This window comes from Vipera berus (genome assembly GCF_964194415.1).
Source record: "Vipera berus genome assembly, chromosome: 1".
NCBI classification, from domain to species: Eukaryota; Metazoa; Chordata; class Lepidosauria; order Squamata; family Viperidae; genus Vipera; species Vipera berus.
The window spans coordinates 15,349,495-15,410,692 of record NC_138202.1 but is presented as its reverse complement, the minus strand read 5'-3'; the positions used below and the strand labels follow the sequence as shown (position 1 = coordinate 15,410,692).

The 61,198-nt window shown below is 45.7% G+C and overlaps 1 protein-coding gene across 1 annotated transcript; it reads left to right on the top strand.

The window, feature by feature from the left end:
• The first annotated feature begins 8,040 nt into the window (after positions 1-8,040).
• CNN2 (calponin 2) lies at positions 8,041-58,145 on the top strand. Its single transcript, XM_081314129.1, has 7 exons — positions 8,041-8,193; positions 42,127-42,248; positions 47,845-47,911; positions 50,930-51,067; positions 54,355-54,471; positions 55,263-55,409; positions 56,930-58,145. The coding sequence occupies exons 1-7, from the start codon at positions 8,131-8,133 to the stop codon at positions 57,185-57,187; spliced, it is 912 nt and encodes a 303-aa protein (XP_081170255.1). The 5' UTR covers positions 8,041-8,130; the 3' UTR covers positions 57,188-58,145.
• Positions 58,146-61,198: the final 3,053 nt, after the last annotated feature.

Sequence of the window (61,198 nt, the reverse complement as noted above, 5' to 3'; positions counted from 1 at the left end):
GCTTCCCTCTATTGACAGGAAACATTTATACCAAGACTTGCCAAACAGACAATCTCTCTGCCAGAGTTATGTCTCATCATATCTCCATTCAGAGCTTTATAATTTAAAAGGTCCTTTCCTAACCCAATTCTGGTCACAATTCCCATCTCGGTCAGAGTTCCTCTTTGGTCACAGGGACAAGAGAATGATGGGAGTTTGTAGTCTAATAATCTGTGCTGGGTTGGAAAAGAAATTTTTGGATATTTAAATTGCCCTTCAAGACTCCCAGGAAATGCCAGGGCTGTAGAATTTGGAAAAATAACCTAGAAGACGACAAAGGTCAAACGCTTCTATATTGTCTCTAAGAAGACTACATGGGTGTGTCCTTCAAGCTAGCTGGAGTTCAGATAAAGGAGTTTACCGTCATCTAATGTACTTGCAAAAGAGATGGAGGAAACCAACCAGAAATTGACTAAACTAGCCAAAATAATTTTGTTCATAAGTCTTGACACTGGATTCATCCAATGTGTGCTAAACCACAATATGAGTTTATTTGGATGATTGACTGATTTTATTCAGAGTACTATATGCTACCCCTTTCAATAACACTTCGTGAGTTGTGTGAACCTAACAACTCTTGTTAATAAGTCATAGATAACTTAGTATAGTGTATAATCATAACCAGTGGAGAGTAAACAAAGCATGTCCTAATGGTTTCCTGAAAGTACTTGGAACATTTCCTCTGTTGTAAGTTAATGAAATGGTACAAGTCTTAGCTAAGCTGAAGGGACCATGTGATAGACACCATCACTTCTAATCCTCTTTTCTCAGTCAGCTGAGCACCCGAGTTTAATGAGAATCTGAGGATAATAAAAGCAGGTGGGACAACAGCTTAAGTACCAACTAAAGACATACCAGGACCACCTGCTGCCATTGTCAACCTCGGTTCGCTCCCACAGGGTCGGCCTACTCAGAGTTTCGTCGGTTAAGCAATGCCGGCTGGCGACCCCTAGGGGGAGAGCCTTCTCTGTGGGTGCGCCGACCCTCTGGAATGAGCTGCCTCCGGAGCTGCGGATGTCCCCCGACCTTTGGTCCTTTTGCCATGACCTGAAGACATGGATGTTTCAACAATCGGTCCTGGACTGACTATGGTTTTAAATTTGGTTTTATGGGGTTAAATTACTATGCATTGAACATATCTACTGTTTAACTCTTTTTTAAATTTTGTATCTTCATGTTCTTTTTTAGTTTTTATTGTTGTGAGCCGCCCTGAGTCCTTAGGGAGAAGGGCGGCATATAAATATAATCAATCAATCAATCACATCAAAACAAAACAGACTGAAACACATTTGAGGAGAGCAACAAAGAATAACAACTTTTCTGCCACAGTTGCTGTGCACAGAATAGGCCATGGCTGCTATTACTGGGATGCAGTATGTCAATCAATTCTACTTCAACTTGGAGATAGCCATACTGAGGTCACAACTGGTTTACAGGTCTCTGTGATTGAGCATAATAATTTGAGAGGAAATCAAATTAGTTTTGTTTATTTATAGGGCTGATAGGTTGCCAATCAATCTTCTAGATGATTTGTCTCTATAGTTTGTCTCCACAATTAAGGGAAATGATTATTGCCTTATTCAAAGTAGGACATGTCCTTTCCCTAAGACTCCTTTAAGATTTAAAAAAATTTTTTGTGACCTAAGAGAGCTAGGATTATTATTAGCTTATCACAAATATAACTTTGCTGATCAAGGGGATCAAGAAGATGGTGGCTCCACAACTTCAGATGTAACTGGAAAATATTGATTGTCTGAAGCCATTACAATCAAGCTTTGAGCCAGGGTAAGGATTTAGATTATTTTGGCCATGTTGGTTGAAAGTCTACACTGAGTGTATCCTTTTTATCTGTGGACTTCTTGGGAGTTTTAGAGACAAATGACAATGGACTGGATCATTTGGATGCTGAAATCCCATACCTTCCTGTTGGGTTAGGTCTATAAGGGAATATATTTACATTACTGTATCTAGTATGTTACTTGCAAATATGCCTGTGTCACTCATATCAGGCAGTAACCATCCATATTTCAATTATACCAAAGCTAGACTACTGCGAAACATTCTATATGGGGCTAGCCCTGAAAGGTATCCACAATTCTAACTGATGCAAAATGCAACACTTAGGCTGCCAGGTGGTATACAAGTGAAAATATCTTATTTTATCCATATTGAAAGACCAGTACGGGTTGATAATGATTTTCTAGCACATTTTAAGGTTTTTAATAGCTAAACAGAAAAGAGCTGTAGTATCTCAGTTCAAACATATCCAGAAATTGGAGTTAAAATTAATTTTTCCATGAAAATTTGTAATTGTTTTTAAGAATTCTTTTGTTTTAGATTTCATTTTTAAAAATTTAGCTTTGAGCAACCAAGCACAATGGTAGAATACTGTGTGGAATTCTTTACCACAAGTGTAATATGGAGCTCCAGAGTCTGTTGCAATGTATTATTTGAATGGAAACTGTACAGTAAAGAGTTTGATATCTTTGACCACACATTAGAGGACTGCCCATTGGGATCCATACTTTGGAAAAAACATATTTCATGTGAGGCCAGAACCCAAATATTACATACAGTATATCACAGCCCTTTATCTGAATAAAACAGCATAATTGAGAATTGCTTTGGTCAATCTGACTGGAATAAATTGTAGAGGTCATTTAAATATTATAATATTTCTTAAAAGGTATTATATATACATATGTAAATTATATAAGCTATATAATCATTAAAATGTATAAAATATACTTTTTAGAAGGGAAAAAAGCTCTAGCCTATTATATAATAATCTACATACTTAGGAAAAAGGAAGAAATAAAAAATCTTATATAAGCTACCAAAAATAAAACCTGAGGAAAAAAAGGAACAAAAATAATAGAACATATTATTAGAAAACATAAAGAGGGAAAGAGAACAAACAAAAACAATTATCAAAATTAAGAACAATCCAAAATCTACAGTTGCATAATTGTGTGTATGTACAGATAATCCTCAACTTACAACACAACTGTGTTTCCATTGCTGAGTGGGGCAAAGATTGAGTGATTTCTACTAGATTTTACAACTTTTTTTGCCATGTTTGTTAAGCAAACACTGCAGTTAAGTAAACCATGAGGTTGTTAAGCAAATTTGGCTTCCCCCATTGACTTTGCTTTTCAGAAGCTAGCTGAGAAGGTCACAAATGGTGATCACATGACCCTGGGATAGTGCAGCCATTATAAATGCATGCTAGTTGTTAAGTGCCTGAATTTTGATCATGTGATCATGGGGATTCTGTGATGGTCATAAGTGCAAGGACCTGTCATAAGTCACTTTTTTCAGTGCTGTTATAGCTTTGAACAGTTGATAAACAAATGGCTGTCAGTCAAGATCTTCTGACTAGCAAAGTCAATGGGGAAACCAGATTCACTTAACAACTGTGGCAAGAAAGGTTGTAAAATGGGACAAAAACTCACAACTGTCTTGCTTAGCAGTGGAAATTCTGGGCCCGGTCAAGGACTACCTGTGTGGGATCTGTTAGTACCCTTATATCTTCCAGCAATGGATCCACCCATCCCTTTTTGTGGTAAACCAACTCAGTGATCATAGCTTTTGAATTCTTAAGAACTGAATGCCATTTCTTTTACCCCTTCCTTCTTTTAACATGCAGTTGAATTGAAATCCACCTGAGCACGAGACATTTCAAACCCTTCTGTGCTCCGTCTGACTTCATGATTTCTCTTCAGGTAATCCTGTCTAACACTGCTCTGAACCTAGCTGAAATTAACTCTGCTGAAATCCAGCGTGCATGCCTCACCCATTCTAGAACATTCATTTGATTAATTGCGGGGAAACATATGCAAATCCTGCTTCTGAGTAGTTAGACATCCCTGGACTGTGCAATATATTTGCAGAGGACCATGGCAAGGAAATGCATTCAGTTCTTAAGAATTCAGAAGCTGCGTAAAAGACTTTTCCCTCAGGCAGCAGTGAGTGGTGCAAAAAGGCTTAGCCTCACCAGACAGCCCCCACCCACCCAACCCTGCACCCCATTACCTCATCCCATCAACCGTGAGGCTTTGAATTCCTGACCCACATGATGTCACTGTTGTGGCATTTGAAGCAGGCAAATCACACAGAAGGAAAAGAAAGATCTTGCAAAAGTGACTCAGATCAGGAATCGGTTCCCAAAGATTTCCCATGGAAGGACAAAGATATTGTAACCCAGACTGAAAAAAATTGATGAATGCATCGCCATCTACATACACAGATGTATTCTTTCAGATATAATCTGTTCTCTTTATGCTGCAGGAACTTCCAAAAAAATTTCACTTCTTGCAAGATTTATTTATAATAAAGGCAGGATACAAATAACTAAATTTATCGTATTTGTACAGCTGCCCATCTTGCATAGTGACTCCGGGTGGTGCATATAATAAAACAAAATACAAAAAGGTAAACTACATAAAACCTCAATTTAAATTTAAAATAAAGTATTGTTTCCTTAGCAGTTTTGCATACCACACACTTCCCCAAAGAGATAAGAGCTATGTTTCCAAACCAAGACCTGAAATAAATACAATTACATTAAATAGTTCACAATACAAAGTTTTTAAAGAGGTTGTATGTGTGTGTATTTTATCTGACTTCCACTAATATTACTATTTAATCTTTACTAATATTAAGAATTCCAATTATTTGATTGGTAGATCTATATCGTTTTAAACTATAATGTGATTTGCTTAATTGTGGTTTGTAACTTATGGCTTATGTTTTATCATAATGTATATATTTAAAGTATGGAGCTTATTTGGTGTAGTACAGGTAGTCCTTGACTTAAACCATTCAATTAGTAACCATTTGAAGTTACAACAGTTCAGAAAAAAGTTACTTATGACTGTTTTTCCTATTTATGACCATTGAAGCATCCCGATGGTCATATGATCAAAATTCAGACGCTTGGCAACTGGCATGTACTTCAATCAATCAAACAGAGCTGGAAGGGATTGGTTAATTGTCTTCACTGCTAGGAAGTTTCTCCTTAATTCCAAGTTGCTTCTCTCCTTGAGCAGTTTCCATCCATTTTTTTTTCTTGTCTTGCCTTCTGATGCTTTATGAGAGTTTTATGACGGTTGCAGTGTTCCTGGATCATGCGATCACCTTTTGAGTACTTTTGACAAGTAAAGTCAATAGTTATAGTTTATAGTTTATTAAATTTTTATACCGCCCTTCTCCCGAAGGACTCAGGGCGGTGAACAGGGCATATAATAAAAATACAAAAGTACAAAAGTTAAAAAAGAATTAAATTATTGCCCAAAATAAAACAGTAAGAATAAAGAAATATTAAAACCCTAAGTTAACTCCCCATCAGGCCAGGCCAGCTTGTTCGAATAAATGGGTCTTTAACCCGCGCCGGAAGGAGCGGAGATCCGATGCCATCCGGAGCTCAACCGGCAGTTGATTCCACAGAGAAGGCCCTCCCCCTGGGGGCCACCAGCCGGCTTTCTCTGACCGGAGGCACCCTGAGGAGGCCCTCTCTGTGGGAACGCACAGGGCGGAGGGGAGTCGACGCCGGCAGCAGGTGGTCCCCGAGGTATTCCGGACCCATGCCATGTAAGGACTTAAAGACCATCACCAAGACCTTGAACCTCTGGGGAAGCCAGAGTCATTTAACAACCCTGTTAGTAACTGCAGTGTTTTTCTTTAACAACTATGCAAAGAAGGTCATAAAATGGGGCAAAACTCACTTAACAACTGCCTTGCTTAGCAATGGAAATTTTGGGCTCAATTATGGTCATAAGTCAAGGACTACCTGTTGTTAAAGGCGATGAGTTATAAACTAGAACAGAGTTTCCCAACTTTTCTGGCTTTACGGACCGGCAAGGGGGAGGGGGATGGTTCACACAAGTGGCTGGCAAACACATGTGCGCAGCTCCATTTGCAGAAGTGGCATGCAGTGCACCTGCCACTCAAGCAAATGGAGCAGGCACGCAGTTGCCCGTTGCTCACACAAATGAGGATGTCTGTGTGTGAGCAGACGGTCACCGGCCATTTCCACGGCTCCATTGCAAACCTCTCACGGCCCACTAGTGAGCCACAGATCACAGGTTGGGCCCCCTGAACTATAAGATCTTGAGTTTGAGTCCTACTTCAAGCAGAAAGTCAGTTAAGCAGCTTTGGGCCATTTTTTTCAGCCCTAGAAAACCATTTTTGTAAATGCAAACCATTTCTGTAAATGTGGCCAAGAAAACTGCACGGCCACATCCTTGCAGTCACTGGGAATCAATATTGACTTAAAGTGGAACATGGCACTGGACTGGGTTAATTGAGGATTGCCTTTCTCTAGTTCCCTTTACCTGTGTCATGAGATCTGGCAGGAGGGTCATTCCATGGGATAGAATAGAATAGAATAGAATAGAATAGAATAGAATAGAATAGAATAGAATAGAATAGAATAGAATAGAATAGAATAGAATAGAATAGAAGTTGGAAGGAACCTTGGAGGTCTTCTAGTCCAGCCCCCCCACCTCAAGCAGGAGAACCAATACTATCTCAAACAAGTGGCTGTCCAGTCTCTTCTTAAAAACCTCCAGTGTTGGAGCACCCAAGATTTCTGAAGGCAAGCTACTGGTTAATTGTCCTCAGTGTTAGCATCTTTAATTAATTAGGCAAAGCAATCTTGCAGGACCCAGAAAGTTTCTGTCACAATATCTGCCTTTTGGAACACCATCCCACCTGAGATTAAGTGAGCCCAACTTTGTTAATATTTCAGAAAATGCTTAGCACCTGGGTGTTTTCATTGGCATATTGTTCAGGATGCTAAGTGAGTTCTAGAGGGTTGGTGGCTTTCTCAGTGGCTACATTATGTTGGCTTTGTTCTTGGTTACTGCTTTCTTTGTTGGTTTGTAAGGTTTTAAATCTGTTAGTCTCTGAGAGTTACATTTGTGAGATGACTGGTGATACAAATTCATTTAAATAAATAAATGCCCAAACAGTGGAAAATGGGTTCATGGTTTGTGCATCTAAAAAACAGCCTTTTGCTCTGCATACTTAAAGTGTGATCAATGAGTTTGTGGCTTAGTAGCTGTGTTTGCATGGAAATCTTAGTCATAATTCTTAGCCCTTTATGACAGGGGTTTCCAAACTTGGCAACTTTTAAGATTTGTGGACATCAACTCCCAGAAATCCTCAGCCTTGAACTTAAACACCATCAGTATTGACAAAACCCCATCAGCCAATTGTGAAAGGCAGCTTTACTTGCAAGGATGTAACTTTTAACCCTACAAACAACTTCTGCTTATCATAGGTCCTTGAGAAAGACTAGACAGATGGATAAAAATGCCAAACGCAGGCTAAACATCTGGCTGATTGTGCAACCAATGATAATAGCATCACGTTTATTCAATAAATTCAAGTTTCTGGATTTGAATAATCCACAGAACTATGCACTAGACCCGAGGGCTGGGTTTGTACAACATACCAGATTAAAATGTAGTTGCTAGTTGGAGTGTCAGCGCATTGTGCAAATATAGCTAGTGCACTGTTTGAGCCCACATTATATTTAGTTTCTGGTCCTCGGGGTTGGGTGAACCCAGTCAATTGGATAAATCATGTTTCAGTTACTCTTGCGATAACTTGTGTTAAGGCAGCTGCTTTAGGGATGCAGGACAAGGAGCTCCATGGAGGCGAAACGGGGAACGAGCTGCCCAAATCCCGCGTGTAGGATCCCAAACAGCGCGGCTTCAGCGAAAGAAACCTGTTGAATCTCTGCCTATCGCCACATCTATTGAAAAAGCAGCCAAGACGGGTAACGACGGGAGGAGAAAGAGAACTGCCTTGACCACTTGGATTTAATTTAGAGGGAGGGGATGCTCAGGACACTTGGGGTTTCTGGAAAAGACCCACACAGGAAACTCCCATCCTTCAGGAATTCGGCTCTTTGTGCCCTTATAAGGCTATTTCAACTCCTGGCCAATCAGCAAGAGGGAGGCGGCGCTCTCTTGGCCCCAAAACTTCGGGCAAGAAGAAGGAGGCGCGGAAAGTGGCGGCCCGCAGAGACGATCTGGAGCGCGTCTCGCCTTCGTTGGAGATTGCGTCCTGTTCCGGAAGAGGATGAGCAGTAACCAATTCAACAAGGGCCCCAGCTACGGCTTGTCTGCGGAAGTCAGAAATCGGGTGAGAGAGTTGGTGGCAGGGAGGCTGCCGCGGCCAGGTGCGCCCTGAGCGCACGGCGACGGCTTTGGAGAGGCGCTTCTCCGGGTGCCCTGGCGGAGGTGTGGCGCCGCGCCCTGAGAGAGGGTGGGAGCCGGGCGCATCCCATTAAAAAAAGGGGGGGCTCGGTGGAATTAAGAAGCCGTCTCTCCTGCCCTCTGGGTTTAGCCGTCTCAGCCCCAAAGGGGATTTGCTCCCGAGAATTCCTGGCTGGTGCTTGAAACATACGTTTTGGGGGCGTCGGCTGCAGTTAAAAGTGGGCTAAAGAGGCGCGCCCTTTTCACTTTCTAATTTGGAATCTTGCGCCCCTTCCACTTTCTCATTTGGAAGCTTGAAGGTCGAAGTGTTCTGTCAGGAAACTTAGGGACGTTCTATTTCGGAATGTTGGAACTCTGTTCTTGGGTGGCTTCTGCCGAGAACAAAAGTGAAGCGAAGTATAGGGAGTACAAACGAGAACAAAAGTGAAGCGAAATAGGGAGTGCAAACGAGCGTAGCAACAAAATCGGTATCAGATGAGCAACCTTGACTTGCTCTCAGTTAAACGACCTCACTGGGTTGTGGGGAGCCCAAAGGAACCCGGAATGGTTGGCAACCTTGTATTTTTTGAAGGATGGGTGTGATTTAAGAAATCTGTGATTTGAAGGGCTGGGTCAGGAGGCGACACTCTGAGCTTTCTTTTGCTGGTGGAATTGAGATAATCCTGCAACAGATTTATATTCTGCTTTTCTAGTGACTAAAACAGTGATATTGGTATTGTTGTTGCTGTGCTTGTTGTTACTTGGCTTCAAGTCCAAAACCAACATCTGGTGATCATCTAGAAAGCCTTACGCAGTTTGTCACCTGGCAGCATCAGGACCACTTGTCCAGTCTGAGGCGGGCCAGTTTGAACACTTGAGCAACTGGTCCTGCTGCAAATGCCTCCCAACAGCAGGTCTAGGAATGAATGGCAGACAAACCTTTTTATGCCTTCCCACTTATGCAACATGTTCTCCCCCTCACGTACTTTCCTTTTACTCAAATAATTTTATTTAAGCAGGCTTAAGAGCCTTAGAATAAGTAAAGATACATATCTGTTTCCTCCTGTTTTCTGCTATTATTTTGTTGCAATTATTTTGCTTTGTAGTTTGAGGCTTTTTAAATTGCTGAGATAATTTGCTATTAATTTCCTTTTGCAAGCCTCACAGAGAAAATTTGTGAGGTGGCTACGAATCAAAAATGACTTGATGGCACATAATTTTTGCATGCCTCCCAAAACTCCTGGCTGGATTGGGTCTATAAAGATAGATAGATAGATAGATAGATAGATAGATAGATAGATAGATAATGCCTAAGAATACCCATGTTTTATAATTTTCCCATATTTTTCATCCTGAAATATTTTGATCACATCTGGCTTGGATAAACTTTGTTGAAAAGGACAATTTCTTTACAGAATTCAAGTCCTTGAGATCTGTTGATCTGCTAAAATTCAGTGTTTAAACTAGTTCTGGAGCCATCTTACTTTCCCAAAGTACCTTCTCTTTTGTTTTTTTATATCCCAAAGTACCTTCTCTTTTGTTTTTTTTATAGTACAGTATTATTTCATCTACATAAAAGCCACAATATCCAGTAGATTCAGCCACATTATTATTGTTGTGGTTATAATTATATAGCCAAAAGTCTCAAATAAAAAAGTACAGATATGATTAAAAAGCTTGATGTAAGATAACAAATAAACAAATTAAATACCTCCAGAGATATTACATAAAACATTTAAAATCTGTTAATTTATTAGTAAAGGCCTTGTTTTTATAGCTGTAGTTAAAATGTGGATGTTGACCCTGTAAGTTTAGGATGTTTAGCTGAAAATAAAACATTTTTCAGAAATATCTTTCCTGGCCTTGAGTTTAAAAAGATAAAACTGCCAAAAACCTTTGTAAAACTTATGCAATATGCAGTAAAATATGATTCACAGTTTCAAGGTCAATACCATTAGAAGAACAATATATTTGAGTGACAGAAATGTTTTGACATCTACTAATTAGCATATTTGATGCCAACATATTTAATCTGGCTTTTGCAAAGGCTAGATTTATTTACAGTAAACGGAAAATGCTAAGAGAAATAGGAAGCCACAATTTGGAGAGGGTTCAATTTAGACTTGGAAGCAGAACCATTACTTTGGGTTTTCTTAGGAGCCTGGGTGGGTCATACAAAAGACTTATTATGTGTGTTTGTTTTTAGAGATGTGATGGAAGGAGCTAATCCCTGAGAAAGAGAGAGTAGCAATTTGCAGAAATTACCTTTAACCAGGCATTCTTGGCTAAGACGTGTGAAACAGTAAATGATCAGAAATGAATAAATTTCATCCTCTTGAAATGCATGAGCAAAATGTGACTACAGGTGATCCTCTACTTACAACCCGTTTTCACTCTTATGACTATTGCAACCTCTCCATGGTCACGTGATCAAAATTCTGATGCTTGGCAACTGACTCATATTTATGACAGTTTGCAGTGTCTCAATGTCACGTGATCACCTTTTACGACTTTCTGACAAGCACAGTCAATGGGGAAGCCAGATTCAGTTAACAACCATGTTAAGTAACTTAACAAGTGCAATGATTCACTTAACAACTGTGGCAAGAAATGTGATGAAACGGGATAATTTCTCACTTAACAACAGAAATTTTGGGCTCATTCGTGGTCATAGGTTGAGTTCTACCTGTACTTTTAGTGATTTGGTCAGCACCTAAAAATTGTTCCCCAATTTATGCAGAGTATCTTTCCCTTCCTGGTGACTTCTATGAGGTTGGACACAAGTGAGCATCCCAAAACAGGTCATTAGAATGTTAATGCCTGTATCTCTGAACACATTTTTTTCTCTCCTAGGGCTATGCAGGAAAGTCTTGCTTTTTTCCAGTGAAAGCTTTGAATTAAAATCAACTCTCAGTGGCTTCATGAACATCCCTGTGCTTTGTTCTTGGCAGTAATATGGACATGGCTTTCCACTGCTGCCTTCTGCATTGTTTTGTCAGCTTTCCAGTCTAGCTTGCTGGGCCTGGGATTTCATAGTGGTCACCTGTCCAAGCACTAAACAGGACTTGATCCTGCTTAGCTTTTTGGAGATCCCTCTAAGTGTTCTTCTTCAGTCTGATGAAAAAGCAATTCCATCCAAAGCAGTAAAGATTTACAGTAAAGAGACTGAGAATGGGGAGAAGCGTTTTTGCAATTGCTTATTTATTTTTTTATTTTTTTTATGTTAATTCCATTTATATCCCGCCCTTCTCTGAAGACTCAGGGCGGCTTACAAGCTTAGCAGTAGCCTTCATTCTATGTATATGCCTGCTTATTAGGGCTTTCACACACACACCCCCAAGCGGAATTATTACAAAGTCAGCTTATTGCCCCCAACAATCTGGGTCCTCATTTTACCTACCTCGGAAGGATGGAAGGCTGAGTCAACCTTGAGCCTGGTGGGATGCGAACCTGCACTAATTGCAGACAGCTGAGCTGGTGTTACTTAAGGAGGCATTAGCCCACTGCTCCACCAAGAGATACGTAGGCTTATGCTATCTACCCATGCACATACAATGACTTTTGCAGCTTCTCCAATTTCTCATGCCTCAGTTAAAACCACTGAAGAAGGAATACCTTCCACTGGGCTTTCTTAATGTGGGGAAGGGTCAGTGAACTTTCAGACTGCTAAAGACAAAAAAAAAATGGTCAGCAACAGGGATTCTCATCTACAATTTGGAAGATGCCACCGAGAATGAAAAGATGTTTTCAACCCCTAAGGGAGAAAAGCAGGAGCTTTCTTTGCAGAGGGGAAAAAAAATCAATCAAAATTAAGCACAAACCTTTTTTTTCTCCCCTATGAATAGCATCTGTCTTAAAGGAATTTAGGGCCAGATCTTAGTGAGGTGTGGCTTGATCTAAGTCTCTGAAAAAGAGGTGACGGTGTTCTGAAATTTGAACCAACTTCATTTCTGTCTTATTTCTAAAATCCTTCATTTGCTCTGTTTCCTGTTGCTTTTCACCCACTGGATGCTTGCACTTGTTTTCCTCTGTTGATTCCTGGCTTTAAACCAGGAGCAGCCACTCCTGAGAACATGGTGTAACCACGCTCCTTGGGTCTGTGAGATGATAGAGGTTTTTCTCTGCTTTGACAAATTTTTCACTTAACAGAAATTTTGGGCTCATACTGTAAGTTGAGGTCTACCTGTACTTTTAGTGATTTGGTGAGCACCTAAGAAGTGTCCCTCAATTTATGCAGAGTAGTTTTTCCCTTTTTGGTGACTTTCTTCAATGAGGTTGGATGGGTAAGGAGCACATTTTTGATCCCCTTGTGGGATCACTGATCTTTCTTTCCTCCTCAGCTGTCAGAAGGCTTGAACTGAATGCTAAAGAAAAAAATCCCAAGTTTTAAGGTTTTAATTGGATAAAAAGACGATCTTGGCTGAGGCTGAAGCATGAGAGTGAATCTGATCCAAAAGCATGTTTAACCCAAACCGTTTTTCGCACTCAGAACCCTTGCCGCATTCCCATGGTCATCTGATCAAAATGCGAACACTTAGCATTTGGCTCATAGTTATGACGGTTGCAGTGCCCTGGGGTCCTCTGTTTACTTTTTGCAACCTTCTGACAAGCAAAGTCAAGGTGTTAGTGATGACTTACAAAGCCCTTCATGGCATGGGTCCGGATTACCTACGGCAACACCTGCGGCCGGCGTCAACTTCCCTCCGTCCAGTGCGCTCCCACAGAGAGGGCCTCCTCAGGGTGCCGCCGATCAAAGAATGCCGATTGGTGACCCCCAGGGGGAGAGCGTTCTCTGTGGGCGCGCCAGACCTTTGGAACAGCTTACCGGTTGAGCTCCGGATGGCCCCCGACCTTCGCTCCTTCCGGCGCGATCTCAAAACTTTCTTTTTCGAACAAGCTGGCCTGGTCTGACGGGATGGGGTTGGGTTTTTATAAATAGTTTTAATTGTAATATGTATTAATTTTAAGGGCATAATGTTTAATGGCTTTTTAATTTTTGTATAATATTTTTATTGTGTATTGCCCTGTTCACCGCCCTGAGTCCTTCGGGAGAAGGGCGGTATAGAAATCAAATTATTAAATTAAATTAAATTAAATTAAAGTCAATGGGAAAGCCAGATTCACTTCGACAATCCTGTTACTAATTTAAGAACTGCAGTGGTTCCCTTAACGATTGTGGCAAGAAAGGTCGTAAAATGGGGCAAAACTCACTTAACTGTCTCGCTTGGCAACAGAAATTTGGGGCTCAATCGTGGTTGCAAGACGAGGACTACCTGTATGAAAAAGATTCCATTCTTACTCTTAAATTGATGCTGTGTGTCTTCCTCAGTCTTGGGTCCTCCGCCAGATGCTTGGAAGTTTTGACGGTTCTGTGCAGGATCTTAGCTCTTCCTAGCATTGCGTTCTTCTGGACAGAGAGAGCTCTGATGGCGTTCCTGGGATCTAGTGGAGCCATTCCCCCAACTTAGGGGTCACCGCCCCAAGTGCTCCTACCACCCCTGTGATCGCTTTGGCCTTTACTTCCCATTTCTTCTCTAATTCTGCCAGATGTACGAGGACAATTCAGAAACAAACCTCCATTTGAGCATGTGCGAGAAATAGGCGGGGATAGCGATGCCCATCCTGTGGCGCCGTGCGAGTAGTTCAGTAGGCAGTGAGTGGAAGGAGAAGGTTGTGTTGCATTTGACTCATCCACCAGGGGTAGGCAGCCTTGGCTCAGGAATTCTGGGAGTTGAAGTCCACAAGTCATAAAAGAGCCAAGGTTGCCTACCCCTGCGCTAGATCAATTGAAAATGAACCCTACCATAGAAAATCCCGCCAAATGTGAAGTAATACGATTCCTGTGAGCGAAAAAACTTTCGGCAACTCCGATTCATTGCGAACTGTGTAATGTTTACGGACCAAACGGGATGAGTGAAGGTGTCGTACGTCAATGGTGTCGCATGGTTAAAGATGGATGAACTGGCGTGCACGATGAGGGAAGAAGTGGCCGCCAATCTGTAGTCAGCGATGAACTCATGCAGGAAATTGACAAAAAGGGCCTATGAAGTCTGTCGGTTCACGATATCCGCACTTTCTTTACACTTTCCCCAAATTTCGGTTCTGTTGGGATGTTTTTGATCACCGCCCCATAGCCCAGATTTGGCGCTGAGCAACTGCCACACATACGAAACAGTGGCTTTCATCGCACCACTTTGACAATGACAGTGCACTTCCCGATGCTGTTACAGGATGGCTTCATTCTCAGATGGTAGATTTTTTTCCCCAGAAGGAATTTCAAACCTTGTAAAACATTATGACAAGTGCCTCAATTTGAATGGCGATTATGTCAAAATGTAATGTAATGTTGTAGTTTTCTATGTGTATAATAAAGGTTCTGCATCTGCGAGTGTCTGTCATTGGTAACCAAACAGAGGTTTATTTCCAAATTGCCCTCATATACGCATTGGCTTGCTGGAATAGGACAAGAATTATGGAATTATTACACTTTCAGAAGGAGCCCATTTAGTCAATGTACATCAGAATCCAAATTACATTGCCCGCTGCTTGAATAGATGCCAGTTGCCAAATGTCCGAATTTTGATCATGTGTCCATGGGAATGCTACAATGATCGTGTGAAAAACAGTCATAAATAATTTTTTCCAGTGTCTTTATACCTTCAAACAGTCACTAAATAAATGCTTTGGAATTCAAAGCGTGGAGCATAAACTAAATTATTTGTCCCTGTCTGTATATTTTGAAAGGTTCTGCCACTAGAAATGACCAACATCTTTTGGTTTTGGTTTTCCTAAAATGGAAATTTGCTATGCTCAGAATCCATATTTTGTTTTAAAAAGCAATAGCAAACATGTATAAAGAAGGAAGAAAAACGTACTGTATGCAGATTGCAGTTTCGAAAAGTGATAATTTTGTGGCTTAGGAGAAGGAGAAAAGAATGCTAAATCCATTACAAAAAGATTTTTATTTCAAAGTCACCAGCTGCTTGGAGAGGAGTGTGCCAATTCGGAAGTTGAGATCTCTCTCTTTCAAATGTTAGTTCAAGACTATCCCCCAAGAGAGAAGCTGAAAAAATGAAACTTTCATATGGTTTCCTGTAATTCTGTTTCTTCTTTCTTCTCTCTCCTTCCGACAGACAATCCCAGTGCTCCCAGCTTCATACTTGTAATACAGAAGTAACGTTTCATTGCACGATGGGATGAGAAAGAAGTGAATCTTTGCTCCGGCTAATTATAATAGCTAATCAAAAGTAATACTTATTTTGCACAAACTTTTCTGTCTTGACTCTTTCAAGGTATATAAAGATTAGTTTGCTGGAATAGGACCAAAATTATAAAGTTGGAAGGAAATAGTTTGGTCGATGAATGCAAGCCTTTGTTCAATGCCAGAATCCAATTTAAAACATTGTCTGCTTGAATGCATCCACTGTCCAACTTAACTGTAAAATTTGTCCTAATCAACCACAGCCTGCCGCCTTCTTACTTAATTCTATTTCCCCACATTTAAACATCCTCTTATTCAAGAGTAATAGATTCTTATTCAGAGGAAGGTTGAAAAACTTGGTTCTGTGTTTGTCCTTGGGCCATCTGGGTGGCAGGAAAAACTCTGGTGTTTGTAATCTGCTCCAGTCGTTAATGGCCAAAATTCTCAATTTTTCCATTATTTCAGTTTTTTCAGTTTAAAGGCAAAAAATATCGGTTTTCCCCCTGAACCTTAATGAGACTTAGGTGATATATGATTTGGTGATTGCTGTTAAATCAAGGACTATCTGTACTAACAATCTCTACAGAAGGAAGTGGGCTTCCTTCTGTAGAGATTGTTTAGTTAGTACAGATAGTCCTTGACTTACAACGGTTTGTTTAGTGACTATTCAAAATTACAACAGCACTAAAAAAGTGACTTATGACCTTTTTTCATACTTACGACCATTGTAGCAGCCCCATGGTCACATGATCAAAATTCAGACACTTGGCAACTGACTTATGACAATTGCGGTGTCCTGAGGTCATGTGATCACTTTTTGCGACCTAACAAACAAAATCAATGGGGAAGCCAGATTCACTTAACCTTGTTAGTAACTTAACAACTGCAATGATTCACTTAAATCTATGGCAAGAAAGCTCATAAAATGGGGCAAAATTCACTTAACAAATATTTCACATAGCAAAAGAAATTTTGAGCTCAATTGTGATCATAAGTTGAGGATTATCTGTATTGTTTAATTAATAGGTAAAGTAAAGGTAAAGGTTCCCCCGCACATGCGTGCTAGTCGTTTCCGACTCTAGGGGCCGGTGCTCATCTCCGTTTCAAAGCCGAAGAGCCAGCGCTTGTCCGAGGACGTCTCCGTGGTCATGTGGCCAGCATGACTAGACGCCAAAGGCGCACGGAACGCTGTTACCTTCCCACCGTAGTGGTCCCTATTTTTCCACTTGCATTTTTACGTGCTTTCAAACTGCTAGGTTGGCAGAAGCTGGGACGAATAACAGGCGCTCACTGTTACGTCACACTCGGGATTCGACCCGCCAAACTGCCAACCTTCTGATCGACAAGCTCAGCGTCCTAACCCACTGAGCCACCGTGTCCCTATAAATCCACTTACGGAGTCACAGTTCTGTGCTGACTGAAGAATTCTGGGAATTGAAGTCCACAATGCCAGGTTTTGGAGAACCCTGGTATAGGGCAATACTGTTTCTAGAATTTCCATTTCAAATTTCCAGCAAGAATCTTTCAGACAGAGCATTGTTTCTCAACCTTGATATCTTTAAGATGCGAGGACTTCAACTCCCAGATTCCCCATGCTGGCTGGAGAATTCTTGGCATTGAAGTTCACTCATCTTAAAATTGGCAAGCTTGAAAAACACTGATATAAATGCTTTTTTTAAAACTTTGAGGCACAGTTGCTGAGAATTTTTTCAGAAGGTAAATAGGATATGTGTCTTTAAAAATGGGTGAGAACTGTGCCAGTAGTTTAGTAAAACAGAATAAGAGTGAATTTCTTCCTTGTAGAGAAAGGAGAATCACATTCCAGGAATTGTGGACATGTTCTGAATTCTTGAAATCTAAGATTCAGTTCTCAGCAGCCCCAATTATATGTATCCTGGCTAGTTAGCAAATCTGGGAAAATCTCTGGAAAGCTACTGCTTTTGAGTTAACTATGGTTTATCAGATTTGAGGTTCCACAATATCCCCTTGAAGTTCTGATGTCCCCAGTTCTTTTAGCCCTTTGTAAGGCATTCAAAACTGCTTGTTATCTAAAGCTTTGGGGCTGGGAAAATTAGCTCTGTTGGCTGATCTGTTCTATTCTAGTCCTACAACTTGAAGTGGATGGAACATATTTAGACCTTGTGAGTATGTTTATTTATTTAATCAGATTTAGACATTGCCCATCTCACTATCCAAGTGACTCTGGGCAGTTTACACATGATAAAAATGAGATATAACAGAGATATAATTAAAAACACAATTGAAACTGGGTGAAAAATAAAATAATGTCAGTATATAAAACCACATAAAGTGAATCTATTAGTTAAGAGTTAATATAATCATGTGTTCAGTTTCTTGTTTCTGCTTGTTTTTTATAGCATGTTTTATTTTGGCTTTCAATCCTTGTTCACCGCCTAGAGTCAGTGTTTTTTGAGATGGGCAGCTGCATCAAATGTATAAATGTATTCATTTACACACATAAATAAAACATACTGGCTTGCTAGGGCTGTGCTGCATTAGATAAGTTTGCATCATGCATTGAGTAGCAGCTTAATGAGTAGCAACACCTTTGGTGTTGTTTGTTTCAACATTTCTGGGCCATCTCTGCTTCTCACAGCTCAGGGCAACCTAGAAGAAAAGGAGATGTTTGCATTCAAAGTGACCCAAACTACCCAGGTTTGCCCAAAGCTATTCAGAATAAGCAGGGATGTGGTGGCTCAGTGGGTTAGGACGCTGAGCTTGTCGATCAGAAGGTCGGCAGTTTGGCGGGTCGAATCCCGAGTGCCGCGTAACAGAGTGAGCGCCTGTTACTCGTCCCAGCTTCTGCCAACCTAGCAGTTCGAAAGCACATAAAAATGCAAGTAGAAAAATAGGGACCACTACGGTGGGAAGGTAACAGCGTTCCGTGCACCTTTGGCATCTAGTCATGCCGGCCACATGACCACGGAGACGTCCTCGGACAAGCGCTGGCTCTTCGGCTTTGAAACAGAGATGAGCACCGGCCCCTTTCATTGGAAACGACTAGCACGCATGTGCGGGGGAACCTTTACCTTTTATTCAGAATAAGATAGGTCTGTCTGTCTGTCTGTCTGTCTGTCTCTCTCTCTGTCTCCAGCTAGCTCACTAGCTCACTCACAGAGTTACTCTGAGTGGTGTACAATTGAAACTATAAAAATAATAATGCACATAAAATACAGAATCCATATTGTATTCTGGTAGGAGGCAGTTAAAACAAGAATAAAATTAATTTAAAAAGCAGCGGGAGGGCCTCCAAGGTTGCATGTTCTGTGAACGCCAAGCAAGTCAGCAAAGCAAAGTGGTTTTCACAGCTTTGGGAAATGCAAGGGAAGTGAAGTGGGAGCTCTCCTTGTCCCATGGTATAGACAGGAGTTCATAATGGGGCTGCCTCTAAGAAGTCAGGGCTCTGATCCCCTCCCTATTTCTCTTAACTTCACTTGGGATGGGACCTGGAGCAGCAGTTTTGGAGGGGAATGCCCAGGGTGAGTTATATCTGCTTGGGAGGCATCATGATCTCTGGGCTTTCAAGGTTAAAAACAGCACCTAGAATTACAGAAGCCTATTATTGTGAAAGCAGAGCAGCAGCCTCAAGGCAGAGTCGCAGTGTTAGAATTTTTTTCCTCCTCAGCAGAGACTGCTCTACTTCGGACTATCTTCACCTTCAAAGTCTTCAAGGGCAGCTCCAATTAAAGCATGTTATAGTAATCTAGCAGGGTTGTGTCAAACTCGCCCAAGTCACTTGGGTAGAAAATATAAGGCAGTGTTGCATAGGAAGAGACATGACACTTTTTAAACAGGTCCTATAATTCAGGTGGGACAAAAAGTCATTTCTTTTATAGTTTCAAGGATTACCGTATTTTCCGGCGTATAAGACGACCCGGCGTATAAGACAACCCCTGACTTTTGAGAAGATTTTCAAGATTTTTCGTCTTTTACGCCGGAAAATACTTACATGCCAGTTGCCAAGTGTCCGACACAAGCCCAATTCAGATTCAGCCCCATCTGATGCAAATGGTGCAAAGCCATGCGCTCTTCCAGGCCAGACTCTGCAAACAGCACGCCAGAAGCTGCAACCACCGCGGGAACTCTGAGTCCCCGCCTTTCAGCAGCCTGCACGCCCAAGCGCGATTCAGCTTTGAGATAGCATTTGCAGATGGAACAGCCGCCGCGTCTGGAGCCAAGCCCCACCCAGGAGACGGTTGGTCAGGCGGGCCTGGAAGACGCGCTAGAGAGCCGGGCTTGGGGCGGCCATGCTGAGGCCGGCTGGCGAGGGCCGCTGCATGGTCTGCGGGCAAGAGGGGTGCCAAGTACCGCTGTTCTGCACGCCGTGACCAGGCAAGCGATTCTTCCGGTCGGCGTGGGTCAGGCGGTGCCTCGGCAGGAGCAAAGGTGCTCCCTTCCTACTGTCGAGCAGCGTGCCTCTGGGGACCGCCTGCCCCTCCTCTTTTCGGGGACCTGACAGCCAGCATTGGAAGCGCCAGCATGGCCAGTCCTACAGAAAGCAATGGCGGCAGCTGCAGTAGCCGCCCCAGGAGCTGATGAGAATTTGCCCTCCATCACCCGTTCGCCATCGGCCGCTTAACCACGGGTTGCCATCGCCTACCTCCATTCACCCAGCGATCCCGCCATCCAGCAGAAAAGATCAGAGAGGTGAAAAAAAATTTCCGGCGTATAAGACGGGTCGTATAAGACGACCCCCCCAATTTTGAGACGATTTTCATGGGTTAAAAAGTCGTCTTATACACCGGAAAATACGGTATTTTTTTTAAAAAAGTTTTAAATCAATGGGAGAATTAACTTTCCCTTGGATAAAAACGACAGGAGCGGGTGGGGTAGGAAGAGAAAGAAGGAATTGAATATTGGTTATTAAACTTAATTGTACAGGTAGTCCTCTCACTTAGCAACTACCCTCTTTAGCGGTCATTCAAAGTTACAATAGTGCTGAAAAAATAACTTTACAACCAATCCTCTCCCTCAATAGTGTTAACGTTGCGTCATCCCGTGGTTAGCGATTGCCATCTGTGTCCTTCACCACTGTATTCTGACAATCAAGAGTCCATGGAGAAGCCAGGTGTAAAATCACTAGCTGGAGTCATGTGGTGTCTCACTTAACAACCATGGTTAATTCGCTTAACAATAGTAGCGTAACTGAGGTTGTAAGTCCATCCTGCTACTATAGATTGTAAACTATAGATTTAGCATTTCGTTGTGAATCCAGCCAGTTGATGAAAATGGCAGCTTTGTGTGTGTGAAGCGAACTACAATACTGTACAGTATTTAGCGATTAAAATATGGAAGGAGAAAGACTTCAAATGGGAGAATAGCTACTTCAGACCAGTTTATTTTGTGCTGTGGTTTCCTTTTAGTTACTGAATACTTGTGAAAGAATGTGTACCAGCAAGCGCACTTTTGTCCTTTAGGGTTATACATAAAAGGTTGTCTCATTAGCCTTTTATCATGTATAGCTCAAAATAAATGAGCAAACAGCATTTCCTTTAATCATAACTCTGAACAACATGTAGCAAAATGCTTAGTAGCACCACGTAAACAACTTTTCCTGAGATTTTGGTCTAAGATATACTGTACACTATGCCAAAGGCCTTTGGCTAAAGTCTCTAAAAGAGGTAGGAGATTTGTTCTCTATTTTTGGCAGGCATGTTTGTCTCTTTTTTTCTTTTAGCCATTTGGAAATGTTTGGGACATGCCACTAATGTTAAAAGATTTCAGGGGAACCAGAATTTCAAGAGAAATACTAGAAAGCCATGTCAATACATGGACCAAGATGTTGGTAATGGTTGCAGCCACGTGTGAATTGCAAATCCTGCAGTTAATAATAATAATAATAATAAGTTGGAAGGGACCTTGGAGGTCATCTAGTCCAACCCCCTGCTCAGGCAGGAAACCGTATACCATTTCAGGCAAATGGCTGTCCAGTCTCTTCTTAAAAACTTCCAGTGTTGGAGCTGGATTCGCGGCTCAGTTTTGAAGACCATATAGGAGCCGTGACCAGGGGGGCTTTTGCGCAGGTTCGCCTGGTGCGTCAGTTGCGACCCTACCTGGACCGAGATGCCCTACGCACAGTCACCCATGCGCTCGTGACCTCCTGTTTAGACTACTGCAATGCTCTCTTCATGGGGCTGCCCTTGAGGACCACTCGGAGGCTTCAGCTGGTGCAAAATGCAGCCGCGCGAGTTGTGATGGGGGTTTCCCATTACTCCCATGTAACACCTCTGCTCCGTGAGCTGCATTGGCTTCCGGTTGCCCTCCGGGTGAGATTCAAGGTGCTGGTGATGACCTATAAAGCCCTAAATGGCTTGGGTCCAGGATATCTGAGGGAACACCTGCTGCCGGCATCAAGTTCCCTTCATCCTGTGCGCTCCTACAGGGAGGGCCTTCTCAGGGTGCCACCGGTAAAAGAATGCCGGCGGATAACACCCAGGGGGAGGGCCTTCTCAGTGGGTGCGCCTGCCCTTTGGAACCAGCTGCCTGTGGAGCTTAGGACTGCCCCCGACCTTCGCTCATTTCGCTGAGACCTGAAGACCTGGCTCTTCAAGCTTTCCGGCCCAGGCTGAGTTTTAATTGGGGTTTTAACTGGGGTTTTATATGTTTTATATTTTTTCAGGGATTTAGTTTAATCTTTTTAATTGCTCTTAATTTTTGTATTGATGTTTTATATGCCCTGTAAACCGCCTTGAGTCCTACGGGAAAGGGCGGTATATAAATTCAATAAAATTCAAATTCATTCACCACTTCTGGAGGCAGGTTGTTCCTCTGGTTAATTGTTCTAACTGTCAGGAAGTTTCTCCTTAGTTCTAGGTTGCTTCTCTCCTTGACTAGTTTCCATCTGTGGCTTCTAGTCCTGCTTTCAGGTGCTTTGGAGAATAGCTTGACTCCCTCTTCTTTGTGGCAGCCCCTGAGATATTGGAAGACTGCTATCATGTCACCCCTCACCCTTCTCTTCATTAAACTACACATACCCAATTCCAGGAACCGTTCCCTATATGGTTTAGCCTCCAGTCCCCCAATCATCTTTGTTGCCCTTCTCTGTACCCTTTCTAGAGTCTCAACATCTTTTTTACATCGTGGTGACCAAAACTGGATGCAGTATTCCAGGTGTGGCCTTACCAGGCATTGTAAAGTTGCCTCTTAGCTGCTGAGTATATTTATCTGGATGTGTAAGTTACTTGAACTGAACAGGGGGCTGAGTTAGACGCTTTCTAGCAGAAAATGTCAACTCCAAATCTCTATGGTATATTTGACTTAAGAAGGGAAAATTGAATAATTCTCCACATACTTGAAAGACAAATGTCTAAAGTTTTAACTTGGGGCTCGTCCAGATCGTAATGAGGGAATATTTAGATAAGGGGATTCTAGAATCCTAAATCTAAATTTTCTAACTATCTGAGTACTAAATATCAGGAAACATTTAGGGCAGGGAATTCAATGGTTTGTTCATCACAGGAATTCAAATAGAAATACCCAGACAGATGTGCTTGAACACATTTCAGTAAACGAGAACAGTGTCATTGTATCTACTATTGACTTGCCTTTAATAGTGCCTAATATTCATCATTGCGTATAGTCAAGGCTATGGTCTTCCCAATTGCACTGTATGGCTGTGAAAGTTGGACCACAAGAAAGGCCGAGTGCCAAAGAATTGAAGCCTTTGAACTATGGTGCTGGAGAAGACTCCTGCGAGTCCCTTGGACTGAAAGGCGATCAAACCGGTCAGTCCTAGAGGAGATCAACCCTGACTGCTCTTTAGAAGGCCAGATCCTGAAATTGAAACTCAAATACTTTGGCCACCTAATGAGAAGGAAGGACTCACTGGAGAAGAGCCTAATGCTGGGAAAGGTTGAGGGCAATAGAAGAAGGGGACGACAGAATGAGGTGGATGGAGTCATTGAAGCAATAGGTGTGAGCCTAAATGGACTCCAGAAGATGGTAGAGGACAGGAAGGCCTGGAGGAACGTTGTCCATGGGGTTGCGATGGGTCGGACACAACTTCGCAACTAACAACAACAACATTCATTTGGAATCTAAATTCTTTCTTCATATTTCAAGATACAATTCAGAATTATGCTTAACTGATAGTTAGACATTGGATTCCAGCATGACTTAACACCCTCATTTTAGCACCCAAAGAGCTGGCTGTGTTCTATATCTGCTAATTTTAATTAAATGGGAAAAAACCCTAGTTAATTATCTTTGAAACTCTTTCCACATAGCTCTCATGCTGATCTGCAAAATCACTGTTATTATCATTAGATCTTTATTCACCTTTATTTGTATTATTCAAGGCATTGTACATCATACTTCTGTCTCCTATTTTCCCTACAACAAGCAACCCTGTGATCCAAAATCATCCAGTTGGCTTTTAATCCCAAGAGAGAACTTCATAGTCTCCCAGTTTCCACTGCACCAAACCAGCTCTTATTTCTATGGAATAGACTTTTATAAGTGGTAAATTTGGAGGGGAGAAATAACAGCGGCAGAACCTATTCTATCTTGTGGAAGATCATTGGCTTCCTTGTTGCTAGGAAAATACTTAGGTGTCAGAAGCTGTGTGGTGGTGCCCTCTAGATAGATACGGACTGTAGTTGTCATCTTAGGCAGACACGATGCTGATTGGGAATTTTAAGATCCTAACACATCTGGAAAATGCTATGTTTGGCAAGCGGCTGCAACAGAGAAAATGAATGATAATTGCTCTCCTGTGTCACTAAGAAGGTATGGGCAGTGCATTAATGGTAACGGATGTCATATTGTATATAACTGTAGAATATAAAACATTGCATGTCTGGGATAAAAGAGTGACTTGGTTTATATGGAGAGAGAGAGGGAGGAAGAGAGAAGGAGAGGGGGAGAGAAAGAAAGAAAGAAAGAAAGAAAGAAAGAAATACTAGATGTTTTAGTCCAGTGTTTTGAAACCATAACAACTTTTAAGATGTGTAGATTTCAACTTGCTGGCTGAGAAATGTTGGAAGTTGAAGCCCACACATCTTAAAAGTTGCCAAGGTTGAGAAACTTTGGTCTATTTGCTGAGAACTAATTTTCCTGATTGTTCTGTGTTTTACAAACACCAATGCCTAAATTTGCTCAGTTAGTCTCAAACAAATCCTGTTAGGGCTAAGATCAGCATGGATCTGAGTCAGTGTATTTGATGCCATCCTCTTGAGAGCTATAAAACTAAGGATGGCCCAGTGCACGCCCAGTTGAGTCTGCACAAAATGCAAACCGATAATTAGTAGTTACTATTTCTTGCTTTGAACCAAGTTGGAAAGACTTTCTAAAGCTGGAGATAGGTCTGGTTAATCTACGTGCCAAAGGCTGCACTCACAGCTTCTTCTTTCTGTCTCTCCATTGGGAACCAGGAAGAAGGAGAAGTGGTATCGGACTAAGCCAGTTAACACACCCCTGGTGTATTTGTCCTGTCAGCAGGAAATCAGCTGGGTGTTGAAACCTGTCAGCCTTCTAGAGCGCCAGTCTGCCCCTGTTGCTCCAGGGGGTTGCATTAGAACTGATGGTGAACACTTGAGAGGTGATGATACTTTCCTGGGTTGAAGTCAGCTTTCTCACCAGATCCTATGAGAGTATATACCAAGTTATTCTGTGATTGCAGCATTTTTGTTTTCCTCTTCAATTTTTCCAAAGACAGTTAACAATAATAGAGATGAAACTAAGGACATAATAAGCATCTGCTGTAATTAAAGCAACGTGAGTGGAATGCCACTCACTTAGCATCTTGTTTGATGAACAAAGTGGCTTCAATAACTAAATGCTTGATTGTGAAGCAAAAGACCTACTGTGCACAGCATGCAAACCCACAATATGGCATGTTTGGTTTTGATTTAGTGTGCAGGGTGACTCCAGCTGTTACAGTTTGTAAACTGTGGTTTATGGCTTAATGTGATGTGTAAATCTAGTTCCTCTGTTGGATGTTGTCTTAAAAGGGGGTGGTATGGAAGTGTTTATGTTCAGTGCTTGGGACTGAGCCTGGGGTATACAGTTTGTTCAAGAAACCACAATTTAAGAAGGTTACTAAACATAAATCATAGTTTACAAAGCACTGTGAGGGAGAACCTGTATCCGCGAGAGGCCACTGTTGTCCAAATAGCCGGGTGTGAGTCTCTCCTCCTTAGATGTGGCCCTAAGGCTCAGTTGGGCTTGCTGCTAGTGTACCTTTCACCTAGTCGCGTAGCAGCAGCCCTGCCCGAGCTTCTTGTCATCCTCTCGGGACTGGTGGTTGAGTTCCCCAAAATTATGATCTTGGGTGACTTCAACTTACCATCCCTGGGGAGATCATCTGAGTTGGCTCGGGAGTTCATGGCTTCCATGACGGCCATGGACCTGACGCAGATAATCCAGGGCCCAACTCATGTAGGAGGACACATGCTCGATTTGATTTTCCTATCTGGACAGTGGTTAGATGATCTGGGTGGGGGCTCTCCAATTGTTACGCCCCTGTCATGGACAGATCATCATCTCCTGCGGCTGACCTTCCGCTTTGCCACTCCCCGTCGTGGGGTTACTGAACCAATGAAATGGTACCGCCCTAGGCGGCTTATGGACCCTGGGCAGTTCCAAACAGCGCTTGGCCCCCCACCTGCCTCCTTTGCTCATAGCTCGGCCAGTGCCATGGTGGAAGCCTGGGAAAAGGCAGCCACAGAAGCACTCGACCGAGTTGTACCCATGCGGCCCCTGACCCGTTGCAGATCCCAGTGGGCTCCATGGTTTTCTACGGAGCTCCGGGAGATGAAACGGCAGAGACGGGGCCTAGAGAGCTGTTGGAGATCCAGCCGATCCGAATCCGACCGATCGCGACTAAGGTCCTTTACGAGGTCTTATCTCGCGGCGCTAAGGAGGGCAAGGTCTAATTACTTTGCTGCCCTTATCGCGTCCGCAGATAATCGCCCGACCGCCCTGTTTAAGGTGACCCGCTCCCTCCTTAATCTAGAGGTGAAGGAGGATCCCTTGCAGGGTCGTGCTGAGGAATTTAGCCAACATCTGCTGGACAAAATCGCTCGGATCCGGACCAGTCTGGATTCCAACTGGGCAGAGTCTGACGATGAGAACATGGACAGTCTTGTTGATGTTATCTGGGAAGAGTTCGATCCTGTGACTCTGGACGAGGTAGAAAGGATCATGAGGAGGCTAAGCTCCACTACATCCTTATTGGACCCGTGCCCCTCCTGGCTGGTTTATTCGGCTCGGGATGGGACACGAGGCTGGATCCATGCAGTGGTAACTGCTTCATTGAAAGAGGGCAGTTTCCCCGCAGCCTTGAAAGAAGCGGTGGTGAGACCCCTCCTCAAAAAGCCTTCCCTGGACCCAGCTGTTTTAAACAACTTTCGCCCGGTCTCCAACCTTCGCTTTCTTGCGAAGGTTGTTGAGAGCGTAGTGGCGCATCAGCTTCCTCTGTTCCTAGAAGATACTGATTATCTAGACCCGTACCAATCGGGTTTCAGGCCCGGACACAGCACGGAGACGGCATTGGTCGCTCTGATGAATGATCTCTGGCGGGCTCGGGACAGGGGTCATTCCTCTGTCCTGGTCCTATTAGACCTCTCTGCGGCTTTTGATACCATCGACCATGGTATCTTACTTCGGCGTCTCAGGAGATTGGGAGTGGGAGGCACTGTTCTTCAGTGGTTCTCCTCCTACCTTCTGGAACGTTCACAGTGGGTGTTGGCGGGTGACCAGAGATCGACCCCGAGGCCTCTCATTTATGGAGTTCCTCAGGGGTCGGTCCTCTCACCTCTCCTGTTTAACATCTATATGAAGCCGCTAGGTGAGATCATCCGTGGTTTTGGAGTGGGTTATCATCAGTATGCTGATGACACCCAGCTTTTCATCTCGACCCCAAACCACATCAGTGATGCCCTTGACGTGATGTCCCGTTGCCTGGAAGCGGTCCGGGAATGGATGGGGAGGAACAGGCTTCAACTCAACCCGGACAAGACTGAATGGCTGTACATACCGGCATGTCAGGATATTCAGAGTATTCCATCCCTTAATATTGGGGGCGAGTTACTGCCCCCCGTAGATAGGGCTCACAACCTGGGTGTCCTCCTAGATTCACAGCTCTCCTTAGAAGATCACATAGGAGCTGTGACTAGGGGGGCTTTCACTCAGGTTCGTCTGGTGCGCCAGCTACGACCCTATCTGGACCTGGATGCCTTACGTACAGTCACCCATGCACTTGTGACCTCTCGTCTTGACTACTGCAACGCTCTTTACATGGGGCTGCCCTTGAGAATCACTCGGAAGCTTCAGCTGGTACAGAGTGCAGCTGCACGGACGCTTTTGGGGGCTCCCCGATACTCCCATATTACACCTCTGCTTCGTGAGCTGCACTGGCTTCCAGTTGCCTTCCGGGTGAAATTCAAGGTGCTAGTGATGACATACAAAGCCCTACATGGCATGGGTCCGGAATACCTACAGGAGCACCTACTGCCAGCGTCAACACCCCTCCGTCCTGTGCGCTCCCACAGAGAGGGCCTCCTCAGGGTGCCACCGGTCAGAGAATGCCGGCTGATGACCCCCAGGGGGAGAGCATTCTCGGTGGGTGCGCCAATCCTCTGGAACCGCTTACCAGCCGAAATCCGGATGGCCCCCGACCTTTGCACCTTTCGGCGAGATTTAAAAACCTATCTATTCCAGCAAGCCGGCCTGGCCTGATAGATTTGGGGTTTTATTTGTAGATCTGGGGTTTTATTTGTTTTATTGTTGGTTTATTGTATACTTACTTTGCTCTGTACACCGCCCTGAGTCCTCCGGGAGAAGGGCGGTATATAAAACGAATAAATAAATAAATAAATAAATTATCTAGTTCACCTTCAGACTTGGGAGCTCACTGAGTGGCAAGGGCCCAATCATAGAACATAGAACAGTAGGATTGGAAGGGACCATGGAGGTCTTCCAATCCAACCCCCTGTTCAAACAGGTGACCCTATACCAGGGGTAGGCAACCTTGGCTCTTTTATGACTCGTGGACTTCAACTCCCGAGCCAGCCTGCTGGCTCAGGAATTCTGGGAGTTGAAGTCCATGAGTCATAAAAGAGCCAAGGTTGCCTACCTCTGCCCTATACCATTCCAGACAAATGGCTGTCCAGTCTCTTCTTGAAAACTCCAGTGTTGGAGCACCCACAACTTCTGGGGAAAAGCCCTTCCACTGACTAATTGTTCAGGAACTGTCAGGAAATTTCTTCTTAGTTCTAAGTTGGATCTCTCTTGAATCACCATCTCGCAACTTAAATTCTCTCACAGGATTCTTGTTGTTGTGAAGAATATTGAAGTAAATGTTGCATATTTAATTTAATTTAATTTAATAATATTTATATACCGCCCTTCTCCCTAAGGACTCAGGGCGGTTCACAGGGCAAAAGTCAAATACAAAGTACAAACATTAAAAAAGGATTAAATAATTGCCCAAGTTAAAACAATTAATACAATAATAAAACCCCAAAAATAAAATTAAAAATACAAAAAATAAAAACCCCACCAATCCCCATCAGGCTAGGCCGGCTTGTACAAACAAAAACGTCTTGAGATCGCGACGAAAGGAGCGAAGATCGGGCGCCATCCGGAGCTCGACCGGCAACTGATTCCACAGCTCCGGAGCGCCCACAGAGAAGGATCTCCCCCTGGGCGCCACCAATCGACATTCTCTGATCGGTGGCACCCTGAGGAGGCCCCTTCTGTGGGAACGCACAGGGCGCAGGGAGCTTGATGCCGGCAGCAGATGTTCCCTAAGGTACTCCGGCCCCATGCCATGAAGGGCTTTGAACACCATTACCAGTACCTTGAATCTCACCCGGAAGGCAACTGGCAACCAATGCAGCTCACGGAGCAAAGGTGTAACGTGGGAGTATCGGGAGACTCCCAGCACAACTCTCGCGGCTGCATTCTGTACCAGTTGGAGCTTCCGGGTGGTCCTCAAGGGCAGCCCCATGTAGAGAGCGTTGCAGTAGTCCAGACGAGAGGCCACGAGCGCATGAGTGACCGTGCATAAATCATCCCGGCTAAGATAGGGCCGCAACTGGCGCACCAGGCGAACCTGGGCGAAAGCCCCCCTAGTCACAGCTCCTATATGGTCTTCCAAGGTGAGCCGTGAATCTAGGAGGACTCCCAAGTTGCGAGCCCTATCTACGGGGGGTAATAGTTCACCCCCCATAGCAAGAGGTGGAATGTCCGAATAGACCCGGGATGAAGGTATGCAAAGCCACTCAGTCTTGTCGGGGTTGAGTTGAAGTCTGTTCCTCCCCATCCAGACCCGAACCGCCTCCAGGCAACGGGACATCACGTTGAGGGCATCACTGGGGTGGCTTGGGGTCGAAAAGAAAAGTTGGGTATCATCCGCATACTGATGATACCCAACTCCAAAACCACGAATGATCTCACCCAGCGGTTTCATGTAGATGTTGAACAGGAGAGGCGAGAGGACCGACCCCTGAGGAACTCCACAAACGAGAGACCTCGCGGTCGACCTCTGCCCTCCTGCCAACACCGACTGCGAACGTCCCTGGAGATAGGAGGAGAACCACTGTAAAACTGTGCCTCCCACTCCCAGTCCCCTGAGACGCCGCAGCAAGATACCATGGTCGATGGTATTGAAAGCCGCCGAGAGGTCTAATAGGACTAGAACAGAGGAATATCCCCTGTCCCGAGCCCTCCAGAGATCATTCACCAGCGCGACCAATGCCGTCTCCGTGCTGTGCCCGGGCCTGAAGCCCGATTGGTACGGGTCTAGATAATCCGCTTCATCCAGCACCAGAGGGAGCTGATGCGCCACCACACTCTCAACAACCTTCGCAAGAAAGCGAAGGTTGGAGACAGGACGAAAGTTGTTCAATACAGCTGGGTCCAAGGCAGGCTTCTTGAGGAGAGGCCTCACCACCGCCTCTTTCAAGACGGCGGGGAAGCTACCCTCACCCAAAGAAGCCGATATAACTGCCTGGAACCAGCTGCGTGTCCTCTCCCGGGCTGCATAGACCAGCCAGGAAGGGCACGGGTCCAGTAAACATGTGGTGGTGCTCAGCCTCCCCATGATCCTGTCCACTTCCTCCGGAGTCACAGAATCAAACTCATCCCAGGTAGTATCGACAAGACCGCCCGTGTCCTGATCGCCAGACTCTGCCCAGTCAGAGTCCAGACCGGTCCGAATCCGAGCGATTTTGTCCGACAGATGCTTGTTAAACTCCTCGGCACGACCCTGCAAGGGATCCTCCCTCACCTCCTGATTTAGGAGGGAGCGAGTCACCCTGAACAGGGCGGCCGGGCGATTATCTGCGGACGCGATAAGGGTGGCGAAGTGGTTAGACCTCGCCTCCCTTATCGCAGCGAGATAAGACCTAATGTGGGCTCTTAGTCGCAATCGGTCGGATTCGGATCGGCTGGATCTCCAACCGCTCTCTAGGCCCCGTCTCCGACGCTTCATCTCCCGGAGCTCCGCAGAGAACCATGGAGCTCGACGGGATCTGCACCGGGTCAGGGGCCGCAGGGGTACAACTCGGTCAAGAGCCTCAGTGGCCGTCCTTTCCCAGGCTTCCACTAAGGCATCTGCCGAGCTGTGAGCAAGGGAGGCAGGTGGGGACCCCAGCGCTGCCTGGAACCTCTGGGGATCCATTAAGCGTCTGGGGCGGTACCATTTAATTGGTTCCATACACCCACGGCGGGGGGTGGCAAAACGGAAGACCAGGCGCAGGAGATGATGATCGGTCCATGACAGGGGCATAATAATTGGAGAGCCCCCACCAAGATCATCTAACCACCGTCCAGATAAGAAAACTAAGTCAAGGGTGTGGCCTCCCTCATGAGTCGGTCCCAAAATTACTTGCGTCAGGTCCATGGCCGTCATGGAAGCCATGAACTCCCGAGCCAACTCAGATGATCCTCCCAGCGATGGTAGATTGAAGTCCCCCAAAACTATAAGTTTCGGGAACTCAATCACCAGCCCAGAGAGGACATCGAGCAGCTCAGGCAGGGCTGCTGCTGCGTGACTAGGCGAAAGGTACACCAGCAGCAAGCCCAACTGCGCACCAGGGCCGCATCTCAGAAAGAGAGACTCACACCCGACTATCTGGGGAACGCATATGATGTCTTCGGCTCCTGGCAGCAGGGAGATAAATCAGCTCAATGAATAAAATCCAAACAACCACATGATGGCTTTGGATGTTGTACTTCAAGGCTTTTCAACCAGTGGTACGGGTACCATCTGTGGTACATTGGCACCTGGCAGGTGGTACGCGACCATCCTAGAAAAGTGGTGGTGGGGGAGGAGAATGGCAGCACCGCACAAGCCTGAGCGAGAGGTGGCTGGAGCTTCAGGGCTGTCAGGGCTCAGTGGAAGCGCCAGGATCAGTGCCAGGCTCCAGCTGGAGCTCGGCACTGATCCTGGCGCTTCTGCTGAGCCCAGAAGAAGCGCCGATCAGCTGGAATGTTGCAGCATCTCCAGGGTCTTGTGATTTACATTCAGATGCTTGGCAACTGATTCATATTTATGACGGTCACAGTGTCCCAGGTCATGTGAAGTGACCAAAACCTGCCACAACCACCCAGCAGACGGGGGGAATAAAAACCAAACACCCCCCCCCAGCCAATCCTCAACAGAAATGCTTACAACAATGAAAACCTCAGACAGGAGGAAGAGCGCCGCCGGGCGGGCAGGCAGGTGTCTTGCTTGGCTGTGGCTTGGGGGGCACTTCTTTCAGTGCCATTGTAACTTCGAACAGTCACTAAGCGAACTTGTAAGTCAAGGACTACCTGTACTTCATCACTTTTTTCCTTTTGGGGGGGGTCATCAAGTTTTTGACACCTTGCTAGGCAACTGGTGGTACTCGGATGTTGCCATATCCTAAAAGTGGTACAGTGGGTGAAAAGGTTGATAAGCCCTGTTGTATTTAACGAATCCATTCTCTCACATTCATTCTGTTTAAGTATAAGAGAGTGTTCAGATCAAGAAGAGACTCCTAGAATTGGAAGGCTATTTCATGGCCGTAGAGGCTTACTCATTATTTAGTCCAGGAATCTAGACTGAGAAACCTCCAACAGAAGATTTCTTTAACTCTTAAAAGATTCCTCTGCTGTTATACTTAGGCAGGTTTTCTGAGACACTATTACAAACAATTCTTGACTTACGAACCTAATTCCACACTTGGAATACTGCAACCAATCTTGGTCACCATACTATAAAAAAGATATTGAGACCTTGGAAAAATTTCTGAGAAGAGCAACTAAGATGATCAAAGGCCTGGAGACTAAAACATACGAAGAACTGCTGCAGGACTTGAGTTTGGCTAGTCTAAATAAAAGAAGAAACGGGCAACATGATAGCAGTATTCCAGTATTTGAGGGGCTGCCACAGAGAAGAGGGAGTCAAATTATTCTCCAAAGCACCAAGAGGGCAAGACAAGAAACAATGGTTGGAAACTGACCAAAGAGAGAAGCAACCTGGAATTAAGGAGAAACTTCCTAACAGTGAGGACAATTAACCAGTGGAACAGCTGGCCTTCAGAAATTGTGGGCGCTCCATCACTGGAGGTTTTTAAGAAGAGACTAGACCAGGGATAGGCAACCTCGGCTCTTTTATGACTCATGGACTTCAACTCCCAGAATTCCTGAGTCAGCTATGCTGACTCAGGAATTCTGGGAGTTGAAGTCCATGAGTCATAAAAGAGCCGAGGTTGCCTACCCCTGGACTAGACAGTCATTTGTCTGAAATGGTATTGGTTCTCCTGCTTGAGTAGGGGCCTGGACTAGAAGACCTCCAAGGTCCCTCCCAGCTCTATTCTATTCTAATTGAGCCTGGAATTATGATTGTAAATCATGGTGCTAATTAAGCAGGTCACCATGTGACCACGCCCGATTTTCTGACCTTTATTATGGCAGGTGTTAAGTGAACACTGTGGTCGTCAAACATACCCATTATACCCAGTGGGCCTTTTTCCCCAGCAAAACCCACCGAAAATCATGGTTGCCTGACAGCGGGATGCTGCAAATGATCATAAAGCAAGCCCGTTGCCAAGCACCCAAAGTACAATCATGTGACTCTGTCTATGCACGCGTGTGTGTATGTGCATGTGGCTGTTGGAATTTTGAAAATGGGTCATAAAAAGCTCTGGGGAGGTTTGTTTGTTTATTTATTTATTTATTTATTTATTTATTTATTTATTTATTTATTTATTTATTTATTTATTTATTTATTTATTTATTTATTTGATTTATATACCGCCCTTCTCCTGAAGGACTCAGGGCGGTGTACAGGGCAATAAAAATAAGAATACATTAGTTAAAATAATATTAAAACCCAAATCCATCAGGCCAGGCCGGCTTGTTCGAATAGATAAGTTTTTAGATCACGCCGGAAGGAGCGAAGGTCGGGGGCCATTCGGAGTTCAGCCGGTAAGCGGTTCCAAAGGATTGGTGCACCCACCGAGAATGCTCTCCCCCTGGGGGTCACCAGCTGACATTCTCTGACCGGTGGTACCCTGAGGCCCTCTCTGTGGGAACGTACAGGACGGAGGGAAGTTGACGCCGGCAGTAGGTGCTCCCGTAGGTAATCCGGACCCATGCCATGTAGGGCTTTGTATGTCATCACCAGCACCTTGAATTTCACCCGGAAGGCAACTGGAAGCCAGTGCAGCTCACGGAGCAGAGGTGTAATATGGGAGTATCGGGAGACCCCCAAAAGAACTCGTGCAGCTGCACTCTGTACCAGCTGAAGCTTCCAAGTGGTTCTCAAGGGCAGCCCCATGTAAAGAGCATTGCAGTAGTCTAGACGAGAGGTCACAAGTGCATGAGTGACTGTACGCAAGGCATCCAGGTCCAGATAGGGTCGCAACTGGCGCACCAGGTTTGTCGTAACTTTGAGCAGTTGCTAAGTGATGGGTCATTCAGCAAGGACTACATGTAGAACCTGTCTTCCTGATTTTATTTGGGAGAAGGGCGGTATACAAATAAAATAAAATAAAATAAATAAATAAAATTATTCTGTATTCTGCATTTAGAACTTTGGAGAATAAATCTCGCCCTCCTTCTGTGTCTTCCTTTCAGATATCAGCAAAGGGCTATAATATCCTCCCCTTTTCTCTTTAAGGCTAAACACTCCCAGTTCTTTTGTCTTTCTTTGTATTTACAGCCGTTGCCGCACAGAATCCACTTCTAGTATCCTGATCATTTTTTTATTGCCCTTCTCTTATCAGCTATTCCACTTCCCCCGAATTTCTTAAAGGATGGTGCTTAGAACTCAACACAATTCGGGGGTCGAGTTAGGACCACAGCTGAGCTCGACATTTCCGTTTCTAAGCATGACCGTTGTAAAAGGGCGGTTTTGCCCCATTTTGCAACCTTCCTTGTCACCGTTGTTACGTGAATCATGGCAGTTGTTCAGTTAGTAACACGGCTGTTATGTGAATCTGGCTTCCCCTTTGACTTTGCTTGTCAGAAGATCGCAACAGGTGATCACCTGGAACAGTGGAACCGTCGTAAATATATGCCAGTTGCCAAGCATCCAAGTTTTGATCAGGTGACCACGAGGATGCTGCCACAGTTGTCAGTGTGAAAAGGGGTCACAAGTGATTTTTTTTTCAGTGCCGTTGTAACTTTGAACAGTCACTAAATGAAAATGAATGATAGGAAGTTGAGGACTACCTGTACTTCAAATGGATTCTGACTGGTGGAATTCAACTGAATTGCATTGCTATTCAGAGATTTTTATCCCATCCTAACATCCCAAAGGTGCTTTTTCAGGAGGCAACTGGACTTTCCTGTTTTTCTTTGAAGATGTTTCGCTTCTCATCCAAGAAGCTTTTTCAGCTCTGACTGGATGGTGGGGAATGGAAGGATTTATATTCCTTGCAGACAGCTGATCATTTGCATTCTTTTAGCCTATGTTGGGTTGGTTGAAGATCCTCCTAAGCTTTTCAGATATTCCTGCAATGCATGGAATGACTACGTTGCTTCGTTTATTATTTTCTTCGTCTGTTACTGAGCTGCTCCTGACAGGTCTTTTTTGATCTTCAACCAACGCAACCTACGTGCACACTTCAAACCTAAGAATACACTAAGGCAGAGGCTGATCCACCCCAAGGATAAAACACCCAGACACAAACTGAGCAAGGTGGTATATGTAGTACAGTGCGAGCCATGTGCAGATCTGTACATTGGGGAAACGAAACAACAACTTCATAAACGCAGGGCACAACGTAGGAGAACAAACCCATCAGGACAAGAGTCAGCAGTCCATTTGCATTTAAAAGGCAAAGGCCACTCTTTCGAAGGGACACGGTGGCTCAGTGGGTTAGGACGTTGAGCTTGTCAACCAGATAGTCGGCAGTTTGGCGGATCGAATCCCGAGTGCCGCGTAACAGTGAGCGCCTGTTACTTGTCCCAGCTTCTGCCAACCTAGCAGTTCAAAAGCACGTAAAAATGCAAGTAGAAAAATAGGGACCACTACAGTGGGAAGGTAACAGCGTTCCATGCGCCTTTGGCATCTAGTCATGCCAGCCACATGACCATGGAGACGTCCTCGGACAAGCGCTGGCTCTTCGGCTTTGAAACGGAGATGAGCACCAGACCCTAGAGTTTGGAAACGACTAGCACGCATGTGCGGGGGAACCTTTACCTTTACCTTACTCTTTCGAAGACAGCAAAGTTCACATTTTGGAGAGAGAGGACCACTGGTTTTAAAGAAGGTACAAGAGGCCATCTATGTTAAAATTGAACAGCCCTCTCTCAACAGAGGGGGAGGGATGTGACATCATCTATCTCCAGTCTACAACACAGTCCTTTCAACAGTTCCAGGAAGGCTCCAAACCCATTTGCACCAATCAGGTGACCCTGAAGACACAGATAAGCTTCCAGGTAGATTTAACGACTTGCTAGAAGAATGCAAATGAACAGCTGTCTGCAAAAGTATAAATCTTTCCAATTTCCCACCATCCAGTCAGAGCTGAAGAAGCTTCTTGGATGAGAAGTGAAACGTCTTCGAAGAAAAACAAGAAAGTCCAGTTGCCTCGTGAAAGAAAAAGCATCTTTGGGTTAACTATGACCTGGATGAATGGGAATCTCCATAGACATCTCATCCTATGCTTTTGCATTTGAGTTCTGTTTTCTGCCTGAACAACCTTGAATTTATACCTTTAAAACTACGTTCTGTTAATTTTGGCCTGTTTTTGTAACACTATTGTTATAGTTCAACCCTGACTGCTCTTTAGAAGGCCAGATCCTGAAGCTAAAACTCAAATACTTTGGCCACCTAATGAGAAGGAAGGACTCACTGGAGAAGAGCCTAATGCTGGGAAAGATTGAGGGCAAGAGAAGAAGGGGACGACAGAGAATGAGGTGGCTGGATGGAGTCACTGAAGCAGTAGGCGTGAGCTTAAATGGATTCCAGAAGATGGTAGAGGACAGGAAGGCCTGGAGGAACGTTGTCCATGGGGTCGCGATGGGTCGGACACAGCTTCGCAGCTAACAACAAATTGTTATAGAATGGAATGGAATACAATTCAATACAGTAGAATAGAATTTTTATTGATTTAATTATTTAACCATATCAAAACCATAAAACTAATACAAATATACAAATAGATGCAAAAAAAAATACATGTTCATAGTAATTGTCATTCCCTACAGCTAACCCCAATCTGATCTAAGTCCTCTTCAATATAAGGCACTGGTGGCGAACCTATGGCACGCGTGCCAGAGGTGGCACTCAGAGCCCTCTCTGTTGGCACGCATGCAACTGCCGCCAGCAGCAGGTCCATCAGTCCGCCACTGCCGCCCGGAGCAGAAGCCCTGCCTAGCACAAAGGAGGCGAAGCGGCCAACTAGCAAGCTTGAGTAGAGGTGGTAGAGCAGAGGTCACCAACCATTGTCGATTGGCGGACTGGAAGAAAAGGGGAGGGGGAAGCATTTTATATGCATGCATGCATGCATGCATGGGGCCGCAAGCACGCACATGCTGCAAATGGGGTTGGGGCTATTGCCTGCGTGATACTCACTAGCCCTGCCCCATTCTTGCATGCTGCAGTGCATTGTATCTGTATTCTGCGGTGCGGTGGCAGCTGTTTTTATGCCTTGCAGCACGGTGGCCAATTTTTGTGCCCCTGGTTTTTGCATGCCAGAGGCGGCACTCAGAGGAGGCTCCCTGCCCCCCCCCCGAGGGTACCACAATGCCGATGCACCCCTGGCACTTTGCGATAAATAAGTGGGTTTTGGGTTGTAATTTGGGCACTCGGTCTCTAAAAGGTTCGCCATCCCTGATATAAGGAGTTCACTCGTACTAGTGATATGCAGCTTCATTCCCTGCAAAAACTAAGACAGTTTCTCCTGGCTGCCCCAATTTTTTTAAAATAATAATCTAATAACCCTTTTTTTGCAGAGTACAGTTTGCAATCCAATGTCTGGAGCAGCTGGTGCTCCACCAATGCACAGTCTTTCTTCAAATGGGACTCCACGAAACCTCCCATGTCTTACCACGAGGTCTAGCTTGTTCGAAAGGAGCTCTGAAAAAAAAAGCTTTTCTGAAATGTCGAGGCATACCAGTTTGTTAAATGTTTTTCTAACTGGGAGGCTGCTTTCTGCTCAGTCAGACACTTCAAAGACTTGACATAATTAAGTGCTGCGATGTCGTCGTCTTGCGCAGCCACATCAATGACGCTTTGTTTGAAAGCTTCCTTGGCCTTTAGATCCGATTGGACCATGAACTGGATGGAGCATCCACATTGTGAGATGACATTTGAAAGTTGGGCGGCCCCAGTGCGAGGATGTGTGTTATGCAACTGCTCTTCAAAACACAGCTTGGGTAATCTTATCTGGGTCCATAAATAGGCTCTTCAGCCAGTAATTGAATAATTACTAAATTACTTTGTGTACAGGTACACCCAACTCTGCCCTTATTGCTGGAGATGGGGTAGACTTATCTACTCCTAAGATACATTTCAGAAAAGTTCCAGTAAGGTGGCATTTATATGTTCTGCACCATATGTGATCTTTGGGACTATTTTGCTATTATATCTTTATGAGAAGAATTAGAAAACCTGAGTAGCTATGGTTGGAGAGTTGCCTTACAGTGTTGGCATGGGCTGTAGCCCTTAAATGGTCACTAAACAAACTGTTGTAAGTCCTGTAGCCCTTAAATAACTTTTCTTAAAAGGCGGGACCCAGCAAACTGCTGCTGTAAAAGCAAGACTTAAGTATAGGTAGGACTTAACTTGATCTATATCAGACATGTCAAACACAAGGCCCGGGGGCCAGATCCGGCCCGCAATGTGGTTTCATGCGGCCCGCGAAGCCATCCTGGAAACAGTGAGGGAACGGCCCCCACTGCCTTGACCCTCCTTCTGCCAGAGGCCCTCAGATCTGTCCCACTCCTGCCCAGGCCCCCATAGGCACCCTTGATGCGAACGATGTAGAGCTGGCCACACCCACCCAGTAGGCCATACGCACTCTAGCCACGCCCACCCAGTAGGCCACGCCCACCCAGGCCACACCCACCCGGCCCCCTGAGGGCAACTGCAATGCTGATGCGGCCCACAATGAAATTGAGTTTGACACCCCTGATCTATATGTTCCCCATCCAGGCTTCCCCATCCAATTTGACCTAGTCTGCCTCTTCCTGAAAACAACTACCTTAGTTTTGAACCCACTATTGTTTTGTGGGGTTCTTGGTGCTCTCTGAGCGTGGTTGTTTTCTTCCATATGTTTCATTAACCAAACTAGGTAATACCATCATCCATTTGAAGTTATAACAACGCTGAAAAAACTGACTTACGACCACTTTTCACACTTAACGACCATTGCAGCAGCCCCAGGGTCACATGATTTGCATTCGGATGCTTGACAACTGACTCACATTTACGATGGTTGCAGTGTCCCGGGGTCATGCGATCACCTTTTGCAACCAGCAAAGTCAATGGAGGAGCCAGATTCACTTAAGAACCGTGTTACTAATTGAACTGTCAACGCTGCTAACATGGGATGTTTTTGCATTGACAACAGATGGAAATGTAGCCATTTTTTCCCTTTCCCTTTTAAGAGTTAGATGATGCTGGGTGGAGGGGGATGTGAATGAGAGTCCAGCTAGAGACATAACAACGCTGAAACTTAGGGTGAGAATCAAGGTTATTGAATTCAAGAGCTGATAAAGAATTGGCCTCCAGGCGCTTCAAGCTAATTGGGGAATGTGATTTATGACCGTGAATTGGAGGAGGGAATTGTGCTTTGACACTATGTTAATGTTAATTTTATTTGTATACCGCCCTTCTCCCGAAGGACTTAGGGCGGTGAACAGGGCACATATAAAATACAGGATACAAAAGTTAAAAAAGAATTAAATACAAGGCCCAAGCTAAAACAATAAATAATAATATAAGAACCACAATAAAATCCCAACCCATCCCCCATCAGGCCAGGCCGGCTTGTTCGAATAAATAGGTCTTCAGATCGCGTCGGAAGGAGCGAAGGTCGGGCGCCGTCCAGAGCTCAACCGGCAACCGATTCCATAAGTCCGGGGCGCCCACAGAGAAGGCCCTCCCCCTGGGGGCCACCAGACAACATTCTCTGACCGGTGGCACCCTGAGGAGGCCCTCTCTGTGGGAACGCACAGGGTGGAGGGAAGTTGACGCCGGCAGCAGGTGATCCCCGAGGTACTCCGGACCCATGCCATGTAGGGCCTTAAAAACCATTACCAAAACCTTGAATCTCACTCGGAAGACAACTGGGAGCCAATGCAGCTCGCGGAGCAGAGGTGTAACATGGGAGTATCGGGAGACTCCCAACACAACTTTCGCGGCTGCATTCTGTACCAGTTGGAGCCTCCGAGTGGTCCTCAAGGGAAGCCCCATGTAGAGAGCGTTGCAGTAGTCCAAACGACTATGTGCCCAGGGGAAGGGAATTCAGTTTTTGGCTTCGATTATATAAGTGCCGATACTCGAATAAAGATCCTTTAAGGTAAACAATGCCTCAAAGTTCTTTTGAAGAGTCGGAACCATGACATTAACAACTGCAGCGATTCATTTGGCAAGAAAAGTCGTTAAATGGGACATGACTCAGTTAACAAATTTCTCGTTTAGCAACATAATTTTTGGGCTCAGTTGTGGTTGTAGCTTAAGGACTACCTGTACTTTGTCTGGTTTAGGGTATTGCATCTACAGCATTCCTACAATCTATTAAGCGAGTTCCAAGTTCTAAATCCAGTGTGTTGGATTTAGCAGTTGCAATTGATGGATCCAATATACACTGGAATAGTCTTTATATATGAGTATAGTTCCGCATCTGAATTACTATAAATCAGGAACTGTTTCACCCTAATTGAATTGTGCACAGGTAGTATCACTATTTAGTACCTGACATTAACTTTGTGCAAATTATTACATTTCCTTTTTTTTGAATCTTCTGATGTAAAGCCCCATTTTCAGGTAGTCCTCAACTTAGACTGTAATTAAGCCTGGAATTACAGTTGTAAGTTGTGCTGGTTGATAAGTGAGCCACCATGTGATCAGACCCAATTTTACCATCTTTTTTTGCAGGAGTTATTAAGCAAACTCTGTAGCTGTTAAACAACAAGGTGTTATTGAGATAATCTATTGTCTGAAGTAGGCAGTTTTTGCTGAAAAGCAAAAATAAATGCTCTGTTTCTGGCAAAAAAACCAAAACATAAACTGCAGTCATGTGGGGAGTTGCAAACAACAGTAAATACAGGCCAAAATGCAATCCTGTGACTGGGGGGAGGATGGAGGTAACCATCGGAACTTTGAATCTGTGTCATAAATACGTCTGGGGAGGTCTGGCATAAACTTGAACGGTCGCTAAGTGACTGGTCATAAGTCAAGACTACTTTCATTCCTTCCTCCCAGGAGATATGAATCTTCTCAGTTGCTGCTTCTTCCTAATCCCACTATCCTTGAGGTCCATAGCTCGACAAGTGATCAAGATGAATTATAAGTGATCAAGTTGAATTATAAATGGTAGGCAATCTTGGCTCTTTTATGACTCATGGACTTCAACTCCCAGAATTCCTGAGTCAGCATAGCTCTCAGGAATTCTGGGAGTTGAAGTCCATGAGTCATAAAAGAGCCGAGGTTGCCTACCCCTGGATAGGGTTTCCTGCTTGAGCAGGGGGTTGGACTAGATGACCTCCAAGGTCCCTTCCAACTTTATTATTATTATTAGTAGTAGTAGTATTAGTAATAGTAGTAGTAGTAGTCCTCAACTTACAACAATTCCTTTACTGACCGTTTGAAGTTACAACGGCACTGACAAAAGTGATTGATGACCATTTTTCATACTTCAGATCATTGCAGAATTCCCATGGTCATGTCATCAGAATTCAAATTCTTGGCAACTGGCTCATATTTACGATGGCTGCCATGTCCCGGGGTCATGCGATTACCTTTCGTGACCACCTGACAAGCCATGTCAGTGGGGAAGCCCAGATTCATTTAACAGTCGTGTTACCTGACTTAACCCCTGTGTAGTGATTCACTTAACAATGGTGGCAAGAAAAGTCATTACATGGGGCACACCTCATTTAACAACTGTCTTGCTTAACAACGGAAATTTGGTGCTCCACTGCCGTCGTAAGTCAAGGACTACCTGTAATACATTTCTAAGATCATGGATAAAGCTTTCTTTTCAAACTGGACCTGTTTTTTCCTTTCAGCTTGCCCAAAAATATGACCCACAGAAGGAAGCAGAATTACGGGTATGGATAGAAAACCTCACTGGGAGGCAGATTGGCCCTGATTTCCAGAAGGGGCTAAAAGATGGCGTCATACTTTGCGAGTAAGTAGGCCAGTGAAGAGAAACGTATACCTTGAAGCACCGTTACTGTTTATTATTCCATAACTTCTTCTGGGGTGTGTTCTAAGAAATTGTATTCTTTTCAGGAAGAGGCAGTGAGCTGCTCCCAAAAGGGTTTATGGAGACAGGGAGTGGCCTGGAATGCTTAAAGGCTTGTGTGGCATTTGGTTACGAGATGGTGAAAGACATAATGTTTCATATGATGGAAAAATAATTTACAGAGCCTAATGATTTTGTTCTGGTTTTGTTTCTGATGTTGCTTCATTTCCCCCCCCCCTCGTCTGCTTTCACTTGGCTTCGTTCCATCGCTGCACCAGTTTGTTTAACTGTTTTTAGGAAAATCCACACAAAAATTAGTACATGAGCATATGTACCGTATATACTTGAGTATAAGCCGAATTTTTCAGCCCACTTTTTGGGCTGAAAAATTCCACTTCGGCTTATACTCCAGTCAACAAAAAAAACTTACCGAGGACTTGTGCGCGGCCGAGGCTTTGGTGCTTCCGGGATCGCCCGCACCTCTCCCAAGCCACCGCCGTCCGAGACCTGCCGAAGTTTGGGGAGGTTTGGGGAGGTGCGCGCGCACCTCCCCAAACTCCGCGCCTTGCCTGCCTGCTTCTTTCCGCAGCGGAAAGAAGCAGGCAGGCAGGGCACGGAGGAACGGAGACTTGCCGACGTTTGGGGAGGTTTGGGCGCCTCCCCAAACCTCGGCAGGTCTCCGTTCCTCCGCGCAGACCTGCCGACGTTTGGGGAGGTTTGGGCGCCTCCCCAAACCTCCCCAAACCTCGGCAGGTCTCCGTTCCTCCTGCCGACCTTTGGGGAGGTTTGGGCGCCTCCCCAAACCTCCCCAAACCTCGGCAGGTCTCCGTTCCTCCTGCCGACCTTTGGGGAGGTTTGGGCGCCTCCCCAAACCTCCCCAAACCTCGGCAGGTCTCCGTTCCTCCTGCCGACCTTTGGGGAGGTTTGGGCGCCTCCCCAAACCTCGGCAGGTCTCCGTTCCTCCGCGCAGACCTGCCGACGTTTGGGAAGGTTTGGGCGCCTCCCCAAACCTCCCCAGGTCTCCGTTCCTGTTTGGGGAGGTTTGGGCGCCTCCCCAAACCTCCCCAAACCTCGGCAGGTCTCCGTTCTTCCTGCCGACCTTTGGGGAGGTTTGGGCGCCTCCCCAAACCTCGGCAGGTCTCCGTTCCTGTTTGGGGAGGTTTGGGCGCCTCCCCAAACCTCCCCAAACCTCGGCAGGTCTCCGTTCCTCCGCGCAGACCTGCCGACCTTTGGGGAGGTTTGGGCGCCTCCCCAAACCTCCCCAAACCTCGGCAGGTCTCCGTTCCTGTTTGGGGAGGTTTGGGCGCCTCCCCAAACCTCCCCAAACCTCGGCAGGTCTCCGTTCCTCCGCGCAGACCTGCCGACGTTTGGGGAGGTTTGGGCGCCTCCCCAAACGTCCCCAAACCTCGGCAGGTCTCCGTTCCTCCGCGCAGACCTGCCGACCTTTGGGGAGGTTTGGGCGCCTCCCCAAACGTCCCCAAACCTCGGCAGGTCTCCGTTCCTGTTTGGGGAGGTTTGGGCGCCTCCCCAAACGTCCCCAAACCTCGGCAGGTCTCCGTTCCTCCGCGCAGACCTGCCGACCTTTGGGGAGGTTTGGGCGCCTCCCCAAACCTCCCCAAACCTCGGCAGGTCTCCGTTCCTCCTGCCGACCTTTGGGGAGGTTTGGGCGCCTCCCCAAACCTCGGCAGGTCTCCGTTCCTCCTGCCGACCTTTGGGGAGGTTTGGGCGCCTCCCCAAACCTCCCCAGGTCTCCGTTCCTGTTTGGGGAGGTTTGGGCGCCTCCCCAAACCTCCCCAAACCTCGGCAGGTCTCCGTTCTTCCTGCCGACCTTTGGGGAGGTTTGGGCGCCTCCCCAAACCTCCCCAAACCTCGGCAGGTCTCCGTTCCTGTTTGGGGAGGTTTGGGCGCCTCCCCAAACCTCCCCAAACCTCGGCAGGTCTCCGTTCCTCCGCGCAGACCTGCCGACGTTTGGGGAGGTTTGGGCGCCTCCCCAAACCTCCCCAAACCTCGGCAGGTCTCCGTTCCTGTTTGGGGAGGTTTGGGCGCCTCCCCAAACCTCGGCAGGTCTCCGTTCCTCCGCGCAGACCTGCCGACCTTTGGGGAGGTTTGGGCGCCTCCCCAAACGTCCCCAAACCTCGGCAGGTCTCCGTTCCTGTTTGGGGAGGTTTGGGCGCCTCCCCAAACCTCCCCAAACCTCGGCAGGTCTCCGTTCCTCCGCGCAGACCTGCCGACCTTTGGGGAGGTTTGGGCGCCTCCCCAAACGTCCCCAAACCTCGGCAGGTCTCCGTTCCTGTTTGGGGAGGTTTGGGCGCCTCCCCAAACCTCCCCAAACCTCGGCAGGTCTCCGTTCCTCCGCGCAGACCTGCCGACCTTTGGGGAGGTTTGGGCGCCTCCCCAAACGTCCCCAAACCTCGGCAGGTCTCCGTTCCTGTTTGGGGAGGTTTGGGCGCCTCCCCAAACCTCCCCAAACCTCGGCAGGTCTCCGTTCCTCCGCGCAGACCTGCCGACCTTTGGGGAGGTTTGGGCGCCTCCCCAAACGTCCCCAAACCTCGGCAGGTCTCCGTTCCTGTTTGGGGAGGTTTGGGCGCCTCCCCAAACCTCCCCAAACCTCGGCAGGTCTCCGTTCCTCCGCGCAGACCTGCCGACCTTTGGGGAGGTTTGGGCGCCTCCCCAAACGTCCCCAAACCTCGGCAGGTCTCCGTTCCTCCGCGCAGACCTGCCGACCTTTGGGGAGGTTTGGGCGCCTCCCCAAACGTCCCCAAACCTCGGCAGGTCTCCGTTCCTGTTTGGGGAGGTTTGGGCGCCTCCCCAAACCTCCCCAAACCTCGGCAGGTCTCCGTTCCTCCGCGCAGACCTGCCGACGTTTGGGGAGGTTTGGGCGCCTCCCCAAACGTCCCCAAACCTCGGCAGGTCTCCGTTCCTCCGCGCAGACCTGCCGACCTTTGGGGAGGTTTGGGCGCCTCCCCAAACGTCCCCAAACCTCGGCAGGTCTCCGTTCCTGTTTGGGGAGGTTTGGGCGCCTCCCCAAACCTCCCCAAACCTCGGCAGGTCTCCGTTCCTCCGCGCAGACCTGCCGACCTTTGGGGAGGTTTGGGCGCCTCCCCAAACCTCCCCAAACCTCGGCAGGTCTCCGTTCTTCCTGCCGACCTTTGGGGAGGTTTGGGCGCCTCCCCAAACCTCCCCAAACCTCGGCAGGTCTGCGCGGAGGAACGGAGACCTGCCGAGGTTTGGGGAGGTTTGGGGAGGCGCCCAAACCTCCCCAAACAGGAACGGAGACCTGCCGAGGTTTGGGGAGGTTTGGGGAGGCGCCCAAACCTCCCCAAAGGTCGGCAGGTCTGCGCGGAGGAACGGAGACCTGCCGAGGTTTGGGGAGGCGCCCAAACCTCCCCAAAGGTCGGCAGGAGGAACGGAGACCTGCCGAGGTTTGGGGAGGTTTGGGGAGGCGCCCAAACCTCCCCAAAGGTCGGCAGGAGGAACGGAGACCTGCCGAGGTTTGGGGAGGCGCCCAAACCTCCCCAAAGGTCGGCAGGAGGAACGGAGACCTGCCGAGGTTTGGGGAGGTTTGGGGAGGCGCCCAAACCTCCCCAAAGGTCGGCAGGAGGAACGGAGACCTGCCGAGGTTTGGGGAGGTTTGGGGAGGCGCCCAAACCTCCCCAAAGGTCGGCAGGAGGAACGGAGACCTGCCGAGGTTTGGGGAGGTTTGGGGAGGCGCCCAAACCTCCCCAAAGGTCGGCAGGTCTGCGCGGAGGAACGGAGACCTGCAGAGGTTTGGGGAGGTTTGGGGAGGCGCCCAAACCTCCCCAAAGGTCGGCAGGAGGAACGGAGACCTGCCGAGGTTTGGGGAGGTTTGGGGAGGCGCCCAAACCTCCCCAAAGGTCGGCAGGAGGAACGGAGACCTGCCGAGGTTTGGGGAGGCGCCCAAACCTCCCCAAAGGTCGGCAGGTCTGCGCGGAGGAACGGAGACCTGCCGAGGTTTGGGGAGGTTTGGGGAGGCGCCCAAACCTCCCCAAAGGTCGGCAGGAGGAACGGAGACCTGCCGAGGTTTGGGGAGGTTTGGGGAGGCGCCCAAACCTCCCCAAAGGTCGGCAGGAGGAACGGAGACCTGCCGAGGTTTGGGGAGGTTTGGGGAGGCGCCCAAACCTCCCCAAACAGGAACGGAGACCTGCCGAGGTTTGGGGAGGTTTGGGGAGGCGCCCAAACCTCCCCAAAGGTCGGCAGGTCTGCGCGGAGGAACGGAGACCTGCCGAGGTTTGGGGAGGCGCCCAAACCTCCCCAAAGGTCGGCAGGAGGAACGGAGACCTGCCGAGGTTTGGGGAGGTTTGGGGAGGCGCCCAAACCTCCCCAAAGGTCGGCAGGAGGAACGGAGACCTGCCGAGGTTTGGGGAGGCGCCCAAACCTCCCCAAAGGTCGGCAGGAGGAACGGAGACCTGCCGAGGTTTGGGGAGGTTTGGGGAGGCGCCCAAACCTCCCCAAAGGTCGGCAGGAGGAACGGAGACCTGCCGAGGTTTGGGGAGGTTTGGGGAGGCGCCCAAACCTCCCCAAAGGTCGGCAGGAGGAACGGAGACCTGCCGAGGTTTGGGGAGGTTTGGGGAGGCGCCCAAACCTCCCCAAAGGTCGGCAGGTCTGCGCGGAGGAACGGAGACCTGCAGAGGTTTGGGGAGGTTTGGGGAGGCGCCCAAACCTCCCCAAAGGTCGGCAGGAGGAACGGAGACCTGCCGAGGTTTGGGGAGGTTTGGGGAGGCGCCCAAACCTCCCCAAAGGTCGGCAGGAGGAACGGAGACCTGCCGAGGTTTGGGGAGGCGCCCAAACCTCCCCAAAGGTCGGCAGGTCTGCGCGGAGGAACGGAGACCTGCCGAGGTTTGGGGAGGTTTGGGGAGGCGCCCAAACCTCCCCAAAGGTCGGCAGGAGGAACGGAGACCTGCCGAGGTTTGGGGAGGTTTGGGGAGGCGCCCAAACCTCCCCAAAGGTCGGCAGGAGGAACGGAGACCTGCCGAGGTTTGGGGAGGTTTGGGGAGGCGCCCAAACCTCCCCAAAGGTCGGCAGGAGGAACGGAGACCTGCCGACGAGCCGCGGCCACACAGGGTATTCCTGTGTATTCAGGCTTGCAAAATGGCGGATCGAGCCTCTGCTGGCGGCAGAGGCTTGCAGAACGGCGGATCGGCTTATACTCGAGTCAATAACTTTTTCCAGTTTTTGGGGGTGAAATTGGGGGTCTCGGCTTATACTCGAGTCGGCTTATACTCAAGTATATACGGTACCTTTCTGCCTTTTTGTACTTTTTCTTACGTGTCCTTTTTTAATAAGTAGTTTGCCTATAATGTCACTTTTGTGGGTTTTCCTATGATTTCTTCCTTCTTGCTTGTAAAATTTGGGAGTGGAATGGATTTTGGAACATAAATTGCCTTGTAGTTTGCACATACGTTGGAAAGAATTCATTCTACGGGTGATAGGGTAAACATGGTTTTCATTCCCATTGTGATATCTGCAAGTGACTTTAAAACTGCATTAAATCTAGCTGAAACTGTGTTTTACTCTCCAGATTAATAAACAAACTACAGCCTGGTTCAATAAAGAAAATCAACACCTCTTCTCTCAACTGGCATCAGGTAAATACTTGCCTGCAGTGACGGGAAATTAAATTGCAATGATGATTTTTTTAAAAAAAAAATGGGATGCAAGCCATGATTAAGCAACCACGTTTGGAGTCAAAACATGTTTCTCTGTGTTTACACATGTAATGTAATGTAATGTAATGTAATGTAATGTAATGTAATGTTATGTTGATATATTGCAGACTCCAACCCTGGGATGTAATAGATCCTGCCCAATAAGCTGGCTTTCAAGGGGAATCAGTTTCTGAGGGTTTCACTTGCCCACCCATGTTTCCCTGGGATTGATTGATTGATTTCCTCCAAAAGAGGCACCAGGTCTTATTTTGGGGGGAAGTTTTACTCACCTCCGGCACCAGAAGCCCTGCTCAGCCGGTCTATTTCTTCTGGCGCCAAAGGAGCAGCTTTATTCTGCAGCTGCATTCCGGCCTGCATTTTGCAGTCAGGCTTCTTCGGAAGGCCTCTGCAGCCGAGTACCTAGCTATGGATTCAATCCATAGCTCGGTTCTTGGCTGCAGAGGTTTTGCAGAAAGACCTGTGACTCAGAAATGCAGGTCTGGGGACGCCGCAGAAGTAGGCCAGTGAGGAGAGGCCTGGCTGCAAGGTAAGTGGGTGTGGAGCAGGTGGGGCAACTCCACCCCCCCCCACCCTAGCTTGATTTTTAGATGTGTGCCTGGTCCAAAAACTAGGGCTTATTTTTGGGGTAGGGCTTATATTATGCCCACTCCCCAAAAATCAAACTAGGACTTATTTTCGGGGTAGGCCTTACTTTTGGTGGGTGGGGCAACCCCACCCCCACCCTAGCTTGATTTTTAGATGTGTGCCTGGTCCAAAAACTAGGGCTTATTTTTGGGGTAGGGCTTATGCCCACCCCCCAAAAAAATCAAACTAGGACTTATTTTCGGGGTAGGCCTTACTTTTGGGGAAACAGGGTATTACAGGAAGTCATGAGCAGAATTGGGACCAGAATTTCCATCATTAAGCAAAGTGAAGGTTAAGTTAGAGGCACTAATTTAATTTTATGACCTTTCTTGTCAGGGTTGGTAAGCGAATCAGTGCAATTGTTAAGTGAATCATGTCATTAAGTGAACCCAACTTCCCCCATTGACTTTTCTTGTGGGAAGATGGCTGGGAAGGGCGCAAATGGTGATCTCTTGACCCTGCAACCATCATAAATTCGTGCTAGTTTCCAAGGGCCCACATTTTAATCCTGTGAGCCTGGGGTTGCTGCAACAGTTGTAACTGCAAGGACTGGTCATAAATCACCTTTTTCAGGGCCCTAGTATCTTTGATTGGTCACTAAACAAATGATTGTAAGCCAAGGACTGCCTGTGGTTAATTCTAAATGGAAATTCCAAGAGCAGATACAGTCTATCACTGAATAACCAAATCCTGGAAACCAGGAAATGGGAAAGAGCCACTTCAGCCTTCAAGCTCTTGCTGGAAAGTTTGCAGGCAATTGGACTAGAAACAGAACTCTGAACTGGATGTATCTGTAGATTGGTCAGCCAAGTTCATGAATTGGGCCTGTCAGAGAAGGAAAGCTGTATTTGGGAGGCAGCGTCCCTGCCAAATCTTCTAAGACTACCGTGTGTCTCTGTGGTTCCTGAGCTATTTTTGTAAGCAAGAGCCAAAAGAGAACGCCTGGGGCGTGGGCTGAACCGGTCCGCCTAACTGGTTTTGCTAGTCATGGAGGGACCAGGATTAGCTCCTGAGGATGCTGAAATCCCACCTTTGAAAACCTTGTTCAACGGTCTGGCTGCCTTCTGGGTTTTTTAAATAGGCATTTTCCACCGAGCTAGACATTAGTTTTTGTCTATTTGTTTCGTTGAGTGAGATCAGCTTTCTCCAAACAGGTGCGCTATGTTATGTTTGGACTAAGGATTCTGGGAATGCTTTCAACACCTCTGGGGGGGAGTGCCAGGTCAGAGAAGGTTGTGATACAACCACTGAAATCTAAACCTCGTTTTACCCTGTGGTTAATCCTTATTTATTTCCTTTGGGGTAGCTGTCTGAAAAAAACATAGGCAGTGTTCACCCTGCCTAGTCAGAAGTAGCAAATTGATACAGCCAAGGTTTTTAACTTGGCCTAATTTGGAAACTCTGTGATAAATTCAAAACACTGAGATGACCCCATCAGGATACAGGTATTCAGATTCTGCTTGCAGATAGAGGTTCTCCCTGTCATGTGAACCATTTCCCATATTTTTAGAGGATTCTTTTCTACTTGGTTACAGCTACCAAAAGTTGCCTGAGCAATTCTGCATATATAAAGAGCAACTGCATCGTGTTTTGTTTTGTTTTGGTTTTGGGGTGTGCAAATTGGTTGCACATTAGGAGACCTGGCGGTGCAGTGGTTAAAATGCAATATTGCAGGCAAATTTTGTCTGCAGCCGGGAGCTCAATCCTGTTGGGGCTTAAGGTTCACTCAACCTTCCATCCTTTTGAGTTCGGTAAAGTAAGGTCCCAGATTGTTGGGGGCAATATGCTAACATTATAAACTGCTTAGAGAAGGCTGTAAAAAAGCACTATGAAGCAGTATATAAATCTTAAGTGCTATTGTTATCTCTATTGATCACGAGACCAAAGCTATGGACAAATGAGATTCAAACAACATAAGAACTAGTCCAGCAGTCTGTTTTTACAGTGGACCGTCAACTGCCCAAGGAAATCCATAGTCTCCCAGCAGATGGCCTTTGGAGGCAGTTCCACTATCATCAAGGCCAGGGGTAGGCAACCTTGGCTCTTTTGTGACTCGTGGACTTCAACTCCCAGAATTCCTGAGCCAGCATGGCTCAGCTTGGAAACCTCTCCCTTTCCCCTCAGCATGGCTGGCTCGGGAATTCTGGGAGTTGAAGTCCACGAGTCATAAAAGAGCCAAGGTTGCCTACCCCTGGTCTATACTGTCCCCAAAGTGCTTTTTCCAAAAGGCAACTAGGCTTCCTTGGGTTTTTTCCTTTGGAAATGTTCCACTTCTCATCCAAGAACACTGTCCCCTCTCTTTTCTTCCCATAGCTGGAGAATCTCTCCAACTTCATCAAGGCCCTACTTAGCTACGGCTTCAAGCCTGTCGATCTGTTTGAAGCCAACGATCTGTACGAGAGCGGAAACATGACTCAGGTGCAGGTGTCGCTCCTTGCTTTGGCAGGCATGGTGAGTAAAAAGATCCTCTTGCCTCTCTGGTGGACAGACTGCTGGTTCTCCATCTTAACTCTGCATGTGTACAGAAGGTGACTGGCCTGCTTGTTGGGGCTGCTGCTGCTGTCATTGTTGATGATATGATTTGAATACCGTGTGGGCAGGATGGCAAATTTGTAATCGTGTGGATGCACAGCTCATCAAGACAAGGGCACGTCGAGAGGAGAGGAGGCTTAATTCCTTCTATATTCCAATTCACTTTTCCAAATGTAGCCTGCTGTTTTCTCCCCGCCGCAGCTACTCAAGAATAAATTTAGGAGACAGAGAAGGTATGTGCAGAACCTCAAAATGAGCCACTCTAGGGAAATTGTGTTTTGGTATTGCAATTAGAATAACATTTTTTTTTTAAAAAAAAGAGGCTCTGCTCTGGGTCACATGACCAGAAAGAAAGATATACTGCTTCTCTCCTAAGAATACATTGGGGAAATTTTTTTATTGGATATTTTCTCCATAGCCATTGGCTGCAGCTGCTCTTTTTTCAGACTCGTTCTTTCTTTTGCCACATTCTCTCATGCATTTGGTCCAGTTCTGTTTTAGGAAAGTTATCATAGAGCAGCGTTTCCCAACCTATGGGCCGTGGGCTTTTGGCCAGTGGGCCGTGGAAATAGCGCATTCCCCCCACGCGCTATCGCCCACGGCCCCATTTGGGCATGTGTGCGGGCGCAAATGGGGCCGCTACCACTGGGTGGGTGTGGATGGCCCATTTGTGCATGCATGAATGGGGCCACTAGCTGCCATGGGGGGTGTCCGCGGCCGTTCACACATGCCAGTGCATGCCGCTTGCTTGAACTATCACACCAGTGCGCGTGGCCCTGTTTGTGTGCACGCACCAATTTGAAAGCTGCTCTCCTTCCCTTCGGTCCATGAGCCAAGAAAGGTTGGAGACCTCTGCCATAGAGGGTAAGAAAGATGACTTTGTCAAGAGATGGGCTAGATTCGTTACTAAAGTGCCAAAGAGAAAAACCTGGCTTAAGTCCAAAACAAGCAAGAAGCATGCATAAATGGCTCAGGTAGACACCTCCCTAATTTGCATGTGTGTGTGGGGGGGACACAGTACAATCAGACTTACGAGTTTCTGTCATTAAAGCCATTTCTGATAAAAGTAGACTTCCTGTGTACTTGGCTCTTGGATTGAGCCTGTATGGCTGCTGCTTATCCAGTTATCCTGATGATGAGCAGGGAGAAGATGAGTCCCAAGTCCCTTTTATATTAAATTGTATACACAATTTAATAAGTTTTATTTATTTATTTAGATTTCACACTTCTTAACTGCCCATCTCCTTCAGATATATTTCCAACATTCCATTGAGTTGGAAAGAAGGAAAGGGGAAGGGGGAAACAAAAAGAAACAGATAGCCACGTTGTGCTCTTTACAAATATAAACACCTTACCCTGATTGGTATAGCCTTTCCATATCTTTTAAGATGAGGTTGAAGTAGAACTGCCATTGGGAACATCTGCAGAGGGGCATCAAAAAGTTCAAGATGGTGATGTAAAGGGCAGAAGGAATGACCTTGAAGCACAGGAGGAAGAACTGCTATGGATAGTCCTTGATTTATGAAACGTCGCTTGACAACAGTTGCAAGTTATGACAGACCTTGAAAATGGGACTTATGACTTGGATTTGAAGTTCCTATGTCCCCCCACCTCTGCAGTCATATGACCGCATAATGTGGGCTCAGCAACCGGCTGTGATGACTCCCCCGGGTGCTTCCCCAGATACTTCTCTAGATGTTGCCTCGGAGGAGGATGAGCCAGTTCTAGGCATGTCTGGAGAAGAGTTGGTCAGTGGCTCCAAGCAGCTGTCTGAGAGGGATTTGGCTGAAGCACAGGTGCAGCAGGACAGCCCTGAGGCTTCAGATGGGAAAAGCACACAGCTGCAATTAATGCAAAGGAACTGCCTTTTGTACCTGATCCAAGAATACACAGGGCAGAGAAAAGGCAGGAGCAGAGAAAGTCAGCCAGATTACTCACAAGGAGAAAGGTCCACCCTTCTTGATGGGCTGCGCCAGGAGCTGGCTATTTAGCACAGCAGATAGATGGAGGCGATGCTGTGAATGTGTTCATTTCCTAGCTGTGTGTTTTCTGGTCATTGTGATTCTCACTTTGGAATGCCTCACTTTGGAATGATGCTGTGCCTTGACTTGGATCGTGCATTGTGAACCCTCTTGTATTGTGGATTTAATTCTGCCTGGTGGGTTTATTTAGATTGGGAAACTTTCAAGTGCTTTGTGGACTCATTGGCCATTGCTCTGTGGACTAGCATTGGTCTGCTTGTGGCTGGACTTAATTGGGGAGGTCTGGGTTTTTGGTGAAGGGAGTTGCTGGGGAATATTAATAAACACACTAAACTACAGGTGTATGTGTGTGTGAGTAGGACAGCACACCAGCCCACATTGATGACCACTGCATTTGTTTAACAATTATCACAAACCCCCCACCCCCATAAAATCAGGTCTGGTCATGTGGTGACTTGCTGTATGATTGTCATGCCTTAGAACAGGGGTCTTCAAACGTGGCCCTTTAATGACTTGTGGACTTCAACTCCCAGAATTCCTCAGCCATTGTGCCTAGCTGAGGAATTCTGGGAGTTGAAGTCCACAAGTCAAAAAAGGGCCAAGTTTGAAGACCCCTGACTTAGAATAAAAATTGTGGGCTCAGTTACAGTCGTAAGTTGAAGACTACTTGTACCAAGGCAATAGTCAGTTAAAAGGGATCTGAATCCAGGCCAATTAAGTAACATGAGGAAATAGACAAAGCCCGCCTTAGTTCACATGAAGATGGAGGGAGGGGAAAAGGGCAGTCAGACATGCAAGATTCTATCACTATAGGTGTTACAACAGTAGTAGTACTGATTTACATGACATTTGATTTCTTCAATCTTGTCTGCCTCGTAAGAGAGGAGGCAGGGTTTTAATTCCATGATTGTGGGTGCCATCTTGCCTTTATCACCTACCTCCCTTTCAGATATCCCTATGGGGATCTCCCCTGGAGAGTGCTAGTTTCACAATGACTATCAAGATGTTTGATTTATCTAGAGTTGTGCTTCTGTTCTCCAGTGTTCTTTTTACAAAACAGTTTAGTAAAGAGCTGACAGAAACAGTCACCAGAGTATGGAATTCAACCAGTTTATGTAGCTGAAATCTAAGGTTGTTCTTAATCATGAGAACTGTGAAGTTATTGGGAAGGACCTGAAACGTGTATGCAGGAATAATTCAGGTTTTTTTAACCTCTTGTTACAGGCAAAAACAAAAGGTATTGAAAGTGGGATGGACATTGGGGTGAAATATTCGGAAAAACAGGAGAGAGCCTTTGATGATGAAAAACTCAAGGCTGGACACTGTGTCATCGGTCTACAGGTAAGTTTCGTGACCTTGTGGCTCTTGAGAAACAATGGGAGATCTAAGCTGGTGTAGCATATGGCCAAAAGACTAAGCTGCACAATCAGTTTTTAGACCTTTTTCTATTGTAAAAATGCTTCCTTTGTCAAGTCTTTCCACTGCTTAGTAAGGTTGTGAAGCACCTTAGTTTTGAAGGCAAAACAGAAGAGCGTGCAACATGTAGCACCCATTTGCAATTCCTTAAACCAAGTGCATCCTTTTTGAATATTACACGTTACCAAAGATTTGCTGAGCCATAATGACTTAGAAGAAGGAACAGGTTGCAGAAGAATGTGAAACAATTTTAGCAGCTTGAAGAACTGGTCATAGATGTCCATTCCTAAGCTAGATGACACCAGAATGAAGAAACGTGTGTCATGGCATCATTACACAACTTCTGCTCTTTCACATGCAAGAATATAAGAGACAGAGTTTGCAGGGCGATGGATATTTCATCCCTTGTTTCCCTCTTGTGGACGTCTATGGACCAAGTGGATGAAATTTATTTATTTATTTATTTTAATTCCATTTATATCCCGCCCTTCTCCGAAGACTCAGGGCGGCTTACAAGCTTAGCAGTAGCCTTCATTCTATGTATATGCCTGCTTATTAGGGCTTTCACACACACCCCAAGCGGCATTATTACAAAGTCAGCTTATTGCCCCCAACAATCTGGGTCCTCATTTTACCTACCTCGGAAGGATGGAAGGCTGAGTAGATGTAGTATATCAGACATAGTAAGGCTTAATCAAGCTGCTGTTTCTCTTCAGATGGGCACCAACAAGTGCGCTAGCCAGTCAGGAATGACTGCCTATGGAACCAGGAGACATCTCTATGATCCCAAGAACCAGATACTACCCCCAATGGACCATTCCACCATCAGTTTGCAGATGGGTACCAATAAGTGTGCTAGCCAGGTAAGAACTCTTACGAAGTGTTTAAATCTTTGTTTCAACTTTTAAAAACTCTTTTTAAAGCAGGTTGGTGGCTTCCCCCAAGATATACTTGGTTATTTATAGGATCCATGCCTACAGCAGAGATACAGCATCAGCAAATTGTCCCCTTTTGATAAACCTTGACAAGAATATCTCAGCTTGGTCATTTCATGCTTTGGGCCATGATTTAATTATGGTTTGTTGGGTGAGCCAGGTAAACTCACATGTTGCCATGAATCCTGTTCCAAGGTTTACAAGCCAAGGTTTGGCTTGGTGCAATACACAAACCCCCAATGTCTGTTTTTCTGACTAGCAAAATATTTTTCAATTATTGTGTCATTTCTTCGTTTTCTCCATTTCTGCTGATGCTACCTAGGAAAATTGGACAAGACATGAAAACATGCCAGAAATAAAGCATGGTATCTGACCCCAGACATCAACCAGGCCAGAATTTGTAGACTAATCTAGCCATGTTTCCAATTGCTAATGACAAACCACAATCTTTTCCCTGAAATAGTTTAGCACATCACTGTAAGTCAAAAGCAAACCACATTATGGCTTTGCACTACAGATAAGCCAGCCATTTCTGCTCCAAATAAAATGCAATCCTGGTCTCTCTCCTCTTGATGAATGATCTCCCATAGCTGGGACATACTTTTTGTTTTCAAGCGTTACAATTACCTATATCAGTTAACTTTTATTTAATTATGTTTTAGTTGTTTCCAGTTTTACCTTTTACCTTTGGTTGTGATAAACATTTATTCATTCATTTCATCCATCCATCCATCCGATCGATTGATTGATGGATTCATTCATTCATTGTTTGGAAGTATTACTGCTTCAGACTGAAAGGCTGTGCAAAGAGCGGTGAGTGTGAAGGAAAAGATTATTGGAAGTTCACATCCCTTCTATCCAGGACGTGGCATATAAGCGGTACTTGACCAGGATCCGCAGCATTGTCTGGGACAGTACACTTCCTCTCCATGTCCAGTTTTCCTTGTTACCTTCTGGTAATAGGCTTCGTGGTACCTGAAGCAGAACAATTAGATTCTGTAATAGCTTTGTACCATATAATATTTAGCTTTTTAACTCTCAGGACTCTTTTTTCCCCCCCTGCTATGTACTCAAAATTAGAATAGAATAGAGGTGGAAGGGACCTTGGAGGTCTTCTAGTCCAGCCCCCTGCTCAAGCAGGAGAACATGTACCATCTCAGATAAGTGATTGTCTAGTCTCTTCTTAAAAATTTCCAGTGATGGAGCGCTCACAATTTCTGGGGGTAAGGACTGTGATTAATATTTTTATATATAGGTTTTGGTATCACTTGGCATTTTCGGATTCTGTTGCTATTATATTATTGTAGTTATCCTTGGGATGGTGTCGTTGTTTGGTGGGTGGAGTTCCTTCTTTTGAGAGCGGTGCGTCCGAATTTCATTTTAATGTGTGCCGTTCTGAATATAGGAAAACAACAATAAACATTATCTATTTTCCTCTTCCCATTCAGGTGGGCATGACGGCTCCAGGAACTCGCCGGCACATCTATGATTCCAAGCTGGGCACAGACAAATGCGATGACAGCTCCATGTCCCTCCAAATGGGCTCCAATCAGGGTGCCAACCAGAGTGGCCAGGTGTTTGGTTTGGGCCGCCAAATCTATGACCCCAAGTATTGCCCACAAAGCAATGCTGGGGTGGCAAGCAACGCAGCCCCAATTGAGGATCAGAACTCAGCCAACTATTATTACTACCAGGAGGACCAGTGAACTTGGATGTATTCCTTCCCTTGCCCTGTTTTTCTCTTCTTTTCCCAAAACCATCGCTGGGCAATTCCTGGCAAAGTCCAGCAATTCTGCCATGTATGTATTTTTAACTTTTTTTCAAAGGAAAAAAAAAAGTTGTCCAAGCTGCATTTCCCTTCTACCCTGCAAGGATAGGAAAACATAAAAGGTCTTTATCCTTTTTTTTAAAAGAAAGAGAGTAAAGCTGTTCTTTAATGTTACAAGGGTTAGACATAGATGGTGTGAACTTTCCCTGATGCCCAAACTTTCCTCTAGATACTGGAAATAATAAAAATACAGTTTTGATTTCACACTTAAAAAAAAAAAGAGAGACTTGCAAAATTTAACCTCGTTGTGTCCAGAAAGAGAAGCCATTTCCAAAATCTGAAAATCATTTTTTACAACTGTAGTTGGATACAATGCCTAGCTTAGAATTTTTTTTAAACCATGGTTTGTTGCACAAGCCAGAGATCACTGGAAACTTTCCAATGCTCCTACATCTGGCTTGTACAGTTTGCATTACCCGAGGGAAATTTGGTATTGTTGGGTTCGGTGGGGTTTGTATACAGGTAGTCCTCAACTTACGACCACAACTGAGCCCAAAATTTCTGGTGCTAAACAAGAGAGTTATGAAGTGAATTTTGCCCCATTTCTTTCCACCCTTGCCAAGTGAATCACTACAGCTGTTGAAGTTAGTAACACAGTTGTAAAATGAATCTTCCCCACTGACTTTGCTTGTCGGATGGTCACAAAAGGTGATGACATGATCCTGGAGCACTGCGACCATCAATACAAACCAGCTGCCGATCATCTGAATTTTGATCACAGAAACATGGGGATGCTACAACGGTCATAAGTGTGAGAAATGGGGATAAAACACTTTTTTTCCAGTGCTGCTGTATGTTTGAACAGTCACTAAATGAACTGTTGTAAGTTGAGGACTACCTGTAATGCAGGGGTCTTCAAACTTGGCCCTTTTATGACTTGTGGACTTCAACTCCCAGAATTCCTCAGCCAGCATGCCTGGCTGAGGAATTCTGGGAGTTGAAGTCCACAAGTCATAAAAGGGCCAAGTTTGAAGACCCCTGCTGTAATGCCTCATCTCACCTGGAGCCTGGGCCTGCTTCTTCCAAGTCACATCAGGAGACATTGAAGGGAAAATAAAACCTCTTTTCCAACAACCAGAAATTCCCCCCCCCCCCCCCCCGTTCCCATTCAGTTCTGCCTAGAGTTTTCCTCGTTTAATTTCCAACCAATCAGAATAGTTGATACCAGGCTGAATAGACCCATAAAAAGAGCTGGGATAAGGTACTTTCATTTCCCCACATTTCCAATTCTGCTTTCACACCCATAAGATCCAGAAATAGGAGGAAAGTTTATTCTTTTTTTTTCCAGTGCTCAAGGGGAATTCCTCTTTTTGCTGCGGTCTAACTGCTGTCTGAATTTATCTAAGGCCCTGGTGGCTGTAACAAAATCATGCAATGGATATTGATAGGCTTTTAATTCAAGCACTGAAATCTTCCTTGAGAAATATTTCTCTGCTATTAAAGGGAAATGGGATATGCTACCTTCACCAGCCTGGTTACTATTGGGATATGAAACCCCACAGTTCTCAGCCAGCTCAACTGAAAAATCCTGTGCTAGTTGGGAAATCTGTAAATTGCAGCCTAATAAACTAGACTGGAGGGAAATGGCACTAAAGGTATAAAACTGGAATATGAAAGAAAAAGGGTTGGTAACTGCCTAGCGGAGAGTAGAAGCTTCATTGCCTTCAACGTATTCAACCTTGGCAACTTTAAGATTTGTGGAGTTCAACTCCCAGAATTCCCCAGCCAACAAATTCCATAGCTGGGGAATTCTGGGAGTTGAAGTCCACAAGTTGCCACGGTTGGACACCCCTGATTACCTTAAACTAGTTTGGTGAGCAAACTAATGCTTTTCTTTCCAGAATATTCCCATAATTCTGTCTAGAGACCCTTGGCATTTTTTTTTCATTCTCACCTTCATTCCCTCCCTCTTTGGAATCTGTATCAGATTTTTAATCAAAGGTGATGAAGTGTAGAAAGTAGATGCTAGTAAGGATCATTTTTTTTTTTACTTATCGCACTTAAGTTTCAAAGAATTCTGTGGTTTGGTTCAGCTTTTCTCAATCTTGGCAACTTTTAAGATGTCTGGACTTCAACTCCCAGAATTCCCCAGCCACCTAAGCTGGGAATGAATTAGTTTAATTCATTCTTGGCCTGCTGCTGTTACAAAAAGGAGTTTGAGCCCACTTGATAACTCTCTCCATTGTCTGATATTCAGTTATATTCTGGGAGCAAATGATTGACCACTTTTTCAGAGGCTAGCTACTTATTGATATCACAGGGGTAATGCTGGATTAGATTTTTTTTTTCTTTTACTGTTTCTTATACTGGAAAACTAACAGTGAGTAGCTATTGGTCGTCTTCATTTTTAAGATTTGATTCTGCAAGGATCACTGTTACTCAGGCTACATCCCTAGGGATGTAGAGATTTCACGTTGCAAGGATGGGGGGTGGGGTTAACCTGTTGAGGTCTAGGAGCTTGAAAAAAACTTTCAAAAGTCAAGTCCTATTTTTCTCCTCTGGCCCCTCCTCAGTTTGATAGGGCTTAATATATTTTTTTTCCCTGCTGCTATACAACGGATCAAGGGACCATGACCAAAATAAAAGTTTTTAAGTCTAGGTATCTGCATACTACATAAAGGTCTTAGGGACTAGATACTTAGGGACTAATATAATTTAAACTTCATTGCTTTTTCAAACATTGGATAGTTGCCTTAATTTTTTATATGCTGGAAAAAAAGAGAAATCACTTTGTCATGCTAGCTTTCTTAGCAGAAATGAATTAGCTTCCTATCCTAGGTTTCAGCCTGTGGTGATAAGAGATTGAATTTACATAACATGTTAAGATGAACATGTAATGCTTTGTGAAACCTCCTTCCTAGCTGTGCTATGCTTGCAAACATGACTTCTGTTCAGAACTCCTCAGCAATTCACTTGTAAGAGTTCTCTGGATGCATTTGGGGCTCCCAAGAGGATGATCAGAACCATTGTCCAATGTATGCAAATTTGTTTGCTTTTTAAGAGGCTTCCCTTTTTCAGAGTTGAAAGCTTCCTTGGCAAAGAATATTATCCTGGTGCAAGGAGCTAATTGATATAAAGCAGCCTTCTCCATCTGGGGCCTGCCAGGAATTATTAACTACAATTCCCATCACTGCAGGCAGGGATGATGGGAACTGTACTGGAGGATACTATAGTATGGGAGTACTTGGTCTACAGGCATGCTTCTTTGATCAAACCTGTCTCTGGTTTTATAGGGATTACCAGGTGTGGGGTCCTTGGTGCTCTCTGAGCTTGGTGGTTTTCTTGCAGACATTTCATTACCACACAAGATAACAATATCTGTGGTGCCTAACACTGATGATGTTACCTAGTTGGGTAATAATAATAATAATAATAATAATAATAATAATAATAATAATAATAATAATAATAATAATAATTTTATTTATATACCGCCCTTCTCCCGAAGGACTCAGGGCGGTGAACAGGGCAGATATATAAAAAATACAAAAATACAAAAGTTAAAAGAAAATTAAACATATGCCCAACTAAAAACAGTAAATACAGATATTAAAAATGATCATAAAAACCCAACCCATCCCCCATCAGGCCAGGCCGGCTTGTTCAAATAAGAGTGTCTTCAGATCGCGACGGAAGGAGCGAAGGTCGGGCGCCATCTGGAGCTCAACTGGCAACCGATTCCATAGCTCCGGGGTGCCCACATAGAAGGACCTCCCCCTGGGGGCCACCAATCGACATTCTCTGATCGGTGGCACCCTGAGGAGGCCCTCTCTGTGGGAACGCACAGGGCGGAGGGAAGTTGATGCAGGCAGCAGGTGCTCCCTAAGGTACTCCGGACCCATGCCATGTAGGGCCTTAAACACCATTACCAGTACCTTGAATCTCACCC

What these genes read in the sequence shown, in the direction of transcription:
- CNN2 (XM_081314129.1), top strand. Translation starts at nt 8,131, where the DNA reads ATGAGCAGTAACCAATTCAACAAGGGCCCCAGCTACGGCTTGTCTGCG. An exon ending in CTGCGGAAGTCAGAAATCGG is followed by an intron (nt 8,194 to 42,126) that starts GTGAGAGAGTTG and finishes TTTTCCTTTCAG; the next exon opens with CTTGCCCAAAAATATGACCC. An exon ending in TCCTTGCTTTGGCAGGCATG is followed by an intron (nt 51,068 to 54,354) that starts GTGAGTAAAAAG and finishes CTCTTGTTACAG; the next exon opens with GCAAAAACAAAAGGTATTGA.